Source organism: Entelurus aequoreus, linkage group LG23 (genome assembly GCF_033978785.1).
Source record: "Entelurus aequoreus isolate RoL-2023_Sb linkage group LG23, RoL_Eaeq_v1.1, whole genome shotgun sequence".
NCBI classification, from domain to species: domain Eukaryota; kingdom Metazoa; phylum Chordata; class Actinopteri; order Syngnathiformes; family Syngnathidae; genus Entelurus; species Entelurus aequoreus.
Window position 1 is genome coordinate 33,527,765 of NC_084753.1, and position 72,089 is coordinate 33,599,853.

General features: G+C 39.1%; 1 protein-coding gene across 1 annotated transcript; it reads left to right on the top strand.

Moving 5' to 3' along the window:
* Positions 1-37,855: 37,855 nt before the first annotated feature.
* LOC133640852 (uncharacterized) lies at positions 37,856-45,505 on the top strand. Its single transcript, XM_062034534.1, has 6 exons — positions 37,856-37,991; positions 39,219-39,347; positions 39,402-39,533; positions 40,644-40,815; positions 40,970-41,122; positions 41,347-45,505. The coding sequence occupies exons 1-6, from the start codon at positions 37,856-37,858 to the stop codon at positions 45,335-45,337; spliced, it is 4,713 nt and encodes a 1,570-aa protein (XP_061890518.1). The 3' UTR covers positions 45,338-45,505.
* The last annotated feature ends 26,584 nt before the right edge of the window (positions 45,506-72,089 follow it).

Consider the following 72,089-nt stretch of genomic DNA (forward strand, 5'->3'; position numbering starts at 1 on the left):
AAAGGCACCCATAACTATAACCAGAGTTTTGGTGGCTTTTCCCTCCGTCTTCCTGACAGTCCTGCTGGGATAGGTTCTGTTTTGGATGCTGCGTGCCTGTTTCTGCGCTACAAAGAAGATTTTTGCATATATACACAGGATTATGATCACAGGAAGGTAAAAAGTAAAGATGGGCCCTGAAACATTCGCAATAAAAACATCAATGTAACATTTTTCTCCACATTTTGCATAGTTTATTTCTGCAATCACAAAACCAATGGAAAGCAGAAATGAAAAACTCCAACTCAACAAGATCATGAACACAACAACATTAACAGTGATTGTAGTTTTATATACCAGAGGTTTACACACTGCGTAGTATCTGTCTATAGAAATACACATTAAATTCAGAATAGAAGCTGTGGTCAGTGTTACTCTAATGCATTGTTGCGCTATACAAACCAAACCTCCATGGGTCATACAGTAATCCATGTTGAATTCTCTGGTGAGAGGAATGATTAAAAGACCAACAAGTAAGTCCGACACAGCCAGAGAGAGAATGAGATAGTTAGTAGGAGTGTGAAGCTGTTTGAAATAAATGACAGACATGATTATGAGGAGGTTTCCACATATGATGACAACACCTATCAAGTAAGGGAATATTCTCAGTAAAACACAGGAAACATATGGTTGACAGGAAATTATGACCTCAGTTTTGTTGCCTTCTGGTGCCATGTTTCTGTACCTGAAAGTCATCTCAGTTATCAATATGGCAGATTAGATCAGATCAGATACTAAGTGCAAACGATCATGTCAGTCATTTTCAGTGTGGCATACTGCACCTGTCTTAGATGAGGACTTCATCAACTGTTGAAGTTGTGCGTCGTGTCCAACCTTGTTAGTGTGTGCACTCATGTTTTATATCGGTGTCTATCTCATTTGCATAACATATTCATTCTCCACTTGACCAATCGGATGTAAAAATGTAGTTTGTTGATGTCGGTGCCAAGGAAACACTACTGCAGCCTCGGAACTTTTCAAAGGCCAGAATTAATGGTATTTTCAGAAAAAAAAGAAACAAATAAATAACAAATATATGTATTAGTGTTGTACCGATACCAATATTTTGGCACCGGTATCGGTACCAAAATTATTTCGGTACTTTTCGATTCTTTTCTAAATAAAGGGGACCACACAAAATTGAATTATTGGCTTTATATTAACAAAACATCTTGGGGTACATTAAACATAGGTTTCTTATTGCAAGTTTGTCCTTTAATAAGATAGTAAACATACTAGACAACTTGTATGTTATTAGTAAATAGGCAAACATAGTTTCCTAATTTAGCTGCTGACATATGCAGTAACTTATCGTGTCATTTATCATTCTATTATTTCATCAACATTATTAAGGACAAGTGGTAGTACATGTATTATCAATCTACTTGTTCATTTACTGTTAATGTTCTGAAGGTTTGCATATTTCTGTAAATTGCCCGTTTTAGTTATATATATATATATCATTTCTGTTAGAGGGATTAATTATTATTATTTATTTCCATTTCATATGTGTTGTTTGGGAAGGTGAAATGTATTTTCTTTAGAGTTGTTTAACCGTTGCCACGGTTACGGTTGCCATGGTTACGGGCACTTCCGTTTCCACCGGCAGGTAAAAAAGTGTTTAAAAGAGCTCCGGCATTTGACAGGCGGCGGAGCGTCGGTAATACTACCCGGAGATCGAGTTCACCACAGTTGCAGATCAGATAAGTAACTAGTACTCTAAGCGTTGTATTTAAGTTTGTTATAAGTGACAGTTCAGTGCCAGTGCACTAGTTTAGGTTTAAAGACGTTTTGGGCGCTTCACGTTGCCAGTAGGAGGTGAAGCGCATGCTAACCGCTAGTTAGCTCACCGCAGCTCGCACCTGTGTTTGTTGGCTGCAACGTGACTTCACGAACGCCAGGTTCAGTCACGTTCGGACTAAGTTTATTCAAGAGACACTTTCCCCTGGGACTATTTATTGTTTTGAGAGCGAGTGAAGAGTTTAGTTGTGTGCTATCGTGGCTACCTTGCTGCGAGGGAAGTGGACAGCGCGAGGTACGAGTGTTAGTAGCACGCGCTCACGGGCTAGTCGACAGAGAGGTGACCCAGGACGAGGCTGGTTCTCCTCTCGCTCCAGACTAGACTCGTGAGGGAGCTAAGAGGAAGCACGGCCGAGCCCCCCCCCCCCCCCCCCCTTCTCTACTCTACAACGGGAGGTGTCCCCCCTCTCCAACGCCCCCTTGGTATCCAGCATTTGCAACTCACCACCCCCACACCTACGTGCACCAACGGTCAGCAGGACCACAACAGACTATCTTCTGGCCCAGCCAAAGGGACCAGGTTGGACTGTGTGTGTGTGTTGTGTAATTGGTTTAGTGCGGGAGGTTTCATTGGGGAGGTAGCGTGTGAGTGGGGATGAGTGTATGAGTGTAATCAATGTGTTCATTATTGTCTGATTATTGTATGTTATATGGTATATAGTAAATTGGTTAACTATATAAGTGGTGTCCTCTCACTCTCTCCTAGACTATCTTTATTTGGTAAATAGTGAAAATTAGAGCATCCCCCTAAAGTAAATATACAGTCCTTTACAGGCTCCCGAACATTTTGGTCCTTCGAGCCGGATAGTCTAATCAGTTAGGATGTCCAAAAAGAGTGAGAGAACCCTAAGCCCCTCCCCAAAACCAGAACCACCAACACGCCCTGTTAGAGAGCGTAGGTTACCCACTAGACTACAGGACTATCACTTGACTACCCTAGATGAGACTGACAGCCCTAGTAGTTTAGAAAGTAAAGCACCCCAAGTGGCGGAGGACAATATTGCAACACCAGCATTAGGTTTGACTATGCAACCCAGTATTCACCCCTTCTCCTCACTACCAAGGGATGAAGAGAGACAGGAGAAGGCGGGCCCGCCGCTGACAGCAGTCATTCCCCCGCCGACAGAACTCGTCAGCCAAGGCAAAGAGGATCCACCAGGAGGTGGCGACTTACAGAACGGTGAGGAAATAATTCCCCCTGATGCCGCCACCCCACTAGACAGGACCGACCCGCGAACCTTCCATCCGGGTGAGTTTTTCAAGAACTCCGATCCTCAAGGCAAGCCCCCCAAGGTAAAGTCTCGCCTATCTTCTGGCCGGCGTAGCAGCGTCCATAGCAGCCGTACGGGTAGTCACCGTAGCAGCCACTCAGGACGATCAAGCATGGAGAGTCTACTCTCTGAGAAGTTACTCCAGCAGTTGATTGACAATCAGGAGAACCAGCGCCAGGACGCCCTCGCGAGAGAGGAGCGCCTGCAGATAGAGGCCCGCGCTGACAAGGAGCGCCTGGAACGGCAAACCCGTGCAACTACAGAGGCACTAGAGAAGGCGGCAGTCCAGAGCCTGGAGCTCGCTAAGCTCGCTCTCTCCCGCCAACCAGAGGCCTCTCCCCCAGTCCGGATATCGAGAGTGACCTCAAGGCCTGGCTTGCCAGAGGAAAGGAAGAGGAGCATCAAGAGGTCTCAAGCGCTGGACCCAGGAACCCCGAGCGCACACGAGGAGGAAATGGAGCCTGACAAACGCTTGGACTCCCTTCTGGATCGTAGGGTGCAGTATCCACACGCCCCTCCCCCCTCCTCACCATCACCATCAGCCCGCCGTAATGCAGGACCATATGACCCGCTTCCTCTTCACCCGCCTGGCTCCATTGTTCCATTCTTTACTCAAGACAGCAGGGAGAACTACAGGGAGATGCGACTGAGCCTGGAGTACCTGCTAGGAGAACCACAGGCGTACCACAGTGAGCAGCAAAAGTGGCTCACACTCCAACTTCATTGTAAGCTACCAATAGTTAAGAGACTTTGCTTCTCCCATGCCAAGTCCCTCACCCCCTACACCGACAGCATGAAAGAACTAGATCACCGCTGGGGTTGTCCATGGGACCACATCCTCGACGAGGTTGAAGCCCTCGGGGAGTTACCCGAGATCAGAACTGACGTAGCCCTGGATGACTACGCCCTCCGCATCCGCTCTCTGGTCACGATGCTGAAGCTGCAGGGACCGACTGGAGCCAGGGAACTAAACACAGGCTCCACCGTGGAGCGCTTCATAAGGAAGCTGCCCAGACATCGAGAGGAAAGGTTCCGGCGGCGCCACGACCAGCTCCACCCCGACCAGCCAGCAGCCAGCTTAGGTGAGCCATCTGACTTTCTGAGAAGTGAGGTAAAGCACATCCGTCTCCCAACAAAAGCTGAGCTGAAGTACGGTGGACACGAATGGACCAATCGAGCAACCAAGTGGAAGGAAGGGTCAGTCCGGGTGATGACGACGATCCCAGGGGCTGACACTAAGGAGGAGAGGGACACCCCCCACGGTGAGTGGGGCGGCCCTAAGCAGGGTGACAAGAAGCTTCAACCACCTTGCCCGTGTTGCACGGGCCCCCACTGGCTTGAACACTGTCCAGAGTTTGGGAAGAATAACACAGAAGAGAGGAAACAGTGGATCAAGGACAACAAGCGGTGTTGGAGGTGCGCCCGTGAGCACATGGCCAAGCAATGCACCCTGAAGAGGCCTTGTCACATTAAGGAATGCGGCAGGATACACCTCACAGTCCTCCACGACCTCAATACCAGAAGCGACAAGCCGGAGACCGGAGAGTACCCCCGGGACCCATCAAGTGAGATCCAGGAGGGTCGTACCTACTACGTAGGCCCAGTCCGTAGTAACAACCCCCGAGTGTTACTCAAGATTGTGCCGGTCATCCTACGCCATGATGGGAGGGAGATGTCCACCTATGCCATCATTGATGACGGTGCAGAGTGCACAATCCTGATAAAGGAGGCAGCCACCGCCCTCGGGCTCAAAGGTCATCCTCATCAGATGAAGATCCTCACCATCCAACCCAAGCCCACCCAGATCGCGGGTGAGATAGTGTCCCTGGAGATCATGGCAAAGGGGCGACCAGGAGAAGTGCACCCCCTGCGCGATGTGTTCACCGCGGCTGACGTGAGCCTTTCTACTTATGGCTACCCAATAAAGGCGCTCAAGGCAAAGTACCCCCATCTGGCAGAGTTGAGGCTTGATCAGGAAGAGGAAGTGGTACCGACCATCCTACTCGGGTCCGATCAAGCAAGGCTGACCCTCCCAAGGCGCATTCTCCCAGGCCCATGTGGCTGCCCCGTCGCCCTGGACACCCCACTTGGTTGGACTCTCCAAGGTCCTATCAACCTGAAGAGTGCTAATCCCAGCCAGACCCAAACGCACTTCCTCGGGGCCGAGTGCAAAATGGAGGAACCCTCAAACCAGCCCAATAAGGCTGCCAGTGAGATAGAAGCAGTCCTTGAGGTAATCAAAGCAGATGTGATTGAGGACAATGTGGACATGACAGAGGAGCTTAAGAAGCAACTAACCCCTCTTCAAGTTGACTTCCAGTACAACCCACCTAGCGCCCCTCCCACTCTAAACTTCACCCTTGGAACACAGGTCCCCAAAGCTGAAGTCCTCACCAATGTGTTAGTCGAAGCGGAAGCGATCCGGAATTCCAAATCATTGGAATATGCAAGTAGCGACCTGGCTGACCTCCATCCCATCACGCCATACTCTCTCCTCATGGGGCGGCCAGTCATGATTGTGGATCCAGCACTACCCAGAGCGCATTGGCTCCTGGGCAGAGTGAAGACCGTCACTAAGGGGAAGGATGGTAGAGTTCGCTCAGCAATAGTGGACACTGGCCAGAGAACCTACCATCGACCAGTGCCTCGCTTTATCAAGCTCCCCCCATACTCTGACCCGACTCCCCCATACTCTGACCCGACTCCCTCATACTCTGACCCGACTCCCCCTAAACCCCCATGATCTGCTTATATATCAAACCTTCATTCGGATAACTGATTTCCTTCACATAAATCAGGGGGCGGCAGTTCTGAAGGTTTGCATTATTCTGTAAATTGTCCGTTTTAGTTATATATATATAGATCATTTCTGTTAGAGGGATTAATTATTATTATTTATTTCCATTTCATATGTGTTGTTTGGGAAGGTGAAATGTATTTTCTTTAGAGTTGTTTAACCGTTGCCATGGTTACGGTTGCCATGATTACGGGCACTTCCGTTTCCGCCGGCAGGTAAAAAAAGTGTTTAAAAGAGCTCCGGCATTTGACAGGCGGCGGAGCGTCGGTAATACTACCCGGAGATCGAGTTCACCACAGTTGCAGATCAGATAAGTAACTAGTACTCTAAGCGTTGTATTTAAGTTTGTTATAAGTGACAGTTAAGTGCCAGTGCACTAGTTTAGGTTTAAAGACATTTTGGGCGCTTCACGTTGCCAGTAGGAGGTGAAGCGCATGCTAACCGCTAGTTAGCTCACCGCAGCTCGCACCTGTGTTTGTTGGCTGCAACGTGACTTCACGAACGCCAGGTTCAGTCACGTTCGGACTAAGTTTATTCAAGAGACACTTTCCCCTGGGACTATTTATTGTTTTGAGAGCGAGTGTAGAGTTTAGTTGTGTGCTATCGTGGCTACCTTGCTGCGAGGGAAGTGGACAGCGCGAGGTACGAGTGTTAGTAGCACGCGCTCACGGGCTAGTCGACAGAGAGGTGACCCAGGACGAGGCTGGTTCTCCTCTCGCTCCAGACTAGACTCGTGAGGGAGCTAAGAGGAAGCACGGCCGAGTCTCCCCCCCCCTTCTCTACTCTACAACGGGAGGTGTCCCCCCTCTCCAACGCCCCCTTGGTATCCAGCATTTGCAACTCACCACCCCCACACCTACGTGCACCAACGATCAGCAGGACCACAACAGACTATCTTCTGGCCCAGCCAAGGAGCCCAGGTTGGACTGTGTGTGTGTGTTGTGTAATTGGTTTAGTGCGGGAGGTTTCATTGGGGAGGTAGCGTGTGAGTGGGGATGAGTGTATGAGTGTAATCAATGTGTTCATTATTGTCTGATTATTGTATGTTATATGGTATATAGTAAATTGGTTAACTATATAGGTGGTGTCCTCTCACTCTCTCCTAGACTATCTTTATTTGGTAAATAGTGAAAATTAGAGCATCCCCCTAAAGTAAATATACAGTCCTTTACAGGCTCCCGAACAGTTAATATCTGCTCACTTTCTATTTTAACATGTTCTGTCTACACTTCCTTCTGTTTGATACTTTACATTCATTTTGGATGATACCACACATTTGGGTAAACATCCGATACCAAGTAGTTACAGGATCATACATTGGTCATATTCAAAGTCCTCATGTGTCCAGGGACATATTTCCCGGGTTTGTAAACATAATATGATTTTTTTTTTAAACGAAAGAAAATGTTGTGATGCCAAAAAATATCGATGTAATTATAGTAGTATCGACTAAAAACACTCCTGTACTTGGTATCATTACAGTGGATGTCAGGTGTAGATCCACCGATGGCGTTTGTTTACATTTTGACACGTAGAAACCTTTTGAATCACTTTGTGTTGCTTTTTTTTTTTTTGTCATTTGGACTGGTTTATAGTCAAAGTAGCTCTAATTCAGGAGTCACCAACGCGGTGCCCGCGGGCACCAGGTCGCCCGTAAGGACCAGATGAGTCGCCCGCTGGCCTGTTCTAAAAATAGCTCAAATAGCAGCACTTACCAGTGAGCTGCCTCTATTTTTTAAATTGTATTTATTTACTAGTGTGACAGTCCTAACTGTCGTGCGGGTTCTCAGGACCATCCAGGGAAGACATTGTCGTGAGACGGTTTAGACTTCTTTATTATTTCAATCACAGAGTCTTTTGCGTGCTTTTCAGCAGCTGCCTTTTTTCTCACGTGAGCACACGAATGGTTTCCTCCCGTCCGCCGTCTGCTTTTCAGCAGCACGTCGCCGTCGTTTGCGTGGCAGCAGAGAATGGTTTCCTCCCGTCCGCCGTCTTTCTCCGTCTCCTCCCTTGATGTTCACGTCTCTCGCCCTTTTATACGGTCCGAGAGGGTGATCGCACTGTCCACAGCTGCTCGCTCCACGCACCTCATGCTGATTGCGGCGTCGCTCCCAGCGCGCCCCGCCTTGCCGCTCGCTCGTCCACGCCTCCTCGCCGCCATCTTGGAGCGGGCGCCGCCGGTCCGCCCGCCTCCCCACAACTAGCAAGCTGGTCTCGCTTTGCTCGACATTTTTAATTCTAAGAGAGACAAAACTCAAATAGAATTTGAAAATCCAAGAAAATATTTTAAAGACTTGGTCTTCACTTGTTTAAATAAATTCATTTATTTTTTTACTTTGCTTCTTATAACTTTCAGAAAGACAATTTTAGAGAAAAAATACAACCTTAAAAATGATTTTAGGATTTTTAAACACAAATACCTTTTTACCTTTTGAATTCCTTCCTCTTCTTTCCTGACAATTTAAATCATTGTTCAAGTAATTTTTTTTTTTTTATTGTAAAGAATAATAAATACATTTTAATTTAATTCTTCATTTTAGCTTCTGTTTTTTCGACAAAGAATATTTGTGAAATATTTTTTCAAACGTATTATGATTAAAATTCAAAAAAAAATATTCTGGCAAATCTAGAAAATCTGTAGAATCAAATTTAAATCTTATTTCAAAGTCTTTTGAATGTCTTTTAAAATGTTTGTTCTGGAAAATCTAGAAAAAATAATGATTTGTCTTTGTTAGAAATATAGCTTGGTCCAATTTGTTATATATTCTAACAAAGTGCAGATTGGATTTTAACCTATTTAAAAAATATCATCAAAATTCTAAAATTAATCTTAGTCTGGAAAAAATATTAATGATGTTCCATAAATTATTTTTATTTTTATTTTTATTTTACATGAGTTATTATTTGTACAAACATGGTGCAAAGTAATTCATGATTTGTTAAAAAAAAATGTTAGTGGCTAGCTAGTTAAAATGGGATATTGTGATTTCACAAGACTGTCTTAGAAGTGATCATTTGAAAATGTTCAATTTGAAAAATGTGCACTTAGAGAAAATATAAAAATAAAGTGTTGCATATTGATATTTATCTGTTTCTATATATATTTAATGTGAGAAATCATTAAGATGATCAGTGTTTCCACAAAGATAAATATAATTAATTATTAACAATAACATAGAGTTAAAGGTAAATTGAGAAAATTGGCTATTTCTGGCAATTTATTTAAGTGTGTATCTAACTGGTAGCCCTTCGCATTAATCAGTACCTAAGAAGTAGCTCTTGGTTTCAAAAAGGTTGGTGACCCCTGCTCTAATTTAATGCTAATTGGTTGTCTATAAGGACTTCTAAGAAGTTATATGTATAGTTAAGATGGACGTTGGAGATTTAGGATATTTTAAAAACCTCACATTGATTTTGTTTCACACATTTTAGATGAAAGACAGATGTCTTGGCTCAATAAGTCCTCCAGCCTGTGACAGCACAACAGTACACCACATGGACTTGGACTTAAACAGCATAACACCTGATGTCACTGGAACAGAGGAACTCTGCTCAAGTCAGGAAACAATTGACACCGTAGTTGTTTGTGTTCCCCTCAAAAAACATGGAAAAAGAGTTTACAACAAAAGACATTATTGCTTGTATTGCAGTAAGCCTTATGCCAAGATGGCAAGGCATCTAGAAAGTGCACACAATGTGACGACCGGGTCGCATCGTGGTGCGAGGTGTTCTCCCAAGGATGCAGACGGGCTCGGACACAGCTTGCAGGTAGGATAAATGATTTATTCAAGAACTAAATCAGACAGGAGAAAAAAACAAAAACGACTAGCGTGGGAGCTAGCAAGCAAAATAGCATAGCCTGAAAGCTAGCAGGAATCAAAAGTGGTCGTTAACTGTTGCGTAAAAGCAAATTAGTACTGGGAGCTGTGCGAGTGGGGTGGCACAACGGCGTGCTAAGCCGCAACCTCCTGCTCGGCCACCGCCACCTGTCCTTCGGCGGGCTAAGCCACAACCTCCTGCCCGGCCGCCACCACCGGTTTTTCGGCCTGCTAAGCCGCAACCGCCAGCTAGGCCACCTGCACCTAAGCTAGCGCCAAGGCTAAGGCTAGCACCAGCTCCACCACTGGTTCCAGTACCTGCAAGCTGTGTCCGAAGCCGTCTGCATCCTTGGGAGAACACCTCGCACCACGATGCGACCAGGTCGTCACAGTAGGAAGCCAGCAAGAAGAAGTTCTCCCGCAACGAGCACGTCGGAGGAGATGGACGAAGGTGCGTGGATGGTGTTGCGAGCGATAGAGGCGGAGACTCTCCGCTATTCCCCTTCGGAGCGCCAGGACCTGATATGGGGTCCTAACGGAAGGTTGGTCCCAATCCACTCCGTTTGGCCCGAGGACATCGCCACACCTCCGCACCACCGGACGCGTCAGCGAAGACGGAAGCCACCAAAGAGGTCTTCACTTCGCTGCCAAGACGCGCCACTCCCACAGACTCCTCCACCGGTACACAGCAAGCTACATTCAGCCCAAGATTCCCCTCTTCAAAGGTCTGTTAATCCCATCAACTACCTTACCGAAGATTGTTATGACTGGCCTGTCAATCACTGGGACTGCAGCTATGACGTCATTCCGTCGGCACCCCCTGATGACACGCCGCTTGATGACGTTGTCCCGTCCATTTTGGATGACGTCATAGACAAAGACTTTTTTAGACATTATGTCAATTCTTCCTGCCAGCCATTTTCAAGTGACTTTAATTCTGCAATTAAACATTATCAGGACATTTTTTTAAGGACTAAATCTAGTCAGTCCCAGTCTCAAGTGGGGGGTGACAATAGACATTTTGGACAATTTAGAGGAGAGGATTCGGCCCTCCCCCTGACCTCCCTCCACCCACCCTTGAAGACGGTTCCAATCTGCAAGAAGCGCGTCTGGGATCCGCTTTTTGAGGGGGGGGATAGTACTGGGAGCTGTGCGAGTGGGGTGGCACAACGGCGTGCTAAGCCGCAACCTCCTGCTCGGCCACCGCCACCTGTCCTTCGGCGGGCTAAGCCACAACCTCCTGCCCGGCCGCCACCACCGGTTTTTCGGCCTGCTAAGCCGCAACCGCCAGCTAGGCCACCTGCACCTAAGCTAGCGCCAAGGCTAAGGCTAGCACCAGCTCCACCACTGGTTCCAGTACCTGCAAGCTGTGTCCGAAGCCGTCTGCATCCTTGGGAGAACACCTCGCACCACGATGCGACCAGGTCGTTACACACAAAAACAGATTGGAAGTAGCCACAGCTCTTAGCTTTCCAACGAGTTCCATGGAGAGAAGGAAACGGCTAGAGTATATTCGTAATAAAGGGAACTATGCTCACAATGCTGCTATTATGGAGTCAGGAAAGGTATAGTGCCATTCAAACGATCACCTAAAGAAGCTAAAGTAAATTATTTTATGCACTGTGCATATTGCCAAGGACTGTTTACCAGAAAGGTACTGTGGAGACACATGCGAAGTTGTCGCCTCAAACCTGCATCAGTCACCCGAAAACCAGGAAAGAACCGTGTCCAGTCCATGTGCACATATACTGGGCCTGTGCCTTCAAGTGTATCCAAACAACTGTGGGGAGTAATAAGTGTCATGATTCCTGATCCAATCACAGAAATAACAAAAGATGACCATGTCATCACAGATGTTGGGCAGCACCTGTTGAACAAAAGTGGTATGTCAGCAAAAAATCAACAATGTGTCAGAGAGAAGATGTGGGAATTAAGAAGACTGATTCATAATGCCAGGAGAGTAACTACTTTGAAAAAAATGGAGGATTTTGTGAATCCTAAGAACTACTTGGAGATGGTCAAAGCTGTCAAATGTACTTGTGGCTATGATAGTGACACTAACACATTCTGGATTCCATCACTGGCAAATAAACTTGGGAATTCCCTGGTTAAAGTCAGCAAACTCTTGAAAGCACAAGGTTTGATAAACAACAATGAAGATTTGGTAAGGAATGCCACTCAGTTCCAAGATGTCCATCTTGAGAAGTGGAACAAGTTGATCTCTGCAACAGCCCTGAGGAACATAGCCGAAGAAAAGTGGAATGTACCACAACTTATGCCCTTCACTGAGGATGTTCAAAAAATGCATCAGTTTCTCAGTCAAATGCATGATGAGTGCAGCAGTGCGCTATCGGAAAATTCTTCCACAAAGGCCTGGTCAGACCTGACAAAAGTATGTTTGACACAGATCATCCTTTTTAACAGACGAAGAGAAGGAGAGGTAGCAGCCATGCCCCTGTTGGCTTTTTTGTCAAGAGACACAACTGATCCTCCTGAAGATGTTGATTGGGCACTCTCTGAAGTGGAAAAAAAACTGTGCAGACATTTTTCAAGGATTGTCATCAGGAGAAAACGAGGCAGACCTGTTCCTATTCTCTTGACTCCAAAAATGGTGTGTGCAGTAGAACTTCTCGTTAAGTACAGGGAAACTTGTGGGGTTCTCAAAGACAGCAGTTACCTGTTTGCAAGACCCACAGCGATGACCCATTTCCGGGGTTCTGACTGCATACGAGACTATGCAAAAGCATGTCATGCAAAGTGTCCTGTGTCACTTACATCCACGAAACTACCAAAACATGCTGCCACCCTTTCAACTGTGCTAAACATGACAGACACAGAGATGGACCAGCTGGCCAACTTTCTTGGCCATGATATTAGAATCCATCGCGAGTTCTATAGACTCCCTGAAAAGACACTGCAGCTGTCAAAAATCAGCAAAGTTTTGATGGCACTCGAGCAAGGTCGATTATCAGAGTTCCATGGCAAGAACTTAGATGAAATCACAATTGGTCCAAATTGTGCGGCTTATAATTGAATTCAAACCAAACAAAAGGATGGCGTAGTGGGTAGAGCGCCCGTGTCAGAAACCTGAGGGTTTCAGGTTCGCTCCCCGCCTCTTACCATGCCGTTGTGTCCTTGGGCAGGACACTTCACCCTTGCCGCTCACACCGGTGAATGAATGTTGAATGAATGATAGGTGGTGGTCGGAGGGGCCGTAGGCACAAATTGGCAGCCACGCTTCCGTCAGTCTACCCCAGGGCAGCTGTGGCTATGAAAGTAGCTTACCACCACCAGGTGTGACTGAATGATGGGTTTTTAACATGTAAAGCGACTTTGGGTACTTAGAAAAGCGCTATATAAATCTCAGGTATTAAATGGTATGTTGTCATCTTTGTTGTTTCCTTTGTCTATATTTTTTTTCCATCCTTTTGTTTGGTTTGAACTCAATTATAAGCTTAACGTGGTAAGTCTCCCACAGAAAGTGTTGTGGAAACTGAAGAGGAAGATCTTACCAGAGAGGACGAAAACTATTCATTTCCTGATAATGGTATGTAATGTCAATACTCATTTTTGTGGTTTATTAAAAATGTGGCTGTGAACGACTCTTCCTTGTCGTTGGGTTCGTTCTTGGACCAATATCACCACGTGACACCCTTCGGCTGAGGATTTACAAGTATTTTTTATTTTTCTTGCTGAGCACATAAATGGTTTCCTTTTCTCAGTCTCTAATGTTTTCTATCAGTCTCTCTTTCTGTCCTCTTCCTGTGCTTTTCAGCAGTCTGTGTGTCGTGCGTCCACTCCCCGTCAGACCCCTCTCATTCTCTCCGGCGCTGCTAATAAAGAGACAGGTGATTAGATAACTCGTTCCAGCTGAGATATCCACTCACCTGTCATCCGCTTCACAGCCGGCTCCTGCACATGCCCCGCCCGCAAGCAACGCGTGGACCACGCCCCTTCCACATGCCTCCACCACCAGTCTCAGGCCGGGCAGCCGTCCGGCCGCGCCAACCCCCCTCCCCCCTCAAACACCCGCTGGCACTGCTCCGTCCACTGGACCAGATCTGGAGCACCCTTTCGGGTGAGGTCAGTCAGTGGACTGGTCAGGTCCGCAAACCGGGGAATGAACCGGCGGTAGTAAAAACTGCCTCACCTCTTTTTTTGTCTTGGGGGGTGGACAGGCTGCGATAGCCGCCGTCTTGTCCATCTGCGGCCACACCCCCCCCCCCCCCCCCCCCCAAGTGGTACCCCAGATACTGTACCTCCCTCCGGCCAACCGCGCACTTCGCCGGGTTGGCGGTGAGCCCCGCCCGCCTCAAGGACACACATGTTCCTCCCAGCTGCCACTTTGGATGATGACATCATCCAAATAGGCCGCTGCGTATGCCGCGTGCGGGCGGAGCACCCGGTCCATGAGACGCTGGAACGTGGCGGGCGCACCGAACAAGCCAAACGGAAGTGTCACGAATTGGTATAAGCCTTCCGGAGTGGAGAAGGCCGTTTTTTGGTGATAAGGGAATCTGCCAGTAGCCCTTGGTTAAATCCAGTGTCGTAAAAAAGCGAGCAGTGCCTAGCCGATCCAGGAGCTCGTCGACCCGAGGCATTGGGTACGCACACGTGTGCGTGTTGCTGATGATTGAATGCAGCCGCTTGCTGCAGCCGGAGTGGCGCGTGCCTGGCGCGCCCTTGGAGGTGCGCCCAGTGCCATGCACAGATGAGTGCGCACTGACGTGTGCCCGGGCCGTGACAGGAACTGCACTTTTTTTTTAATGTTGCCTATCAATCACAATCATTATGAAAGAGATGACGATGGATGTTATTTGTTTTAATTTTTGCATTGTAAATATTAAATAAATGTGATTAAAGTCAGATTAAAATGGTGTCTATGGAAGTCGCACTATTGTGCCTATAAAGCCACTAGAAAAACATCCAAACACCTCCCTAAAGGTTTTATTTACATGCTGTAAGTATATATACTGTATGTAATGTAGTAACATTTATTAACGGGTAGGAGGTATTAATGGGCATGTAGGTATTAATCAGTGGCGTGCAGTCACTAGAGGCAGGGGAGGCGGGGCCTCACCTGCCATCATGGAAAGAAAAAAAAAAGAAAAAGAAAAAAAAATTAATTAAATTGTTATATGTATGCAGTGATTATACTAAAGTTATTTTCCATTTAACTTCACCAGTTTTAGATTATTTTTATTTTTATTTTCACATTTGCCGTTCAAATACTAAGAAGAGACGGTGCGGTGATCAGCAGCCAGTTGAGGGACTTGTGCCTCACCATGGATTGCGACTCGGCTAACTGCTGGCCTGCTGTGCAGTGAGAGCGTATTGCTATATGAATTATATTATACATTTCCATAGTTTAGCTAGCTGAGGTATATAATGTACAGTGTATTTTGTCAACAACTGTATGTGTGTAACGTATTTTTAGTGCTGAGCGATCATAAAACTGCTGCGGAGACACACTGTGAGAGGCTCGTCTCATAACCCCGCCTCCTGGTGCCAAGCAACCTCCGCCGCAGAATGCACTGCCCGACGGGAGCACTGCGGCCACACCAACCAAAGCCCACACCCAAACCCTCCACGTGCAAGACCGAATCCACCCAAAAAAAGTCACTTAACAAGAAGCCAAAAAGTGCAAAAACAACAATGCTCGCGCTGCAGGAGCCGCGAATGACCGCAGGGACACAACATTAGGTACACCTGCCCTGCAGGTTCATATGTTTTTAAATTTGACTGTGATGATGCAGTTGTGCCTCACCAGACATTAACCTCACCGCACGCCACTGGTATTAATGGGTAAATAGGTGTTAATGGGCATGTAGGTATTAACGGCGAAGAGGTGTTAATGGGCATGCAGGTATTAACGGGTATGGAGGCAATAACAGGCATGTAGGTATTAACGGGTAAAGAGGTATTAATGGGCATGTAGATATTAAGGGGCATGTAGGTATTAACGGGTAAAAAGGTATTAACGGGCATGTAGATATTAACGGGCATGTAGGTATTAACGGGCATGTAGGTATTAACGGGTAAAGTGGTATTAACGGGTAAGGAGGTATTATGGGCATGTAGATATTAACGGGTAAAGAGGTATTATGGGCATGTAGATATTAACGGGTAAAGAAGTATTAATGGGTAAAGAGGTATTAACGGGCATGTAGACATTAACGGGCATGTAGATATTAACGGGCATGTAGGTATTAACGGGTAAAGTGGTATTAACGGGTAAGGAGGTATTAATGGGCATGTAGATATTAACGGGTAAATAATTATTAATGGGTAAAGAGGTATTAATGGGCATGTAACTATTAACGGGCACGCAGGTATTATTGGGTAAAGAGGTATTAACGGGTAAAGAGGTATTAAAGGGCATAGAAGCATTAATAGGCATGTAGATATTAACAGGAAAAGAGGTATTAACGGGCGTGTAGATATTAACGGGTATGTAAGTATTAACAGGTAAAGAGGTATTAATGGGCATGTAGTTAATAACAGGCATGTAGGTAATAAAGGGCATGTAGGGATTGCCCACTTCTAATGTTCTCCTCACAGTTTTGGTCTTGACTGGTGTTGGAAGAAATCTATAAAGTACTATATACACTAATAATTACTTTCAGGAGTGTGTATGGAGCAACAAAAAAGAAACATTGAATAGAAGTATTCCACATTGTGGAGGGGGCGTGGCCTGCGGGCCAGCAGCGGAACGGGGTGTGCCAGGAGTGCCCTCGAAGTCAGCGACAGGTGCGTAGATGGACCACCTGGGCCTTGTTAGCTAATCACCTGTCGCTCTGTATCAGCAGCACCCGGGAGGAGAGACATTGGAGCTGGAGTAAGAGCACAAGCGAGAGCGAGAGCACGGACTGAGAGAAAAAGAGAGACGAACAGACAATTCCTGGAAAGAAACCTGAGGTCATTATTACAAAAGAAACTGTATTGTAACCCTGAACCGGGCTCTCATGTCAATGATTGGTGGACAGAAGAACCACCTGGAGGGCAACCTCCATACACATAAATTTAAAGCATGTGTAATATAGAGAGTCACACTTGAAGTTATTATGCACTTTGAATTCACAGTTAAATAAAGAGATGCTCATAACGCGGGAACAGATGTAGGCTGCTGGAAGACGACAAGCAGGACACGAGACCAATCAACACGGAGAGGGAGAAACACAGAGAGAGTATGCATATAGCTTGTAGAATTTCGGCTCACTGTACAGGAACAGGTAGCTACGTTCTGGCACAGGATAGCAGGTTGCTCTCATCAGCAAGTCCTCTCATCAGCGACAGGTGCGTTGTTTGCTGATGATTGAATGCAGCCGCTTGCTGCAGCCGGAGTGGCGCGTGCCTTGCGCGCTTTTGGAGGCGCGCCCAGGGCCGCGCATAGATGAATGCGCACTGACGTGTGCCCGGGCCGTGACAGGAACTGCACTTTTTTTTTAATGTTGCCTATCAATCACAATCATTATGAAAGAGATGACGATGGATGTTATTTGTTTTAATTTTTGCATTGTAAATATTAAATAAATGCGATTAAAGACAGCTTAAAATGGAGTCTATGGAAGTCGCATTATTGTGCCTATAGAGCCCCTAAAAAACATCCAAAAACCTCCCTAAAGGTTTTATTTACATGGTGTAAGTATTTATATGTAATGTAGTAACATTTATTAACGGGTAGGAGGTATTAATGGGCATGTAGATATTAATGGATATGTAGGTATTAACGGGTATGGAGGCAATAACGGGAATGTAGGTATTAACGGGTAAAGAGGTATTAATGGGCATGTAGATATTCAAGGTTCAAGGTTCAAGGTTCAACTTTATTGTCCCCGCGGGGAAATTTGTCTTGGGCACAGTGCATCATTGCTTTCTTAACATACACTAAAACAACAGAACAAAAACACAAGCCCAGACACAACCACAACCAGACAACTAACATTTAAACATCAGATTAACGGGTAAAGAGGTGTTAATGGGCATGTAGGTAATAACGGGTAAAGAGGTGTTAACGGGTAAAGAGGTATTAATGGGCATGTAGATATTAATGGGCATGTCGCTATTAACGGGTAAAGAGGTATTAACGGGTAAAGAGGTATTAACAGGCAAAGAGGTATTAATGGGCATGTAGATATTAAGGGGTATTTAGGTATTAACGGGTAAAGAAGTATTAATGGGCATATAGGTATTAACGCGTAAAGAGGTATTAACGGGTATGGAAGCATTAATGGGCATGTAGGTATTAACGGGTAAAGAGGCATTAACGGGCCTTTAGGTATTAACGGGTAAAGAGGTATTAACGGGCATGTAGATATTAACGGATAAAGAGGTGTTAATGGGCATGTAGGTATTAACGGGTAAGGAGGTATTAATGGGCATGTAGGTATTAACGGGTAAAGAGGTGTTAACGGGCATGTAGGTATTAACGAGTAAAGAGGTATTAATGGGTATGGAGGCATTAATGGGCATGTAGGTATTAACGGGCAAACAGGTATTAACAGGTAAAGAGGTATTATGGGCATGTAGATATTAACGGGTATTTAGGTATTAACGGGTAAAGAGGTATTAACGGGTAAAGAGGTATTAATTGGTATGGAGGCATTAATGGGCATGTAGGTATTAACGGGTAAAGAGGTATTAATGGGTATGGAAGCATTAATGGGCATGTAGGTATTGACGGGCAAACAGGTATTAACAGGTAAAGAGGTATTATGGGCATGTAGATATTAACGGGTAAAGAGGTATTAATGGGCATGTAGATTTTAACGGGTAAAGTGGTATTAACGGGCATGTAGGTAATAACGGGCATGTAGGTATTGCCCACTTCTCATGTTCTCCTCACAGTTTTGGTCTTGACTGGTGTTGGAGGAAATCTATAAAGTACTATATACACTAATAATTACTTTTAGGAGTGTGTATGGAACAACAAAAAAGAAACATTGAATAGAATATTACACATCAATTTAAAGCATGTGTAATATAGAGAGTCAGAGTTGAAGTTATTATGCACTTTGAATTCAAAGTTAAATAAAGAGATGTGTTGCAAGTGAGCTATAACAGTCTTTATTGTGTTCTGGGATTCGGTTTCACGCATCCTGACAGCAGATTATTCAAGTCTGGTGTGTGAAAAATGACTGAAAGACATTTTTCCAGATATAACTATTTTAAAAGCAGACCTGTACCAGCTGTAAAAGAAAGCATAAACTAAAGGGTTGAGTATAGAATTTGACATGATCAACCAAGAAAGAAAGTCCATTACTTCAACTGACACTGACACCTTGTTAATAAAAAAAATCATCCAAAATATAAAGGCAGGACTACAACAGATTAGAAAGGCACCCATAACTATAACCAGAGTTTTGGTGGCTTTTCCCTCCGTCTTCCTGACAGTCCTGCTGGGATAGGTTCTGTTTTGGAGGCTGCGTGCCTGTTTCTGCGCTACAAAGAAGATCTTTGCATATATACACAGCATTATGATCATAGGAAGGTAAAAGGTAAAGATGGGCCCTGAAACATTCACAATAAAAACATCAATGTAACATTTTTCTCCACATTTTGCATAGTTTATTTCTGCAATCACAAAACCAATGGAAAGTAGAAATGAAAAACTCCAACTCAACAAGATCATGAACACAACAACATTAACAGTGATTGTAGTATTATATGCCAGAGGTTTACACACTGCGTAGTATCTGTCTATAGAAATACACATTAAATTCAGAATAGAAGCTGTGGTCAGTGTTACTCTAATGCATTGTTGCACTATACAAGCCAAACCCCTATGGATCAGACAATAATGAATGTAGAATTCAGTGTTCAGAGGAATGACTAAAAGACCAGCAAGTAAGTCCGACACAGCCAGAGAGAGAATGAGATAGTTAGTAGGAGTGTGAAGCTGTTTGAAATAAATGACAGACATGATTATGAGGAGGTTTCCACATATGATGACAACACCTATCAAGAAAGGGAATATTCTCAGTAAAACACAGGAAACATATGGTTGACAGGAAATTATGACCTCCGTTTTGTTGCCTTCTGGTGCCATGTTTCTGTACCTGAAAGTCATCTCAGTTATCAATATGGCAGATTAGATCAGATCAGATACTAAGTGCAAACGATCATGTCAGTCATTTTCAGTGTGGCATACTGCACCTGTCTTAGATGAGGACTTCATCAACTGTTGAAGTTGTGCGTCGTGTCCAACCTTGTTAGTGTGTGCACTCATGTTTTATATCGGTGTCTATCTCATTTGCATAACATATTCATTCTCCACTTGACCAATCGGATGTAAAAATGTAGTTTGTTGATGTCGGTGCCAAGGAAACACTACTGCAGCCTCGGAACTTTCCAAAGGCCAGAATTGATGGTATATTCAGAAAAAAAAGAAACAAATAAATCAAAAATATATGTATTAGTGTTGTCGCGATACCAATATTTTGGCACTGGTACCGGTACCAAAAATGTTTCTTTACTTTTTGATTATTTTCTAAATAAAGGGGACCACAAACAATTGCATTATTGGCTTTAACAAAACATCTTAGGGTACATTAAACATATGTTTCTTATTGCAAGTTTCTCCTTTAATAAAATAGTAAACATACAAGACAACTTGTATTTTATTAGTAAGTAAGCAAACATTGGCTCCTAATTTAGCTGCTGACGTATGCAGTAACATATTGTGTCATTTATCATTCTATTATTTTGTCAACATTATTAAGGACAAGTGGTAGAACATGTATTATTAATCTACTTGTTCATTTACTGTTAACATCTGCTTACTTTCTATTTTAACATGTTCTGTTTACACTTCTGTTAAAATGTTATAATCACTTATTCTTCTGTTATTTGATACTTTACATTAATTTTGGATAAGGCTGCAGCTAAGGATTATTTTTCTATCGATTAATCTATAGATTATTTTCCGATTAATCGGTTAATCTATAGATTATTTTTTCCGATTAATCTATAGATTATTTTTCCTTTTACCGATTATTTATTTATTCAAAATGAAGATGAAAAAAATAAATGTAGGCCCGTTTTTTCAAAAGGCATGGCTTTTATTTACCAAAAAAAAGAAGTATGGCCACTCAGTCAACATTGACAACAACATGACTAAATATTCAGTAACAATGTAAACATTTAAAACTTTTAACATTTAACAACATTAAAAGTAGCTTATTTGCTTTTTAATGTGCAAATATAAAAGTCAACATCCAGTGCAAATCTTAATATTGTGCAATAGTATAAGCATTTCAAAAGTAAAAGTATTGCTTATTTTGCTTTAAAATGTGCAAAAATAAAGATAAACATCCAATACAAAAAAGTGCAAAACGAAATATTCTGTAACAACAGTGTAAACATTTCAACAAAAGTGAAAGTATTGCTTATTTGCTAAAATGTGCAAAAATAAAGATAAACATCCAATACAAAAAAGTGCCAATCTAAATATTCTGGAGCACTGTAAACATTAAGTATTGCTTTTAAAATGTGCAAAATAAACATCCAGTCCAACACAGTACACAATAACCAATTCTACTCATTCCAGTGAGTGACTAACAGTTGTAATGAAGAAAGGTTAGCATGTCTACATGCTCTGCTTCTTTTCTTGTTTACAATATTCCCAGCAGCTGAAAATAGGCGCTCAGAAGGGGTCGATGTGGCTGGAACTGAGAGCTAATTAGCCTTCACCTCAAACCAGGATTGCGAGTGAGCTGAGCTGCAGTTTAAGTTTCTAGAAGGTCAACGGGCTCATAGTGATGTTACTAGTAGTTGACTGGGAGGTGTTTATTATCATTTGGGGAGAGTCCGCTGCCTGATGCTCACCTGCTAAACACCTATCTGCTCCACGCTGAAGCGCTGACTACATGCGCTCTGAATACGCACTGCTGATTGGCTGATAATGCTTCGTGTACCAATCAGATGGTTGTGTGGGTGGGACAATGCTGTGTGTGTACCAATCAGATGGTTGTGTGGGTGGGACAATGCTGCGTGTGTACCAATCAGATGGTTGTGTGGGTGGGACAATGCTGCGTGCTGAGACAGAGGCAGACGGAGCAAAGCAGCTTGTTAAGACTTTAGCTTTAGCTTAGAAACTCGTTCGGTACACCCCCGTACCGAACCGAAAGCCCCGTACCGAAACGGTTCAATACAAAACACGTACCGTTACACCCCTAGCAGATACAAAAGACACATTCATGTTTTTGTGTAATGATGACAACGTATGCTCGCGCGGACGACTGACTAGTTGATGGTTTTCTTTTCAAATGTTCGTTCATAGCCGTTGTGCTGCTATGATAGGCCATTTCCGCTCGACACAGTGTGCATACAACAACATTATTAGGCCGTTTATTGAAATACTCCCACACTTTTGACCACTTTTGGCATGCTTTTCCCCCCTCGCTTGCACCGCTCGCATCGTCTTCTTTGATCGTCTGCTTTGCGCTTCGCCATGACGGTAGTGTGACGTCATTATGCGACGCGTCGACGCACAAAAATGGCGTCGACGTATTTACGTAACCGATGACGTCGACTACGTCGACGCGTCGTTTCAGCCTTAATTTTGGATGATACCACAAATTTGGGTATAAATCCGATACCAAGTAGTTACAGGATCATACATTGGTCATATTCATATTCATGTGTCCAGGGACATATTTCCTGGGTTTATAAACATAATATAATTTTATTTTTTTTAAACGAAAGAAGATGTTGTGATGCCAAAAATTATAGTAGTATCGACTAGATACACTCCTGTACTTGGTATCATTACAGTGGATGTCAGGTGTAGATCCACCAATGACGTTTGTTTACATTGTGACGCGGGTGAGCTACGGTGTGTAGTGAAGCATGTTTAGCTATTCCTCGTCCTGCAGGGATGATACTTGTAAGAAACGTACTTTATTTGTCGCCATGGAGGCGAGGATTAGTGATTTAGAAGTAGCTAAAACACTGTCGACTGCGGATGGATGTTAGCCGCAAGCTAGCTAGCCATGTCTTAAAGCACCTCTTCCTGAAGGCGTTTCAGTGTTATAACTTCACCGTTATCGTTAGTTTTTTAAGGCAAAATGCGTCCGTTCTCCCTTTTTTGTTTACACACTGTGTCTGTTTGTAAGTACTCCGTGATTGTGCGCTGCCGAACATGCTCAACGGGGGATGCGGGGGGTGGTGGTGGACCGGTACTTTTCAGGGGCGATATAGTACCGAATATGATTCATTAGTATCGCGGTACTATACTAATATCGGTATACCGTACAACCCTAATATGTATATATGTATATATAAATGTGTGTGTGTGTGTGTGTGTGTGTGTGTGTGTGTGTGTGTGTGTGTGTGTGTGTGTGCGCGCGCGTGTGCGTGTGCGTGTGCGTGTGTGTGTGTATGTATATATATAATAAATGAGGTGTGTGAACTAATCCAAATATATGTATGGTGTGCGACTATGTGTGGGAATTACATGTTGAGTGTTACCCGTAGTGTTGAGCGAGAGTCGGAAGTCCAAAGAGGGACAAGGCTGGCTCGGAGATCCGTGAGCAGGCAGGAAGTAGCAGCCCACTTTGGAGAAGTGGGTAGGAGTGAGGTGGGATCTGGGGTGGAGGTCTAGAAGTAATCTGACTAGCTTGTTCTAGGATGTTTGGAGTTTAGATTTGAGGGTTATGGAGGTGCTAGGGTACCAGGAGGTGCATGGGTAATCAAAAAAGGGTTGAACGAGAGTTGCCGCCAGAATCCTCATGGTGCTTTTGTTGACCAGAGAGGAGATTCTGTAGAGAAATCTCGTTTGTTGGTTAACCTTTTTGATTACCTTGGTTGCCATTTTATCACAGGAAAGGTTAGCCTCTAGAATGGAACTTAGGTAGGTGACCTCATCTTTCCTGGTGTTAACAATGTCACCAGGGACGTGCACATGATTATAGAGGGGCAGGGGCTCAAAGTCAGAAAAGGGCAGGAACATTTTTTTTGGTCCTTTACACAATATGGAAATTAATGTAAAATTAAATTTGCTAATAGGAAGCTAACTACTTAGCTGTGTGTCCTTTGTAGGTAAAAGTGATTGCCATTTCTTTTGTGTCAACAAATTATTGTCATAATGAGTTAATTCACATTATCATAAGCTTGGAAGACATGAAAAGCAACAAAACACCGGTTTATTATTAGGCTATTTATTGTTAAAGATAAGCACTTTAATATTGAACATTGAACAGTGCAACATGAACTTTGAAAAACAATACCAAATTAAATACCCAAATGAAAAAAACTTCAATGTGAAAATCTGTCCTTCTTCCCTTAACTTGATGAAAACACCATCAAGTTGTAACTTATGGTCTTTCTCACTTAATGCTCAGACTAAACAACTGAAACGCAATACAGGGCCAAAAATATGGACCAGGGGCCAGTAGAGGGCTGTAGGATGGAGGCCACCCATACCCAAATATGCTCCTCAATGTAAATTCAGGGCTTCCATGAAATGCTGTGAAATCAGTGCACAATCATTTACCGGGATTTCTATGGCTTTCTCTGTGTCAGGAGTTGCATCTAAAGCCTCTTTTCTCTCAGGTGTTGCGTCTACACTCTCCTCCTCCTCTCTCTCAGGTGTTGCTTCTAAGCTCTCTGCCTCTCTCTCAGGTGTGACACTTTCTGAGGTCTGTGGTCTTTCTTGAATTCTGGTGCTAGTCTTTGGTTTTAGCCATGCATTAAGAGGTCTGCTACCCTTAGCTGCTTCCTGGCGCTCCTTCTCCTTCCTTTTCGGTATCCTTTCTTTTGTTGGCATTGTGCTGCAGGCATAATCAACATGAATCAAGTTTAAATACAGATGGTAATATTCCTAACAGATAACCTACATCTTATATCCCCAGAATGCTGAAATTATTATTATTATTAATAATAATAATAATAATTATTATTATTATTATTATTATCAATATCATTATTCTTCTTCTTATTATTGTTATTATTATCATTATTATCATTATTATTATATATATTTTTTTTTTAACCCCCACAGTAATAGCAAAGTCACAATAAACTTTATATCTAAACCTCTACTGTGAGAGAAATGTGATCCGCCGTAAACACAGTGCATTTTATTTTGAAAATTAACCCGGTGTTTTATTTTGTATTTTGTACACTACTTTCTGTCCCGCACGATCCGCTCTGCTCTGTGCGGAATTGATGTGCCGTGCTCAATTGATGCGCCGTGATCCGACGTCCGGCAAAAACAGAAGCTGACACATTGAATAATACAATAATACAGCGTTTTTCTGAAATATTACCCATATTAGATGCTGAATAAGTGGACGGCGACTAGACCATAACTCACAGGTTCAAGTTGCTCCACTGTCACGTCTCCTTAGGGGCGCAGTTGGCTCTCTCTCCACTTACTCACTCACTCGCCCTCTCTCTCTCTCTCTCTGGCGGAAGCGGCAGGCTCAAACAACCCGGTATTACAAGAAAACGTGGAGTTTTTGTACCGCTGTTTTTTTTTGTTTTTTGTTTTTACATCCCTGACAGGAATTGATTAAAGGCCTACTGAAAGCCACTACTACCGACCACGCAGTCTGATAGTTTATATATCAATGATGAAATCTTAACATTGCAACACATGCCAATACGGCCGGGTTAACTTATAAAGTGCAATTTTAAATTTCCCGCTAAACTTCCGGTTCGAAACGCCTCTGAGGGTTGACGTATGCGCGTGACGTCAATCATTGAAACGGAAGTATTCGGACACCATTGAAGTCAATACGAAATAGCTCTGTTTTCATCTCATTATTCCACAGTATTCTGGACATCTGTGTTGGTGAATCTGTTGCAATTTGTTCATTGCATTATGGAGAAAGAAGCTGAGCAAGCAAAGAAGAAAGTTGTCGGTGCGAAGTGTCTATTTTGCGAGGGAAGTCAGCAACAACACGTACACAGCCGGCGCTTCTTTGTTTACATTCCCGAAAGATGCAGTCAAGATGGAAGAACTCGGACAACAGAGACTCTTACCAGGAGGACTTTGATTTGGATACACAGTTGCGATAACGTGAGTACAAAGCTGCGCTTCCAAACATTTGATCGCTTGCTATAACTAGCTCGAGCTAGTAGCTAGGAGCTAGGAGCTAGCATTAGGATTAATTTGTGGCATATTAAATTTAAGCCTGGTTGTGTTGTGGCTAATAGAGTATATATATGTCTTGTGTTTATTTATTGTTGTAGTCATTCCCAGCTGAATATCAGGTCCCACCCGCGCGCTTCCAAACATTTGATTGCTTGCCCGTACGTGCGTGTCATGTACGTAACTTTGATTAAATATATAAGCTTTATGAACCTTGGGTTAGGTGAACGGTTGTTTGGGCTGAGTGATTGTGTGTGTTGATCAGGTGTTTGAATTGTATTGGCGGGTTATATATACGGGATCCCGTCCATATTACCCGCTCGAGCTATAACTAGCTCGAGCTAGTAGCTAGTAGCTAGGAGCTAGGAGCTAGCATAACAAACACCTAGGTGTTTTTATGCGGGATTAATTTGTGGCATATTAAATATAAGCCTGGTTGTGTTGTGGCTAATAGAGTATATATATGTCTTGTGTTTATTTACTGTTGTAGTCATTCCCAGCTGAATATCAGGTCCCACCCGCGCGCTTCCAAACATTTGATTGCTTGCCAGTACGTGCGTGTCATGTACGTAACTTTGATTAAATATATAAGCTTTATGAACCTTGGGTTAGGTGAACGGTTGTTTGGGCTGAGTGAGTGTGTGTGTTGTGCAGGTGTTTGAATTGTATTGGCGGGTTATATATACAGGATCCCGTCCATATTACCCGCTCGAGCTATAACTAGCTCGAGCTAGTAGCTAGGAGCTAGCATAACAAACACCTAGGTGTTTTTATGCGGGATTAATTTGTGGCATATTAAATATAAGCCTGGTTGTGTTGTGGCTAATAGAGTATATATATGTCTTGTGTTTATATACTGTTGTAGTCATTTCCAGCTGAATATCAGGTCACCCCCGGCTCTCACAGCATCTTCCACTCCCCACTAGTCCTTCACTTGCACTTTCCTCATTTAAAAATATTTCATCCTCGCTCAAATTAATGGGGAAATCGTCGCTTTCTCGGTCCGAATCTCTCTCACTTCATGCGGCCATCATTGTAAACAATAGGGAACTTTGCGTATATGTTTAATTGACTACGTCACGCTACTTCCGGTAGGGGCAAGCCTTTTTTTATCAGACACCAAAAGTTGCGATCTTTATCGTCGTTGTTCTATACTAAATCCTTTCAGCAAAAATATGGCAATATCGCGAAATGATCAAGTATGACACATAGAATAGATCTGCTATCCCCGTTTAAATTAAAAAAAATTCATTTCAGTAGGCCTTTAATGTTGTTTAAAGAAAAAAAAATAAAATAAAGAAAAAACACACACACAGGCAGAGGGCACTTTTTAAGACGAGGCAAAAAAGGGCAGGGGCTCAAGCACCCATAGGGCCCTATGTGTGCATGTGCCTGAAGGTCACCCACTTTTATAGTGAAGTCATTGACTTTCTTAAGGTTGATGTGGGACCCAAACAGGATGGATTCCGTTTTACCCAAGTGTATGGATAGCTTGTTGTCAGCGAGCCAGGTGCAAGTTCTACAGAGCTCAGCACTGAGGATTTTCTCCACCTGTGACTTGTCCTTGTCGGATACCAGCAGGGCCGAGTCATCCGCAAACAAAAACAATTCACAGTCGCATGCCGATGACAAGTCGTTTATGTATATTAGGAACAGTAAAGGTCCCAATATACTGCCTTGGGGGACTCCACAGCTCACCAAGAGGAGGGGACACGGTGCCGTTCACATCTACCACCTGCTCCCTCCCCTCCAAGTAAGATTGCATCCTGCTCCATGAGGTTTTGTTAAATCCGATTGTTCTGAGCTTATCCAACAGTAGAGCGTGGTTAACGGTGTCAAAGGCCTTCTGAAGGTCCAGCATGACCATGCCGCAGTATTTGCCCGCGTCCACCTCATGTTTGATGTGGTCGGTCAGATAGAGAAGGCATGTGTCAGTGGAGTGGTTAGTTCTGAAGCCGGATTGGAATGTGTACATGAGTTTATTAGTGGCAAGGTAACTATCGACCTGTTCATAAACTATTTTCTCCATTACTTTCGAAATGGAACTGAGAATAGAAACAGGTCGGTAGTTGCCAGGTTCTAATTTGCTTCCTTTTTTAAAGAGGGGAGTTACTCTTGCTATCTTAAAATCTTTTGGTACTTGGCCTTGAGTAATTGAGAGGTTTATTATGTGCGTGATGATCGGGGCAATGATGGAGGCAGAGTCCCTGAGGAATCTGGAGGGAATATTGTCAAGCCCGGTGGCCTTGTTTGGGTGGAGCGCGCTCAATTTTTTAAACACCTCATCAGCTGTGACCATTTCTAATTTGAAATCATCGTTGGATACTCCTAGCTTTCTGTAGAAGGCTTTAATGTGTTCTACACCAAAGCGACCAGAGTGGTGGGACAGCTTGTTGACAAGAGTTGAGGCTATGCTGGTGAAAAAGGCGTTAAGTCTGCTAGCTACCTCCATTGTATCTGTAATGAGGGAGTCACCCTCCTTGATGCTGATGTTGGTGAGTCTGGTTTTAAGTTTCTGGCTGAAACCAGGAAGCTGGTTGTTGAGAATTTTCCAGAGCTCACTTGGCTTATTTGTGTTTTCCTCTATTTTGTTGTTAATGTAATTTTTTTTTAAGGATTTAGTCAGGTTGGTTGACTTATTTCTTAATTTATTGCATTGCTTTTTGAGAGTTGAAAGGAGTGATTTGAGGTTGATATTATTGGGTTGTTTATCTACTTCTGTTTTACATTTTTGGTATTCGGAGTATTTTCTGTCTCTGTCTTTTATGGCAGCTAATAGGTCCGGATTCATCCATGGTTCCGAGCGGGCTTTGATCCTGACTGTTTTCACGGGAGCCATGTCATTTAGTATCTTTAGGAACGCCGTTTTGAAGCGATCCCAAGCAACATCGACCAGGTTGCTCGCGAGCACAGGGGACCAGTCCCACTCATCTCATTTTAAATTGAAATTATCACTGGAGTATTTTTTAAGGGATCTGGATTGGGCTGTTATGTGGCCATTGGCTTTGGGTTTAGCTATTTTGCGGGTGCAGAAAGTTAGGTAGTGGTCGCTAAGACCACAGATCATGACCCCACTATTTGTTATTTTAGGCCGGTCTGAAGTGAGAATGAGATCTATGGTTGATTGGGTGGAATCACACACCCTTGTAGGTAGCGCTATTAGCTGGGAAAGACCGTGTAGATTACAAAACTTGCTGTAGGATCTGAAGACAGGCGCATCTCTGCGTTGAATATCTGTGTTCTGATCCCCAGTTATAATTTTCTCCACGTTGTCTGTCCCAGCCAAGCACTCCTCCAGAGCCCCATAGAAATCCCTCTGATTAGGGGGTCTATAAACAGTCCCTATTAGTACCGGCTTAGGGTCTTTAAATTTGATTTCCGCCCACACAAATTCCAGGTCATTGTGGTTAAGATCAGTGCAAGTTATGTATTTAATATCTTGGTGAATATACATACAAACGCCCCCACAGTGTTTATTCCTGTCCTTTCTGATAACCGAAAAGTTTTCTATTTCTATCTCTGAGTCAGAAATACTTTGATCAAATTTGGTTTCAGAGAAACACAGGATTTTTACCTTCGTGTTGAGGAACATTTCGCTGATTTGGTCGAGTTTGGTTCCAGAGAGGCTGTTCACATTAAGGTGGATGATGTGTAGTCCACTGGAACCAAAAAGAGCATCAGAGTCCGCTGTGTTGTGGTACTCTCCAGAAAAGTTGTTGGTTATTATTGCAGTTGAAGTTGGAGAGCAGGAGGGAGAGAAGGGAGAGAGAGAGAGAGGCATATTGATCTTCATCCAGGTGAAGGGAGAGGGGCGGAGTTGGAGAGGGGGAGGCCAGGTAGGGTGGGCGGGGGTGGGGGTGGATTACATTTTGGCGGGGTTTTGTCCGTTTGAAGACAAAGAAAACAAATAAAATGGATGTATGAAGGCGCCTCTAAATCCTGAGTATGCCGTGGGTCCAGACGCCGCGTCCTCGACCGTCAGGGACCGGGGAGAGGCCGCGTGGACCCCCGCCACACCGTCTCCACTGCAGACCGGGGTGTCGATGTCCACAGTCACCTCGTTGACCGCCGCCGCGCTGTTCGTCTCGTGCAGTTCGCCGCCATAACCGATGTCTGGGTCGCCCTCCACCGCCGCCGCCGCGCTGTTCGCCGCCACTGGGTCGCTGCCTTCACCGATGTCTGGGTCGTCCTCCACCGCCGCCGCCGACCGTGTCGATGAACGGGGCGAAGTCCTCCGTCGAGTCCCCGATCGCTGGAGCACAGGTGAGCTTGAGTTGAGATGAGCCGATAGCTAAGTTAGCTTCAATGTCGTCGCTAGCAGTAGCATTGCTAGTCTTCGCCAGTCGGGACAACATTAACCGTGTTGTTACAGGTCCAGGGTTGAGTTCAGTGTCTCCTGATAGTAGAAGTAATAGTAGTATTATTGTCTTTCTGTCTATCCTTCCAGTCAGGGGCATGTTTTTTTTGTTTCGATGTGCAGTCAAGCACGATGCTATCACGTTAGCTCCGAAGCTAAAGTGTTTCGCTGATGTATTGTCCATGAGATAAAAGTCACTGTGAATGTCCATTTCGCGTTCTCGACTCTCATTTTCAAGAGGGTAAAGTATCCGAGGAGATTTAAAATATAAATCCCTGATCCACAGTAGAAAAAGGAGGGAGTGTGGGATCATCCGAATAGTTGAATTTGTCCCCAAGCCGGAGCGCGAGAGGATGCGACCTTCCATTTCGGCGTCCAAGTGTCCAATAAAGAGGTATTAACGGGCGTGTAGATATTAACGGGTATGTGAGTATTAACAGGTAAAGAGGTATCAATGGGCATGTAGGTAATAACAGGCATGTAGGTATTGCCCACTTCTAATGTTCTCCTTACAGTTTTGGTCTTGACTGGTGTTGGAGGAAATCTATAAAGTACTATATACACTAATAATTACTTTCAGGAGTGTGTATGGAGCAACAAAAAATAATTATTGAATAGAAGTATTCCACATTGTGGAGGGGTGCGTGGCCTGCGGGCCTGCAGCGGAATGGGGTGTGCCAGGACTGGCCTCAAAGTCAGCGACAGGTGCGTAGATGGCCCACCTGGGCCTTGTTAGCTAATCACCTGTCGCTCTGTATAAGCAGCAACCGGGAGGAGAGACATTGTTGGAGCTGGAGTAAGAGCACGAGCGAGAGCGAGAGTACGGACTGAGAGAAAAAGAGAGACAAACAGACAATTGCTGGAAAGAAACCTGAGGGCATTATTACAAAATAAACTGTATTGTAACCCTGAACCGGGCTCTCATGTCGGTGATTGGTGGTCAGAAGAACCACCTGGAGGGCAACCTCCACACACATCAATTTAAAGCATGTGTAATATAGAGAGTCAGACTTGAAGTTATTATGCACTTTGAATTCACAGTTAAATAAAGAGATGTGTTGCAAGTGAGCTATAACAGTCTTTATTGTGTTCTGGGATTCGGTTTCACGCATCCTGACAGCATATTATTCAAGTCTGGTGTGTGAAAAATGACCTAAAGACATTTTTCCAGATACTACTAATTTAAAAGCAGACCTGTACCAGCTGTAAAAGAAAGCATAAATGAAAGGGTTGAGCATAGAATTTGACATGATCAACCAAGAAAGAAAGTCCATTACTTCATATATATACACAGGATTATGATCACAGGAAGGTAAAAAGTAAAGATGGGCCCTGAAACATTCGCAATAAAAACATCAATGTAACATTTTTCTCCACATTTTGCATAGTTTATTTCTGTAATCACAAAACCAATGGAAAGCAGAAATGAAAAACTCCAACTCAACAAGATCATGAACACAATAACATTAACAGTGATTGTAGTTTTATATACCAGAGGTTTACACACTGCGTAGTATCTGTCTATAGAAATACACATTAAATTCAGAATAGAAGCTGTGGTCAGTGTTACTCTAATGCATTGTTGCGCTATACAAACCAAACCTCCATGGGTCATACAGTAATCCATGTTGAATTCTCTGGTGAGAGGAATGATTAAAAGACCAACAAGTAAGTCCGACACAGCCAGAGAGAGAATGAGATAGTTAGTAGGAGTGTGAAGCTGTTTGAAATAAATGACAGACATGATTATGAGGAGGTTTCCACATATGATGACAACACCTATCAAGTAAGGGAATATTCTCAGTAAAACACAGGAAACATATGGTTGACAGGAAATTATGACCTCAGTTTTGTTGCCTTCTGGTGCCATGTTTCTGTACCTGAAAGTCATCTCAGTTATCAATATGGCAGATTAGATCAGATCAGATACTAAGTGCAAACGATCATATCAGTCATTTTCAGTGTGGCATACTGCACCTGTCTTAGATGAGGACTTCATCAACTGTTGAAGTTGTGCGTCGTGTCCAACCTTGTTAGTGTGTGCACTCATGTTTTATATCGGTGTCTATCTCATTTGCATAACATATTCATTCTCCACTTGACCAATCGGATGTAAAAATGTAGTTTGTTGATGTCGGTGCCAAGGAAACACTACTGCAGCCTCGGAACTTTTCAAAGGCCAGAATTAATGGTATTTTCAGAAAAAAAAGAAACAAATAAATAACAAATATATGTATTAGTGTTGTACCGATAACAATATTTTGGCACCGGTATCGGTACCAAAATTATTTCGGTACTTTTCGATTCTTTTCTAAATAAAGGGGACCACACAAAATTGAATTATTGGCTTTATATTAACAAAACATCTTGGGGTACATTAAACATAGGTTTCTTATTGCAAGTTTGTCCTTTAATAAGATAGTAAACATACTAGACAACTTGTATGTTATTAGTAAATAGGCAAACATAGTTTCCTAATTTAGCTGCTGACATATGCAGTAACTTATCGTGTCATTTATCATTCTATTATTTCATCAACATTATTAAGGACAAGTGGTAGTACATGTATTATCAATCTACTTGTTCATTTACTGTTAATGTTCTGAAGGTTTGCATATTTCTGTAAATTGTCCGTTTTAGTTATATATATATATAGATCATTTCTGTTAGAGGGATTAATTATTATTATTTATTTCCATTTCATATGTGTTGTTTGGGAAGGTGAAATGTATTTTCTTTAGAGTTGTTTAACCGTTGCCACGGTTACGGTTGCCATGGTTACGGGCACTTCCGTTTCCGCCGGCAGGTAAAAAAGTGTTTAAAAGAGCTCCGGCATTTGACAGGCGGCGGAGCGTCGGTAATACTACCCGGAGATCGAGTTCACCACAGTTGCAGATCAGATAAGTAACTAGTACTCTAAGCGTTGTATTTAAGTTTGTTATAAGTGACAGTTAAGTGCCAGTGCACTAGTTTAGGTTTAAAGACGTTTTGGGCGCTTCACGTTGCCAGTAGGAGGTGAAGCGCATGCTAACCGCTAGTTAGCTCACCGCAGCTCGCACCTGTGTTTGTTGGCTGCAACGTGACTTCACGAACGCCAGGTTCAGTCACGTTCGGACTAAGTTTATTCAAGAGACACTTTCCCCTGGGACTATTTATTGTTTTGAGAGCGAGTGTAGAGTTTAGTTGTGTGCTATCGTGGCTACCTTGCTGCGAGGGAAGTGGACAGCGCGAGGTACGAGTGTTAGTAGCACGCGCTCACGGGCTAGTCGACAGAGAGGTGACCCAGGACGAGGCTGGTTCTCCTCTCGCTCCAGACTAGACTCGTGAGGGAGCTAAGAGGAAGCACGGCCGAGCCCCCCCCCCCCCCCCCCCCCTTCTCTACTCTACAACGGGAGGTGTCCCCCCTCTCCAACGCCCCCTTGGTATCCAGCATTTGCAACTCACCACCCCCACACCTACGTGCACCAACGATCAGCAGGACCACAACAGACTATCTTCTGGCCCAGCCAAGGGGCCCAGGTTGGACTGTGTGTGTGTGTTGTGTAATTGGTTTAGTGCGGGAGGTTTCATTGGGGAGGTAGCGTGTGAGTGGGGATGAGTGTATGAGTGTAATCAATGTGTTCATTATTGTCTGATTATTGTATGTTATATGGTATATAGTAAATTGGTTAACTATATAAGTGGTGTCCTCTCACTCTCTCCTAGACTATCTTTATTTGGTAAATAGTGAAAATTAGAGCATCCCCCTAAAGTAAATATACAGTCCTTTACAGGCTCCCAAACAGTTAATATCTGCTCACTTTCTATTTTAACATGTTCTGTCTACACTTCCTTCTGTTTGATACTTTACATTCATTTTGGATGATACCACACATTTGGGTAAACATCCGATACCAAGTAGTTACAGGATCATACATTGGTCATATTCAAAGTCCTCATGTGTCCAGGGACATATTTCCCGGGTTTGTAAACATAATATGATTTTTTTTTTAAACGAAAGAAAATGTTGTGATGCCAAAAAATATTGATGTAATCATAGTAGTATCGACTAAAAACACTCCTGTACTTGGTATCATTACAGTGGATGTCAGGTGTAGATCCACCGATGGCGTTTGTTTACATTTTGACACGTAGAAACCTTTTGAATCACTTTGTGTTGCTTTTTTTTTTTGTCATTTGGACTGGTTTATAGTCAAAGTAGCTCTAATTCAGGAGTCACCAACGCGGTGCCCGCGGGCACCAGGTCGCCCGTAAGGACCAGATGAGTCGCCCGCTGGCCTGTTCTAAAAATAGCTCAAATAGCAGCACTTACCAGTGAGCTGCCTCTATTTTTTAAATTGTATTTATTTACTAGTGTGACAGTCCTAACTGTCGTGCGGGTTCTCAGGACCATCCAGGGAAGACATTGTCGTGAGACGGTTTAGACTTCTTTATTATTTCAATCACAGAGTCTTTTGCGTGCTTTTCAGCAGCTGCTTTTTTTCTCACGTGAGCACACGAATGGTTTCCTCCCGTCCGCCGTCTGCTTTTCAGCAGCACGTCGCCGTCGTTTGCGTGGCAGCAGAGAATGGTTTCCTCCCGTCCGCCGTCTTTCTCCGTCTCCTCCCTTGATGTTCACGTCTCTCGCCCTTTTATACGGTCCGAGAGGGTGATCGCACTGTCCACAGCTGCGCGCTCCACGCACCTCATGCTGATTGCGGCGTCGCTCCCAGCGCGCCCCGCCTTGCCGCTCGCTCGTCCACGCCTCCTCGCCGCCATCTTGGAGCGGGCGCCGTCGGTCCGCCCGCCTCCCCACAACTAGCAAGCTGGTCTCGCTTTGCTCGACATTTTTAATTCTAAGAGAGACAAAACTCAAATAGAATTTGAAAATCCAAGAAAATACTTTAAAGACTTGGTCTTCACTTGTTTAAATAAATTCATTTATTTTTTTACTTTGCTTCTTATAACTTTCAGAAAGACAATTTTAGAGAAAAAATACAACCTTAAAAATGATTTTAGGATTTTTAAACACATATACCTTTTTACCTTTTGAATTCCTTCCTCTTCTTTCCTGACAATTTAAATCAATGTTCAAGTAATTTTTTTATTTATATTGTAAAGAATAATAGATACATTTTAATTTAATTCTTCATTTTAGCTTCTGTTTTTTCAACAAAGAATATTTGTGAAATATTTCTTCAAACTTATTATGATTAAAATTCAAAAAAAATATTCTGGCAAATCTAGAAAATCTGTAGAATCAAATTTAAATCTTATTTCAAAGTCTTTTGAATGTCTTTTAAAATGTTTGTTCTGGAAAATCTAGAAAAAATAATGATTTGTCTTTGTTAGAAATATAGCTTGGTCCAATTTGTTATATATTCTAACAAAGTGCAGATTGGATTTTAACCTATATAAAACATGTCATCAAAATTCTAAAATTAATCTTAGTCAGGAAAAAATATTAATGATGTTCCATAAATTATTTTTATTTTTATTTTTATTTTACATGAGTTATTATTTGTACAAACATGGTGCAAAGTAATTCATGATTTGCTAAAAAAAAATGTTAGTGGCTAGCTAGTTAAAATGGGATATTGTGATTTCACAAGACTGTCTTAGAAGTGATCATTTGAAAATGTTCAATTTGAAAAATGTGCACTTAGAGAAAATATAAAAATAAAGTGTTGCAAATTGATATTTATCTGTTTCTATATATATTTAATGTGAGAAATCATTAAGATGATCAGTGTTTCCACAAAGATAAATATAATTAATTATTAATAATAACATAGAGTTAAAGGTAAATTGAGAAAATTGGCTATTTCTGGCAATTTATTTAAATGTGTATCAAACTGGTAGCCCTTCGCATTAATCAGTACCCAAGAAGTAGCTCTTGGTTTCAAAAAGGTTGGTGACCCCTGCTCTAATTTAATGCTAATTGGTTGTCTATAAGGACTTCTAAGAAGTTATATGTATAGTTAAGATGGACGTTGGAGATTTAGGATATTTTAAAAACCTCACATTGATTTTGTTTCACACATTTTAGATGAAAGACAGATGTCTTGGCTCAATAAGTCCTCCAGCCTGTGACAGCACAACAGTACACCACATGGACTTGGACATAAACAGCATAACACCTGATGTCACTGGAACAGAGGAACTCTGCTCAAGTCAGGAAACAATTGACACCGTAGTTGTTTGTGTTCCCCTCAAAAAACATGGAAAAAGAGTTTACAACAAAATACATTATTGCTTGTATTGCAGTAAGCCTTATGCCAAGATGGCAAGGCATCTAGAAAGTGCACACAAAAACAGATTGGAAGTAGCCACAGCTCTTAGCTTTCCAACGAGTTCCATGGAGAGAAGGAAACGGCTAGAGTATATTCGTAATAAAGGGAACTATGCTCACAATGCTGCTATTATGGAGTCAGGAAAGGTATAGTGCCATTCAAACGATCACCTAAAGAAGCTAAAGTAAATTATTTTATGCACTGTGCATATTGCCAAGGACTGTTTACCAGAAAGGTACTGTGGAGACACATGCGAAGTTGTCGCCTCAAACCTGCATCAGTCACCCGAAAACCAGGAAAGAACCGTGTCCAGTCCATGTGCACATATACTGGGCCTGTGCCTTCAAGTGTATCCAAACAACTGTGGGGAGTAATAAGTGTCATGATTCCTGATCCAATCACAGAAATAACAAAAGATGACCATGTCATCACAGATGTTGGGCAGCACCTGTTGAACAAAAGTGGTATGGCAGCAAAAAATCAACAATGTGTCAGAGAGAAGATGTGGGAATTAAGAAGACTGATTCATAATGCCAGGAGAGTAACTACTTTGAAAAAAATGGAGGATTTTGTGAATCCTAAGAACTACTTGGAGATGGTCAAAGCTGTCAAATGTACTTGTGGCTATGATAGTGACACTAACACATTCTGGATTCCATCACTGGCAAATAAACTTGGGAATTCCCTGGTTAAAGTCAGCAAACTCTTGAAAGCACAAGGTTTGATAAACAACAATGAAGATTTGGTAAGGAATGCCACTCAGTTCCAAGATGTCCATCTTGAGAAGTGGAACAAGTTGATCTCTGCAACAGCCCTGAGGAACATAGCCGAAGAAAAGTGGAATGTACCACAACTTATGCCCTTCACTGAGGATGTTCAAAAAATGCATCAGTTTCTCAGTCAAATGCATGATGAGTGCAGCAGTGCGCTATCTGAAAATTCTTCCACAAAGGCCTGGTCAGACCTGACAAAAGTATGTTTGACACAGATCATCCTTTTTAACAGACGAAGAGAAGGAGAGGTAGCAGCCATGCCCCTGTTGGCTTTTTTGTCAAGAGACACAACTGATCCTCCTGGAGATGTTGATTGGGCACTCTCTGAAGTGGAAAAAAAACTGTGCAGACATTTTTCAAGGATTGTCATCAGGAGAAAACGAGGCAGACCTGTTCCTATTCTCTTGACTCCAAAAATGGTGTGTGCAGTAGAACTTCTCGTTAAGTACAGGGAAACTTGTGGGGTTCTCAAAGACAGCAGTTACCTGTTTGCAAGACCCACAGCGATGACCCATTTCCGGGGTTCTGACTGCATACGAGACTATGCAAAAGCATGTCATGCAAAGTGTCCTGTGTCACTTACATCCACGAAACTACGAAAACATGCTGCCACCCTTTCAACTGTGCTAAACATGACAGACACAGAGATGGACCAGCTGGCCAACTTTCTTGGCCATGATATTAGAATCCATCGCGAGTTCTATAGACTCCCTGAAAAGACACTGCAGCTGTCAAAAATCAGCAAAGTTTTGATGGCACTCGAGCAAGGTCGATTATCAGAGTTCCATGGCAAGAACTTAGATGAAATCACAATTGGTCCAAATTGTGCGGCTTATAATTGAATTCAAACCAAACAAAAGGATGGCGTAGTGGGTAGAGCGCCCGTGTCAGAAACCTGAGGGTTTCAGGTTCGCTCCCCGCCTCTTACCATGCCGTTGTGTCCTTGGGCAGGACACTTCACCCTTGCCCCCGGTGCCGCTCACACCGGTGAATGAATGTTGAATGAATGATAGGTGGTGGTCGGAGGGGCCGTAGGCGCAAATTGGCAGCCACGCTTCCGTCAGTCTACTCCAGGGCAGCTGTGGCTATGAAAGTAGCTTACCACCACCAGGTGTGAATGAATGATGGGTTTTTAACATGTAAAGCGACTTTGGGTACTTAGAAAAGCGCTATATAAATCTCAGGTATTAAATGGTATGTTGTCATCTTTGTTGTTTCCTTTGTCTATATTTTTTTTCCATCCTTTTGTTTGGTTTGAACTCAATTATAAGCTTAACGTGGTAAGTCTCCCACAGAAAGTGTTGTGGAAACTGAAGAGGAAGATCTTACCAGAGAGGACGAAAACTATTCATTTCCTGATAATGGTATGTAATGTCAATACTCATTTTTGTGGTTTATTAAAAATGTGGCTGTGAACGACTCTTCCTTGTCGTTGGGTTCGTTCTTGGACCAATATCACCACGTGACGCCCTTCGGCTGAGGATTTACAAGTATTAGTGCCTGTGGTCAAGGCTCATATCGTTCAGTTTCGCTCCCACACCAACGGCACAACATCATTTTTACTTCATAAAATAGATTTACTGGTAGTAAGTAAGATACCAAAAGTTCGGAAATTGACACCTAGCCCATTTTGTGTAATCGGTGTTGAAAGCCGGTACTATTTTTCAGTGAGGCGCAGTGATATCTAGTGGGGAGTGGCGCGGTTTTGGTCACATGGACCAATCAGGTAGCAGCTTTATTCTAACAACATACCTGCTATGGCGACGACAACATCCGAGAGTGAAGAGGAACGAAAGACCTCAAAAGTTAGAAAAAAAGTGCGTAAAGAGGAAAATAAAAGATGCTATATGCATCTTTCATCTGTGAACAATGAGGACGTCCAGCACTTCACTCGGACACGGTGGGACACATACAGAAACTATTTAAAACAGTGGCTTTGTCTGCAAGACCAGAACAAGCATCTGGCAGAAATCTATAAACATTGCTCGGATGTAGATTTTGACGCTATTACTGACGACGCTGGGTTTCACGCAAAATGCTACCGACGTTTTACAGATAAATCTGCATTGTTTTATGCCGAGAAAAGGACCGCACGGGCGGTGGGAGAACCATCTGCAGCCGCAGGTCAGTCAGCAGGCACGTCTGAAACTCCCCGAAAGAAACTTCGATCTCGTTCAGGTTTGCCCGTTGCTTCTGCCGGCCCCGTCCTGCCAGCCATCTGTATAATTTGTCAAAAAGTGGAAAAGTACACTCGTGTGGGAGGAAAACGCCAGAGGGATCAACTCACACAAGCAGAAACCGTGTCGGCAGGTATGTGACACACACACACACACACACACACACACACACACACACACACACACACACACACACACACACACACACACACACACACACACACACACACACACACACACACACACACACACACACACACGTGTGTGAATCTATAGTAATAATGTTACAGTACATAGCGTAGGATTGAAAGAATGTGTTGTTACTTTGTAATAACCAAATGGACCATTTATACACTGTCAGAGTTAAGGGGAGACCTTGGAATTTAAAAGTTTGAGAACCACTGGCCTAGAAAAGGAAGCCCCACCCATCCCCCCATATACCTTCACACCACAGCCCCAATCTCTCTCTCCCCCCCCCCCCCCCCACACACACACACACACACACCCCTGGACTGATTTACACATCACAACCCCCACCCCTCCCCCCGCACACCTTCACACCTCACCCCTCATCCCTGAACTGACTGAACTGTGACCACTACCCACATCCCTGCTGTGACTTCATGTCACCTCCACTGCTGCTACAATAATTGAAGAATGCATAGTGCACTTTATACATCATCATTGTCATATCATCCATTATCATCTTCACTGTGAACTGAATGTGCAATACTGCTTCTGTCTACTCATGCCCACTATAGATCTGTTGTAAGATCCACACTTTAATTTACTTTATCTTATTTCTTTATTTTTGTTTCTTATTTTATTTTATTATATTTATTAGTATTAAACATCCTTAGAATTTACATTTTTAGTAAGTTTATTGTAAGTGTGCAATATAGTTTAAGTTTATTCTTGTTTAATTTTTATATTCTGTGATTCTTTATTTAGCTTAAGTTTATATTTATATTTATATTTTGTGAATTTGCAAGGGGGACCAGCAAAATAAGCTTTTCATTGTGCAGTGTGACTGTCTGTTTATCTGTGCATATGACAATAGATATCTTGAATCTTGGAATGTTTAGCTGGGAGTTCAGCAGCTCACATCACAGAGTCGTAAATCACAGGGTCATAAATACCTCTCCAACCCCCCACTCAAGACACACACACACACACACACTTTTTTACTTGTAAATCTCTGATTTTGCCAATAAAGCTTATTCTAATTATTTTTCTTTTAAAGGCCAGTTGCTGAAGGCAGCTGAGATTAAGAAAGATGCTGCCATTCTTCTGCACATCAACGACAAAGACTGTGTTGCTATAGAGGTCCGGTACCATAGGACCTGTTACAGACAGTACACCAGGTTCTTGTCACTGTCTACAGCAACGCACACTGCAACCAGAGATGAAGAAATGTGAGTAATTACACTGTACTGTCATTTTGCTCACATTTAAAAAGTAAAAAAAAATTCAACAACATGCAGCTTATATTTAGTTTTGCTTAAGATACAGCTTTGAAAGCATGACTCTTTGCACATGTTAAGTGTGTGTGTGTGTGTGTGTTTTCAGACAACCCTTTGCTGACAGCTACAACCTCTTCTGTGACCAAGTGATCCGTCAAAGGATTATAATTGACAAAGAGGTGCTGAGAATGGACAAGCTAAGGAAGTTGTTCGTGGACACCGTTAAGAAGCACGAAGATCTTGATGCTTCAGGCTACAGGTAACTGAAACAAAAATAATAAAATATTCATACTGAAAAGTTTATTATTTATAGATTTAGTCTCTCCCCATAAAGGCTATGAGAGTATGTTTAAAGTAATTTGATTATCATTGATGTGTGTGTGTGTGGTGTGTGTGTGTGTGTGTGTGTGTGTGTGTGTGTGTGTGTGTGTGTGTGTGTCTGTGTGTAATGTGCTCATATTTCCCTTTAACTTTATGTTTCAGGAGGGATAAACTGAAAAGAAGGTTGGTCCGTGATTTCCCCCAGCTGGTTTTCCACTGCCCTCCCCAGCGCAACGTCTCTGAAATGGTTTTTGTTGAGACATTATCGTTAGCAGACAGGGTACCTCTGCCATCAGGCACATCACCATCAACTACCGAGTCAACTGAGGTGAGCCAAGCTGAAAGCCAAGCTGAAAGTGACAGTGAACACACGGCTAGTACAACAGCTGGTCAGAATACCACGGAGAACACAAGGACACTTTACAGTGCAGGGCTGATATTGAAGCGCCTTCTAAGTGACTCTCCCGGTATGAAATGCCCGTGGCCTCCCACAGCAGAGGATTTAAATGTATCTGAAGCTAAATCTGTTGTGCCTGTTGAACTGTACAACTTCATTGCCTGGATTATAGGTGCAACAGAAGAGCCAACACTAGCCTGTTATGTTGATGTTCCTGATGATGTGAATCTAAAGGTTATCTCTCTTTGTCAAGACATTGTGTATCTGGCATCTAAAGGTCGAAAGCAGACACCCAAGTCATTGTGTCTTGGTCTAACTGTTCGCCATTTAACAGGTTCATCAAATGTTCTGTCACTGCTGAATAGGTTAGGACATTGTGCTTCACGGGACACAGTTGTCAGTCTTGACACTAGCCTTGCTCAGCTACAACTTTTAGAGGGTAGAAACAAAATACCCAAGGGATTCGCACAGAAGGCACCCACAATACTGGTGTGGGACAACATTGATTTTGGGGAGGAGACACTGTCAGGTCATGGAACTACTCACCACACAAATGGCATTATGCTCCAAAGTTCTGTCACTGAAACTGTGTCGAGAACAGAGAGACAGCCACTACAGAAGGCAGTTAAATCATTCAAACCACCTCCTAGCTACCCCGTAGAACACTACCAACAGTCTAAAAGACACGGGCCACAGAACTTGAGTCACCATGGAAGTGTTCCATTGGATGCAGAAACATACAGGTTGAACACTGTATCTGCTGCCAAAACTGAACTGGCATATGTTTCAGTAAAGTACACAGATGCTGAAGCATGCACAGTGCCAAGCTGGACAGGTTTCCATACACTGCTCCAAAGTGGGGCCACTCTGCCAAAGTCAGCACTGTATTATCTTCCAGTCATTGAGGCTTCACCGACGGAGATGTCAACAGTTAACACGATTTTGAAGCGAAGTGTTGAAATTGCTGATCAGCTAGCACTGGACCATGTAGTGGTAGTTTTTGACCAGGCTATATATGCCAAAGCTCAGCAAATCCGCTGGAAGGACCAGGAATTGACAAAACGCCTTGTGATTAGACTTGGTGAGTTTCATACTTGCATGTCTTTCCTAGGGATTATAGGAAAAAGGTTTGGTGATGCAGGACTGCAAGACATACTCATTGAGTCTGAAGTTGTTGCCCCAGGTTCCATCAATGGTGTGATCAGTGGTCATCATTACAACCGCAGCATGAGGGCACAGAAACTTATGTATGAGAGCCTGCAACGTGCCAGATTCAGCACATTCTTAGACTCTTTGACACCAGCGGGGAGAGATGAGTGCATGGCTGTCATCAGTGAAATCAAAGACACATTCCCAGACAGAACAGTGGATGTTTTGTGTGCAAACCAGAAATTTGACCAAATGTGTTCAAAGTATGCTCTCTTTGTGGAAAAGAGAACTGCCGAAAACCCAACGTTTGCTTTCTGGAGTTCTTACATTGACATGGTGCAAATACTCCTTCTGTTTGTGAGAGCTACACGAGAATCAGACTGGCAGCTTCACCTGTCAACAGTGCGCTTGATGATGGCATGGTTTTTTGCTTATGATCGTGTAAACTATGCTAGGTATTTGCCTACATACTGGATGGAAATGGTCAACTTGCCTATAACACACCCTTCTTGTCACAAAGACCTCAGTGTGAAAGGTCAGTGGACTGTTCAACGTCAAAGTGCCCATGGATTTGCCTCCATTGCTTGTGACCAGGCTATTGAGCAAACATGCAACAGAGATTCAAAGACAAAGGGTGGCTGGACAGGAATAACTCTAAATAGGGCTGCAGTGTCTCGCTGGATATTGTCACAACATGAACGAGCTGCCATAGCTAGACAATGTGAGTCAATGTCTGGAAAATCCCCAGAAACACGAAGGCGAAAAGATCTAGACCGCTCACGGATTCATGCCGATGAAGAAGCTGTGACCAGAATAAGTTCCACCATTGATTCCATGCTGAACCCATTTGACTTACACCAAGATGGCATTGTTTGTCTTAGCTCAGGGACAGTAGCATCTGAAGGGGTCAAGAAGGATTTGCTTGCAGCACCAGAAAGGGGGGAAGAAGCTGTCAAAGTCTTTATTGACCAAAGACTGTTAACAAAATCAGTCGACATTTTTGCCCCCATCAAGGCTCAAAAACTGAAGACCTTTAGTGACCAGGCAAAAACAAAGACAAAATCTGCAGCAGCCAAAGATGTCATTCTGCGTGCAGACAAGAAACTTTTCTCCAGGCTACTCATTATTGGTCAAAGTAGAAAGGTAGACCTGAGGCAAATTCTGTCCTACTCCTTGGGAACGGTTTCATATCCCTTAGCCAGTACTGATGGGTCACTTGCTAAAACAGACAAATCTGCCTTGATGAATATATTGGAGAACAAAGACAAAGACTGCTTAGTTCAGCAAGTTCCGTCAGATGGAGCTATTCTCTTCGATGGCATGGCAGTCATTCAAGCCATGCATTCCAAACCAGCTACCTTTGGAGAGTTGGCTGACAACTTACTCCAGTACGTGGTCAAGATAGCTCTGCAGCACAAGTGTACAAGGATAGACTTTGTCATTGACCAGTATCCAGAAATCAGTATTAAAAACCTAGAGCGGTCACGGAGAGCTGAGGGTGGTACACAACAGGTGCAGATCTATGGACGGGATCAGAAGGCACCCACACAGTGGAAAAAGTTTCTATCTAATGGGACCAACAAAGCAGCACTGGCAGAATTCCTCTTTGTTGCATGGCGAGATGCTGATCTCACCATTTTGGGCAGGGACTTCAGCTTGTACATAGCACATGGAGAACTGTGTCACTGTGTTACTGTGAAAGAGGGTTCACAAACTGTCAGTGCTGTTCACGAACTGACATGTGACCATGAGGAATGTGACACTAGGGTGTTTTTACATGCACAGCATGCTGCACAAGAACATCAAACTGTTGTCATCAAAAGCCCTGACACTGATGTGGCAGTGATTGCTGTAAGTCTTCAAAGAGCTTTACAGTGTAGCTTGTATTTTTTCACGGGAGTAGGCAACAGAACGAGGATCATAGACGTGGCTAAGGTGGCAGCAGCTCTTGGCAACAGTGTTTGTTCTGCACTCATTGGCATCCATACCTTCACAGGTTGTGACTCGACCAGTGCCTTTCATGGCAAGGGCAAAAGGAAGACATTTTCTCTTGCTTGTCAGAAAGACGAATACCTGACTGCGTTCTCAAATCTGGGCAGCAGTTTTAACCTTGACCAGTCTACGTTCAAAACACTGAGCAAATATGTGTGCCACCTGTATGGACAGGCATCTGCCAAAGACGTGAACGATGCAAGATACAAAGCATTCTGTATGGCATCGTCAGCTTTGCCAGAACTGTCCATTCCCCCAACAAGTGATGCCCTCCACCAACACTGCAAAAGGGCAAACTACCAAGCAGCAGTAATGCGACATTCCCTGACTGGTATGATGTGTGCCCCTTCACCCATTGGCAATGGATGGTACATTGAGGATGGGGAGTTAACAGTAAGATGGATGACTAGAAATCCTGCCCCAGATAGTGTGCTGCAGGTAGTCCACTGTGGTTGCAAGACAAGCAAATGTGAAACAGAAAGATGTTCATGTATGTCTGCAAAAATGTCTTGTACTGATTTATGTCACTGCCAGAACTGTGGAAATGTTTCAAAGGAAACAGAAGAAAGAGGTGCATGGGATGATGACACAGATGAAAGTGATATTGATGAGTAATTACGCACCATGTCACCATGTAAAATTTGCCACTTTTGTTTCTTTATCAAGATGTTTGATTATCGAGATGCCACACTGCCATTTTAACGGTAAAGCTTAAATAATGTCTGTATTACCTTTTTTTTCAAATTTGTTTTGGTCTTTTGTGTGTGTTTGTGTGTGTGTGTGTGTGTGGGGGGGGGGGGGGGGGGTATAAATGACACATGCTGTGAAACAATTTGCTACTTTAATAAATATTTATCATATTTTATACCAATTTGGGCCTTTACTGCATCTATTTTAATCTTGTCCATTTTTGCCTTATTCCAGTTTTGGGGTGCATGGTAATATTTTGCTAGATTTTAAGCCACTTTTGGCCACGGTGTGTTACTTCTTTTGTACCTTTGATTACATAGAAGGTTGTGACATTTTTTTAATGTATGATACATAAGCTTTTAGCTAAATTTAATAAGTGTGTGCTTCATTGTGCTGGGGCAAATCACTTCAGTTGAATCGTTTTTTAAGAAATTTGCTACATTTCATGATCTAAATTCACATATGAGTATACTAAGGCACCAATATTTGTTTCAGATGTTAGGTATATGTATTTATGATATTTGAGAAAGATTTTGTGTTGCCAAAATGAATAAGACATATTTTACAAGCCAAAACTGCAGCACAAGATTTTCGTTTTTTGTGATTTACCTCTATATACATTTCTGGCTTGTGACAAAATTTGGCTAGGTATCATGTTCTGAACTTTTAACCCAAAGTCCAGAAGGGTATTATCTATGCAAAAATGCATTGAACAAGTTGTGCTTAGACGTGGGAGCGAAATTCATTTTCTAGGCACTTTTTCTCATGTCAGCTCACCGTCTATATCTTTTATTTTTCTTGTTGAGCACTAAAATGGTTTCCTTTTCTCAGTCTCTAATGTTTTCTATCAGTCTCTCTTTCTGTCCTCTTCCTGTGCTTTTCAGTAGTCTGTGTGTCGTGCGTCCACTCCCCGTCAGACCCCTCTCATTCTCTCCGGCGCTGCTAATAAAGAGACAGGTGATTAGATAACTCGTTCCAGCTGAGATATCCACTCACCTGTCATCCGCTTCACAGCCGGCTCCTGCACATGCCCCGCCCGCAGGCAACGCGTGGACCACGCCCCTTCCACATGCCTCCACCACCAGTCTCAGGCCGGGCAGCCGTCCGGCCGCGCCAACCCCCATCCCCCCTCAAACACCCGCTGGCACTGCTCCGTCCACTGGACCAGATCTGGAGCACCCTTTCGGGTGAGGTCAGTCAGTGGACTGGTCAGGTCCGCAAACCGGGGAATGAACCGGCGGTAGTAAAACCTGCCTCACCTCTTTTTTTGTCTTGGGGGGTGGACAGGCTGCGATAGCCGCCGTCTTGTCCATCTGCGGCCACACCCGCCCCCCCCCCCCCCCCCAAGTGGTACCCCAGATACTGTACCTCCCTCTGGCCAACCGCGCACTTCGCCGGGTTGGCGGTGAGCCCCGCCCGCCTCAAGGACTCGAGCACCGCCCCCACCCGCCACACATGTTCCTCCCAGCTGCCACTTTGGATGATGACATCATCCAAATAGGCCGCTGCGTATGCCGCTGGAACGTGGCGGGCGCACCGAACAAGCCAAACGGAAGTGTCACGAATTGGTATAAGCCTTCCGGAGTAGAGAAGGCTGTTTTTTGGTGATAAGGGAATCTGCCAGTAGCCCTTGGTTAAATCCAGTGTCGTAAAAAAGCGAGCAGTGCCTAGCCGATCCAGGAGCTCGTCGACCCGAGGCATTGGGTACGCACACGTGTGCGTGTTGCTGATGATTGAATGCAGCCGCTTGCTGCAGCCGGAGTGGCGCGTGCCTGGCGCGCCCTTGGAGGTGCGCCCAGTGCCGTGCACAGATGAGTGCGCACTGACGTGTGCCCGGGCCGTGACAGGAACTGCACTTTTTTTTCAATGTTGCCTATCAATCACAATCATTATGAAAGAGATGACGATGGATGTTATTTGTTTTAATTTTTGCATTGTAAATATTAAATAAATGTGATTAAAGTCAGATTAAAATGGAGTCTATGGAAGTCGCACTATTGTGCCTATAAAGCCACTAAAAAAACATCCAAACACCTCCCTAAAGGTTTTATTTACATGCTGTAAGTATATATACTGTATGTAATGTAGTAACATTTATTAACGGGTAGGAGGTATTAATGGGCATGTAGGTATTAATCAGTGGCGTGCAGTCACTATCATGGAAAGAAAAAAAAAAGAAAAAAAAAAAAAATTAATTAAATTGTTATATGTATCCAGTGATTATACTAAAGTTATTTTCCATTTAACTTCACCAGTTTTAGATTATTTTTATTTTTATTTTCACATTTGCCGTTCAAATACTAAGAAGAGACGGTGCGGTGATCAGCAGCCAGTTGAGGGACTTGTGCCTCACCATGGATTGCGACTCGGCTAACTGCTGGCCTGCTGTGCAGTGAGAGCGTATTGCTATATGAATTATATTATACATTTCCATAGTTTAGCTAGCTGAGGTATATAATGTACAGTGTATTTTGTCAACAACTGTATGTGTGTAACGTATTTTTAGTGCTGAGCGATCATAAAACTGCTGCGGAGACACACTGTGAGAGGCTCGTCTCATAACCCCGCCTCCTGGTGCCAAGCAACCTCCGCCGCAGAATGCACTGCCCGACGGGAGCACCGCGGCCACACCAACCAAAGCCCACACCCAAACCCTCCACGTGCAAGACCGAATCCACCCAAAAAAAGTCACTTAACAAGAAGCCAAAAAGTGCAAAAACAACAATGCTCGCGCTGCAGGAGCCGCGAATGACCGCAGGGACACAACATTAGGTACACCTGCCCTGCAGGTTCATATGTTTTTAAATTTGACTGTGATGATGCAGTTGTGCCTCACCAGACATTAACCTCACCGCACGCCACTGGTATTAATGGGTAAATAGGTGTTAATGGGCATGTAGGTATTAACGGCGAAGAGGTGTTAATGGGCATGTAGGTATTAACGGGTATGGAGGCAATAACAGGCATGTAGGTATTAACGGGTAAAGAGGTATTAATGGGCATGTAGATATTAACGGGCATGTAGGTATTAACGGGTAAAAAGGTATTAACGGGCATGTAGATATTAACGGGCATGTAGGTATTAACGGGCATGTAGGTATTAACGGGTAAAGTGGTATTAACGGGTAAGGAGGTATTAATCGGCATGTAGATATTAACGGGTAAATAATTATTAACGGGTAAAGAGGTATTAATGGGCATGTAACTATTAACGGGCATGCAGGTATTATTGGGTAAAGAGGTATTAACGGGTAAAGAGGTATTAAAGGGCATAGAAGCATTAATAGGCATGTAGATATTAACAGGAAAATAGGTATTAACGGGCGTGTAGATATTAACGGGTATGTAAGTATTAACAGGTAAAGAGGTATTAATGGGCATGTAGGTAATAACAGGCATGTAGGTATTAACGGGCATGTAGGTAATAACGGGCATGTAGGTATTGCCCACTTCTAATGTTCTCCTCACAGTTTTGGTCTTGACTGGTGTTGGAGGAAATCTATAAAGTACTATATACACTAATAATTACTTTCAGGAGTGTGTATGGAGGTAAGGTATTAACGCGTAAAGAGGTATTAACGGGTATGGAGGCATTAATGGGCATGTAGGTATTAACGGGTAAAGAGGCATTAACGGGCCTTTAGGTATTAACGGGTAAAGAGGTATTAACGGGCATGTAGATATTAACGGATAAAGAGGTGTTAATGGGCATGTAGGTATTAACGGGTAAGGAGGTATTAATGGGCATGTAGGTATTAACGGGTAAAGAGGTGTTAACGGGCATGTAGGTATTAACGAGTAAAGAGGTATTAATGGGTATGGAGGCATTAATGGGCATGTAGGTATTAACGGGCAAACAGGTATTAACAGGTAAAGAGGTATTATGGGCATGTAGATATTAACGGGTATTTAGGTATTAACGGGTAAAGAGGTATTAATGGGCATATAGGTATTAACGGGTAAAGAGGTATTAATTGGTATGGAGGCATTAATGGGCATGTAGGTATTAACGGGTAAAGAGGTATTAACGGGCAAAGAGGTATTAATGGGCATGTAGGTATTATCGGGTAAAGAGGTATTAATGGGTATGGAAGCATTAATGGGCATGTAGGTATTGACGGGCAAACAGGTATTAACAGGTAAAGAGGTATTATGGGCATGTAGATATTAACGGGTAAAGTGGTATTAACGGGCATGTAGGTAATAAAGGGCATGTAGGTATTGCCCACTTCTTATGTTCTCCTCACAGTTTTGGTCTTGACTGGTGTTGGAGGAAATCTATAAAGTACTATATACAGTAATAATTACTTTCAGGAGTGTGTATGGAACAACAAAAAAGAAACATTGAATAGAAGTATTACACATCAATTTAAAGCATGTGTAATATAGAGAGTCAGAGTTGAAGTTATTATGCACTTTGAATTCACAGTTAAATAAAGAGATGTGTTGCAAGTGAGCTATAACAGTCTTTATTGTGTTCTGGGATTCGGTTTCACGCATCCTGACAGCAGATTATTCAAGTCTGGTGTGTGAAAAATGACTGAAAGACATTTTTCCAGATATAACTATTTTAAAAGCAGACCTGTACCAGCTGTAAAAGAAAGCATAAACTAAAGGGTTGAGCATAGAATTTGAAATGATCAACCAAGAAATAAAGTCCATTACTTCAACTGACACTGACACCTTGTTAATAAACAAAATCATCCAAAATATAAAGGCAGGACTACAACAGATTAGAAAGGCACCCATAACTATAACCAGAGTTTTGGTGGCTTTTCCCTCCGTCTTCCTGACAGTCCTGCTGGGATAGGTTCTGTTTTGGATGCTGCGTGCCTGTTTCTGCGCTACAAAGAAGATCTTTGCATATATACACAGCATTATGATCATAGGAAGGTAAAAGGTAAAGATGGGCCCTGAAACATTCGCAATAAAAACATCAATGTAACATTTTTCTCCACATTTTGCATAGTTTATTTCTGCAATCACAAAACCAATGGAAAGTAGAAATGAAAAACTCCAACTCAACAAGATCATGAACACAACAACATTAACAGTGATTGTAGTTTTATATGCCAGAGGTTTACACACTGCGTAGTATCTGTCTATAGAAATACACATTAAATTCAGAATAGAAGCTGTGGCCAGTGTTACTTTAGTGCATTGTTGCACTATACAAACCAAACCTCCATGGATCCTACAATAATCCATGTTGAATTCAGTGTTCAGAGGAATGATAAAAAGACCAACAAGTAAGTCCGACACAGCCAGAGAGAGAATGAGATAGTTAGTAGGAGTGTGAAGCTGTTTGAAATAAATGACAGACATGATTATGAGGAGGTTTCCACATATGATGACAACACCTATCAAGTAAAGGAATATTCTCAGTAAAACACAGGAAACATATGGTTGACAGAATATTATGACCTCAGTTTTGTTGCCTTCTGGTGCCATGTTTCTGTACCTGAAAGTCATCTCAGTTATCAATATGGCAGATTAGATCAGATCAGATACTAAGTGCAAACGATCATATCAGTCATTTTCAGTGTGGCATACTGCACCTGTCTTAGATGAGGACTTCATCAACTGTTGAAGTTGTGCGTCGTGTCCAACCTTGTTAGTGTGTGCACTCATGTTTTATATCGGTGTCTATCTCATTTGCATAACATATTCATTCTCCACTTGACCAATCGGATGTAAAAATGTAGTTTGTTGATGTCGGTGCCAAGGAAACACTACTGCAGCCTCGGAACTTTCCAAAGGCCAGAATTGATGGTATATTCAGAAAAAAACGAGACAAATAAATAAAAAATGTATGTATTATTGTTGTCCCGATACCAATATTTTGGTACTTTTCGATTATTTTCAAAATAAAGGGGACCAAAAAAAATTGCATTATTGGCTTTATTTTAACAAAATTCTTAGGGTACATTAAACATATGTTTCTTATTGCATGTTTGTCCTTTAATAAAATAGTAAACATACAAGACAACTTTTCTTTTATTAGTAAATAAGCAAACAAAGGCTCCTAATTTAGCTGCTGACATATGCAGTAACATATTGTGTCATTTATCATTCTGTTATTTTGTCAACATTATTAAGGACAAGTGGTAGAAAATGAATGATTAATTTACTTGTTCATTTACTGTTAATATCTGCTTACTTTCTCTTTTAACATGTTCTGTCTACACTTCTGTTAAAATGTAATAATCACTTATTCTTCTGTTGTTGGATGATACCACAAATTTGGGTATAAATCCGATACCAAGAAGTTACAGGATCATACATTGGTCATATTCAAAGTCCTCATGTGTCCAGGGACATATTTCCTGGGTTTATTCAAGATGCTTTATTATTGTCCATTCTTTAACATGTACAAGACACATAAGAACTGAAATTTCATTTTCGGCACAGTCCCACTAAGAGCAGACATACGTTTACAGGGAGACAAGACGGGACCGCCAACAGATCAGCCACTTACGGCGCTCCTTAAAAAAGGTGGGAAAAAGGTGATGTTGGGAAAGAGGGGAAGAGTAAAAAAAATATCAGTCTAAGGCTGAACCCTCGGGAGGGGGTCCAGACTGAGTCCAAGGGAAAAAAACTCACATAGCATAGCACACATAAACATGTTACATATAATCACAACAACTCACAGAGGGGGGGGATTTGGGGCACTGGAGGCCGACTAGCCATCCATAACCCCAGGAATTAAGCAGTGGTGAAGGCGTTGACCGCCCTCACCAGAGGCAAGACAGAAAAACATAGTATCAATTTTTTTTTAAACTTAAGAAGTTGTTGTGATGCCAAAAAATATCGACGTAATTATAGTAGTATCGACTAGATACACTCCTGTACTTGGTATCATTACAGTGGATGTCAGGTGTAGATCTACCAATGGAGTTTGTTTACATTTTGACGCCGGTGAGCTACGGTGTGTAGTGAAGCATGTTTAGCTATTCCTCGTCCTGCAGGGATGTTACTTGTAAGAAACGTACTTTATTTGTCGCCATGGAGGCGAGGATTAGTGATTTAGAAGTAGTGTTGCAGGCATCAAATTCCAAATGACAATACTTGCAAAAAATAACAAAGTTTTCCAGTTGGAACGTTAAGTATCTTGTCTTTGCAGTCCATTCAATTGAATATAGGTTGAAAAGGATTTGCAAATCAGTGTAGTCTGTTTTTATTTACGATTTACACAACGTGCCAACTTCACTGGTTTTGGGTTTTGTAGAAAAACGTTAGCTTGCTAACATTAACATGCTAACAGGTGAATAGCTAACACACTTCTAAGATGGGGGGAAGTAACAAAACAGATGTTTGTTAGGTTAAAAATACGAAACTAGGTAAAAATGCCAGCATAAAACATTAACATGCTAATATTATCATGGTAACAGTGATACAGCTAGCATACTTTTAAGATGGCACCAAGTCACGGAATCTATGGTTATTAGGTTAAAAAGTACGAAATTAGCTAAAATGCTTTCATAACATTTTTCCTTTATTGGCGAGAATAATCTTTGTAAATTCTTTGCTAGCAGGTTGCTTTGTACATAATTTTAGCTGCAAATGTACCAAATAATTTAATTTAAATATTTTTTATGTATTAAACAAAGGCTTTGTATGTTCTCCATATCCAACATGATGTATTATTAAAACTGATGTTTATTCTAACATGGTTAGTGAATGAAGTTTACTTGTGTAAATATAAACTTGTAGTCATGATCAACAAATTAAAGGTAAAATAAAATAATCATAAAATTTTATGAAAAAATACCAATGGCTTTCTAATTATTAGGGGTGTAGGAAAAAATCGATTCGAATTCGAATCGCGATTCTCACGTTGTGCGATTCAGAATCAATTCTCATTTTTTAAAAATTGATTATTTTTTTAAATGTTCTTTATTATTTTTATATATATATATATATATATATATATATATTTTTTATTTTTTTTATTTTTATTTTTTTTATTTATTTATTTATTTATTTATTTATTTATTTTTAATTAATCAATCCAACAAAAAAATACACAGCAATACCATAACAATACAATCCAATTCCAAAACCAAACCCGACCCAGCAACACTCAGAGCTGCAATAAACAGAGCAATTGAGAGGAGACACAAACACGACACAGAACAAATCAAAAGTAGTGAAACAAAAATGAATATTATCAACAACAGTATCAATATTAGTTACAATTTCAACATAGCAGTGATTAAAAATCCCTCATTGACATTATTATTAGACATTTATAAAAATAAATTAAAATGAACAATAGTGTCACAGTGGCTTACACTTGCATTTGTCCAATATTTTCACAAAGATAGAATAAGTCATATTTTTGGTTCATTTAATAGTTAAAACAAATTTACATTATTGCAATCAGTTGATAAAACATTGTCCTTTACAATTATAAAAGCTTTTTACAAAAATCCACTACTCTGCTTGCATGTCAGCAGACTGGGGTAGATCCTGCTGAAATCCTATGTATTGAATGAATATAGAATCCTTTTGAATCGGGAAAAAATCGTTTTTGAATCGAGAATCGTGTTGAATTGAAAAAAAAAAATCGATTTTGAATCGAATCGTGACCCCAAGAATCGATATTGAATCGAATCGTGGGACACCCAAAGATTCACAGCCCTACTAATTATCTTTCCAAATTTTCTGAGCCATATTTTAAAATCCAAATATTGACAGGAATGGCCCTGTTCACTTTTTTAAAAACATAATATCAGATTGATACTAACATTTGTAGTATTGCCCACCTAAGACTGTCTCTACAGTTTGAGTCTTGACTGATGTAGGAGGAACTAAAAAATATATATTCATACAACACCGTAAACACTAATAATTATTTTCATAAGTGGGAAGGGAATGTCAGTGAAAAAGTTGCATTGAATGGATCAATCACTCAGCATGAATAATACACATCAGAGATCAAGTATTCATGCAGTTTGCATGCACTAATTGAGTTAAAGAGTGTTCACTTGGCGCACGCTCGCCAGACACTGCGGCGCGAACGCGATGATGTCATGTTATTGTTGGGAAAAGACAATATGATTTGCCTGAGTGGCGAGGAGACCCCGAGACTAACAGGCGGTACAAAATTAAATATTTCATCGGGGTCCGAAAGCACCCTTGAGAAAACCAAGGGTAGCTAACTGGTTAAAGCAGCTAGCTCCCACTCAAAGGGGGACTGGGTTCCAATCCCAGTCAGGTTAATCTGTAACTACGAAAGATCCAGTGGGAGAAGTTAAAATTTTGTATCATAGTTTACTGAGACAGGTTCTCAATTAAATATGTCATTGGGCCCCGAAATCTGGCCTCAAGAACTCAGAGGATAGCTGAGTGGTTAAAGCAGCTAGCTTGTAATCAAAGGGACTGTGTTCGAATCGCAATTAGGTTAATCGGTAACTAGGAAAGATCTAATGGGAGGAGTTAAAGTTTTATATCATAGTTTACTGAGACAGGTTCTCAATTAGATATGTCATTGGGGCCCGAAATATTGGCTCAAGAGGACCAGGGATAGCTGAATGATTAAACAGCTAGCTCCCAATCAAAGGGATCTGGGTTCCATACCAGTCAGGTTGATCGGCTTGCCAAGCCAAAGTATGCAGGTGTGGGGATGATGGACAATGTGGGGGTGTCTTACCTCCCCCACACAGAGTAAAGCTAAACCGGTCTCAATAAACTATGTTATAAAAGATTAATTCCACCGGCTGAAGCATTCCTAGTTACCATTCAGTCTGACTGGGATTTGAAACCAGTCCCCTTAGAATGGGAGCTAGCTGTTTAACCATTCAGCTATCTTTGGTCTTCTTGAGATTAGATTTCGGGCCCCAATGACATATTTAATTGAGAACCTGTCTCAGTAAACTATGATATAAAAGATGAACTCTTCCGGAATTTGAACCCACTACCCCTTGCTTGGTGGCCAAAAGTGTTAACCACTCAGTTATCCTGGGTCTGTTTGAGTCAGATTCCAGGCTCAAATGACAAATATAATAAAGGGCCCGTCTTAGTAAACTACGATGGAGGTGGAACAAAACTCTGGAGCTTTGGTAAGTTTCTTATCAAGCTGACTGGGATTTGAACCCATTCCCCTTTGATTGGGAGATGTCTGTTTTAACCATTCGGCTATCCTTGGGCTGCTTAAAAGAAGATTTCAGGCCCCAATGACATATTTAACTGAGAACCTGTCTCAGTAATCTATGATATTAAACTTCCTCCCATTAAAGCTTTCCTAGTTAGCGCTTAACCTGACTGGGACTCAAACCCAGTACCCCTTGGTTAACAGTTATTGGTGTTAACCACTGAGCTATCTTGGGTCTCCTCAAGAGCAGATTTGGGGCCCAATGACATATTTAATCGTGAACCTGTCTCTAAAAACTATGATCGAGATGCGATAAAAAAATAACTCTTCCAAGTGGAGTTTTGTAAGTTACCTGTCAGTCCTACTGGGGTTTGAACCCAGTAGCAATTCCAGGCATCAATGACAAATATAATTAGGGAGCCCTGTCTCAGTTAAACTACAATGGAGGTGAAATAAAACTGAATACCACTCCACCCGACTGGGATTCGAACCCAGCAGCCTTCATTCCAAGTGAACACTTTTAACCACTGGTTTATCCTGGGTCTTGTGAAGAGATTTTGTTCAAAACACAAATGTAATCAAGGACTCCTGGCTCAATAAAGTATGACGGCATTGGAACAAAACACTGCCAACCACAGTGGGATTCCAACCCAGCACCCTTTCATCTGAGTCAACAGTCTTAAACACTTTATTATTGACACTTTATTGACATTATTGACATTGTTTACACGTATTATTGACATTATTGACACTTTATTATTGACATTATTGACACTTTATAATGAAATTATTGACACTTTATTATTGACATTGTTGGCACTTTATTATAGACATTATTGACACTTTATTATAGACATTGTTGACACTTTATTATTGACATTGTTGACACTTTATTATAGACATTATTGACACTTTATTATTGACATTGTTGACACTTTATTATAGACATTGTTGACACTCTATTATAGACATTATTGACACTTTATTATTGACATTATTGACACTTTATTATAGACATTGTTGACACTTTATTATAGACATTGTTGACACTTTATTATTGACATTATTAACACTTTATTATAGACATTGTTGACACTTTATTATAGACATTGTTGACACTTTATTATTGACATTATTGACACTTTATTATAGACATTGTTGACACTTTATTATAGACATTGTTGACACTTTATTATTGACATTATTAACACTTTATTATAGACATTATTGACACTTTATTATAGACATTGTTGACACTTTATTATTGACATTGTTGACACTTTATTATAGACATTATTGACACTTTATTATAGACATTATTGACACTTTATTATTGACATTATTGACACTTTATTATAGACATTGTTGACACTTTATTATAGACATTATTAACACTTTATTATAGACATTGTTGACACTTTATTATAGACATTGTTGACACTTTATTATTGACATTATTGACACTTTATTATAGACATTGTTGACACTTTATTATTGACATTATTAACACTTTATTATAGACATTGTTGACACTTTATTATAGACATTGTTGACACTTTATTATAGACATTGTTGACACTTTATTATAGACATTGTTGACACTTTATTATTGACATTGTTGACACTTTATTATAGACATTGTTGACACTTTATTATAGACATTGTTGACACTTTATTATAGACATTGTTGACACTTTATTATAGACATTGTTGACACTTTATTATTGACATTGTTGACACTTTATTATTGGTGCTGTGTTAGGATTTAAGTTTGAATGGAAATAAATGCAAGCTGAAAACATAAACATGTTTTGCTTTGCAGCAAGTTCAAAACAAGAACGACCCTTCCCGTGTGTGTATTGTGTGTTAGTGTGGTGTGTCACACGCAATGATGCAAACACACGCACGATGTCATGTCAACAGGATGTTGTGTCCATGTGTGACATGATCAACAAGCTTCCATTAAAGGTGTGACTTGTGTGTGTCCCTCGGCAGGCTGCTATGTGACACACACAAACAAACACACACACACGTTACACACACACACACACACACACACACACACACACACACACACACACACACACACACACACACACACACACACACACACACACTCCAAGCTTCTCACCTCTTCAACCTGGGGCCTTTTTGTCTGAGCAAGACCACAAGCGAGGATGCAAAGAAAGAATTGATGAGCAGTTTGGGGAATATTTACAGTCTCTGCTCACAAGTAACGAGGTGTCCATGGCGTCATCCTCATGAAAACAACTCAATCATGTGTCAAATCCTCAGCAGCAGCGATCTTAATGGCTGCGCCTCAAACATCACATGTTGTACCTTTATTTTTTAAATCCAAACAATTGAATTTCAATGATTTAGAGTGTTTGCAAACAGCTAAAAAGCAAACTACAAACCTGCTCGCCAAGAATGTACAACCACTCTTCTCAACTGAAGAGAAATATACCCTTGGATTTAAAGCATCCGTATGCACGTGCAACACTTAAAACATCTAGAACAGTGGTTCTTAACCTTGTTGGAGGTACCGAACCCCACCGGTTTCATATGTGCATTCACCGAACCCTTCTTAAGTGAAAAATAAAAAATAAAAATAAATTTCAAATTCAAGACAAAGTTATATGTTTTTGGTAACACTTTAGTATGGGGAACATATTCTAAGTAACAAAGACTTAATTTAAAGTTTTTTGGACACTAAGGGAACATATTCTAGGTAACAAAGACTTAATTTAGAGTTTTATGGACACTAGGGGAACATATTCTAAGGAACAAACACTTAATTTAGAGTTATTTGGACACTAGGGGAACATATTCTAAGTAACAAAGACTTAGTTTAGAGCTTTTTGGACACTAGGGGAACATATTCTAAATAACAAAGACTTAATTTAGAGTTTTTTGGACACTAGGGGAACATATTCTAAGTAACAAAGACTTAATTTAGAGTTTTTTGGACACTAGGGGAACATATTCTAGGTAACAAAGACTTAATTTAGAGTTTTTTTGGACACTAGGGGAACATATTCTAAATAACAAAGACTTAATTTAGAGTTTTTTGGACACTAGGGGAACATATTCTAGGTAACAAAGACTTAGTTTAGAGCTTTTTGGACACTAGGGGAACATATTCTAAGTAACAAAGACTTAGTTTAGAGCTTTTTGGACACTAGGGGAACATATTCTAAATAACAAAGACTTAATTTAGAGTTTTTTGGACACTATGGGAACATATTCTAAGTAACAAAGACTTAGTTTAGGGCTTTTTGGACACTAGGGGAACATATTCTAGGTAACAAAGACTTAATTTAGAGTTTTTTGGACACTAGGGGAACATATTCTAAATAACAAAGACTTAATTTAGAGTTTTTTGGACACTAGGGGAACATATTCTAAGTAACAAAGACTTAGTTTAGAGCTTTTTGGACACTAAGGGAACATATTCTGAATAACAAATACTTAATTTATATAAAAACTACAATAATAATAACAACTAAGATAATAATAATAATAATAAAAATATAATGGAAATAATAATAATAATAATAATGATAAAAATAACTAAGATAATATGACTACCTGCTACAAGAGCAGACTGAAGTGCTACAACTTTGTAGTGTAATTCCCAGTGTTTGTATTATGAAAAGACATAAAACCAGCGATGAAAACTCATTTTCAGGAGGTTGTCAGAACTTTCTCGGTTGTTTTGTCTGCTGTGAGCCACGCTGATGCTGCTTTAACGAGTCTGCTGAAAAGGAGGCCGGTGATGCTAGTGTCGATACTTTGAAGTCAACTACTTGACTTGCACACTTTTCAAGAGGATATTGAAAGACTTTAGGATGTGGGACTTTACTTTGTTAATCATGGTCATATAATCAAAATAAAAGTAAATAAAAAGATTTTGGAAAAAAAAAAATCAACACTCTTGGCAACTACCCCAATTCCAGCCTTGAATCATTTGTATCATGAATTCATATAGATCATGTTATCATTGTTCAAATGGATCTTCTTATAATCGTTCATATAGATCTTTTCATGATCATGTTTTTATGTTCATTTTTTATAATCGTTCATTAAGATCTTTTTCATTCGTTCATGTGAATAATTTTTATCATCATATAGACCTTTGTATGATCGTTCATGAGTATTATTCTTATCATTCATATAGATCTTTTTATAATCGTTCTTATAGATCTTTTTATAACCGTTCATATAGTTATTTTTATGATTCTTCATGTGTATTATTTTTATCATCATTCATATAGATCTTTTTATAATCGTTCTTATAGATCTTTTTATAATCGTTCATATAGTTATTTTTATGATTCTTCATGTGTATTATTTTTATCATCATTCATATAGATCTTTTTATAATCGTTCTTATAGATCTTTTTATAATCGTTTATATAGATATTTTTATAATCGTTCATATAGTTCTTTTTATGATTCTTCATGTGTATTATTTTTTATCATCATTCATATAGATCTTTTTTATAATCGTTCTTATAGATCTTTTTATAATCGTTCATATAGTTATTTTTATGATTCTTCATGTGTATTATTTTTATCATCATTCATATAGATCTTTTTATAATCGTTCTTATAGACCTTTTTATAATCGTTTATATAGATATTTTTATAATCGTTCATATAGTTCTTTTTATGATTCTTCATGTGTATTATTTTTATCATCATTCATATAGATCTTTTTTATAATCGTTCTTATAGATCTTTTTATAATCGTTCATATAGTTATTTTTATGATTCTTCATGTGTATTATTTTTATCATCATTCATATAGATCTTTTTATAATCGTTCTTATAGATCTTTTTATAATCGTTTATATAGATATTTTTATAATCGTTCATATAGTTCTTTTTATGATTCTTCATGTGTATTATTTTTATCATCATTCATATAGATCTTTTTTATAATCGTTCTTGTAGATCTTTTTATAATCGTTCATATAGTTATTTTTATGATTCTTCATGTGTATTATTTTTATCATCATTCATATAGATCTTTTTTATAATCGTTCTTATAGATCTTTTTATAATCGTTCATATAGTTATTTTTATGATTCTTCATGTGTATTATTTTTATCATCATTCATATAGATCTTTTTATAATCGTTCTTATAGATCTTTTTATAATCGTTCATATAGTTATTTTTATGATTCTTCATGTGTATTATTTTTATCATCATTCATATAGATCTTTTTTATAATCGTTCTTATAGATCTTTTTATAATCGTTCATATAGTTATTTTTATGATTCTTCATGTGTATTATTTTTATCATCATTCATATAGATCTTTTTATAATCGTTCTTATAGATCTTTTTATAATCGTTTATATAGATATTTTTATAATCGTTCATATAGTTCTTTTTATGATTCTTCATGTGTATTATTTTTTATCATCATTCATATAGATCTTTTTTATAATCGTTCTTATAGACCTTTTTATAATCGTTCTTATAGATCTTTTTATAATCGTTTATATAGATATTTTTATGATTCTTCATGTGTATTATTTTTATCATCATTCATATAGATCTTTTTATAATCGTTCTTATAGATCTTTTTATAATCGTTCATATAGTTATTTTTATGATTCTTCATGTGTATTATTTTTATCATCATTCATATAGATCTTTTTATAATCGTTCTTATAGATCTTTTTATAATCGTTTATATAGATATTTTTATAATCGTTCATATAGTTCTTTTTATGATTCTTCATGTGTATTATTTTTTATCATCATTCATATAGATCTTTTTTATAATCGTTCTTATAGATCTTTTTATAATCGTTCATATAGTTATTTTTATGATTCTTCATGTGTATTATTTTTATCATCATTCATATAGATCTTTTTATAATCGTTCTTATAGACCTTTTTATAATCGTTTATATAGATATTTTTATAATCGTTCATATAGTTCTTTTTATGATTCTTCATGTGTATTATTTTTATCATCATTCATATAGATCTTTTTTATAATCGTTCTTATAGATCTTTTTATAATCGTTCATATAGTTATTTTTATGATTCTTCATGTGTATTATTTTTATCATCATTCATATAGATCTTTTTATAATCGTTCTTATAGACCTTTTTATAATCGTTTATATAGTTCTTTTTATGATTCTTCATGTGTATTATTTTTATCATCATTCATATAGATCTTTTTATAATCGTTCTTATAGATCTTTTTATAATCGTTTATATAGATATTTTTATAATCGTTCATATAGTTCTTTTTATGATTCTTCATGTGTATTATTTTTATCATCATTCATATAGATCTTTTTTATAATCGTTCTTGTAGATCTTTTTATAATCGTTCATATAGTTATTTTTATGATTCTTCATGTGTATTATTTTTATCATCATTCATATAGATCTTTTTTATAATCGTTCTTATAGATCTTTTTATAATCGTTCATATAGTTATTTTTATGATTCTTCATGTGTATTATTTTTATCATCATTCATATAGATCTTTTTATAATCGTTCTTATAGATCTTTTTATAATTGTTCATATAGTTATTTTTATGATTCTTCATGTGTATTATTTTTATCATCATTCATATAGATCTTTTTTATAATCGTTCTTATAGATCTTTTTATAATCGTTCATATAGTTATTTTTATGATTCTTCATGTGTATTATTTTTATCATCATTCATATAGATCTTTTTATAATCGTTCTTATAGATCTTTTTATAATCGTTTATATAGATATTTTTATAATCGTTCATATAGTTCTTTTTATGATTCTTCATGTGTATTATTTTTATCATCATTCATATAGATCTTTTTTATAATCGTTCTTGTAGATCTTTTTATAATCGTTCATATAGTTATTTTTATGATTCTTCATGTGTATTATTTTTATCATCATTCATATAGATCTTTTTATAATCGTTCTTATAGATCTTTTTATAATCGTTTATATAGATATTTTTATAATCGTTCATATAGTTCTTTTTATGATTCTTCATGTGTATTATTTTTTATCATCATTCATATAGATCTTTTTATAATCGTTCTTATAGATCTTTTTATAATCGTTCATATAGTTCTTTTTATGATTCTTCATGTGTATTATTTTTTATCATCATTCATATAGATCTTTTTTATAATCGTTCTTATAGATCTTTTTATAATCGTTCATATAGTTATTTTTATGATTCTTCATGTGTATTATTTTTATCATCATTCATATAGATTCATACGTTGTATTGTTTGTGATGTCCTCTCTCAAATGTAGGCTGAATCCTGACATGACAACTGCTATTGACAATCTGATGGAACGTATAACTATTGAAATCAGTGTTGAAAGATCCAAAAACATATTGATTAGTTGTATTTATAGAACTCCAGGATCATGCATTGATCAATTTAACATTTTTGAGTTATATGAAAGACATAATGATAAGGTGATCTTGATTTGTGGTGACTTCAACATTGATTTGATGAAATTTAATGATCACATGAAAACCACTGATTTTGTTAATCTTATGTTTAGCTTGAGTTTCTTTCCACTAATTGTAAAACCTAGCAGAATAACAAAGGACAGCTTAACACTGATTGACAATATTTTTATAAATGTATTTGATGGGAAGAGAAAAAGTGGACTCTTAGTGACTGATGTAAGTGATCACTTGCCTGTCTTTACAGTGATCCATATGAACAAGGAGCGAAATTTACAAACAAAAAGACAAAGAAGTAACTTTGTTAGAATAAAATCCCCAGAAGCAGTTAAGGCATTCAAGGCTGATCTTTTAAATCAGCATTGGCAAAAAAAAATTGTGGAGGATACTAATGAAGCATACCATACATTCCTGGATATATTTCTGACACTTTATGACCGTCATTGTCCATATAATATAAGCAAAATACTAAAAAAGAGGGAGAAACCATGGATAACAAAGGGTTTTGTTAGTAAAAGACTGTAAAAATAAAAATAGGCTTTACAAGGAATTTATTAAGCATCAAACAAAGGAAAATGAGGACAAACATAAAAAGTATAAAAACAGATTGACATGTATCATGAGGCTGCAACAAAAACATAAACATGAAAATAATATCATTGAAACTTGGAATGTGCTTAATACTATGATTAAAAAATCTAGCAAAAAGGACTCAATTATTGAAAATATAGAAGAAATAGCTGAGGAATTCAATACGTTTTTTGTGAATGTTGGCCCAAATTTGGCAAAAAAAATATTAATTTTAATATGAATGATGAGAAAAAGTTAAAGCGTGTATCTGCCGTTAAAAATTCTATGTTTCTTGGCGGAGTTTGTGAAAGTGATGTGTTAGAAGTGGTCAGAAAGTTTAAAAACAAAAAAATATGTCGATGGTAACAACGTGGATATGTCACTTGTTAAAGAAGTGGTGGATTGTGTCCTGAAGCCGTTTACTTATACATGTAATAAATCTTTATCAACTGGAACTTTTCCTGACAAAATTAAAATTGCTCAAGTTATTCCGATTTACAAAAATGGTGATAAACATATGGTCTCAAATTATAGACCTGTGTCTCTACTACCTCAATTTGAAAAAAATCTTGAGAAATTATTTGTAAATAGACTTGATAAGTTCATTGACAAACATACTGAATGATCATCAGTAGGGGTTCAGGAGTAATCGATCTACATCCCTAGCGGTGATGGACTTTGTAGAAAACGTAGATACAGCAATAGAAAAAAAAGCAACACACTGTTGGAGTATTTATTGACTTATGTGAAGCTTTTGACACAATCGATCATTCCTTACTTCTGCAAAAATTGGAAAACTATGGCATAAGAGGTGTTTCACAACAGTGGTTAAGTAGTTATTTAAGTAATAGATCTCAATATGTGGAAATTAATAAGACTAAATCACAGCCAAGAAGAGTAACTTGTGGGGTTCCACAAGGCTCGGTGTTGGGACCTAAGTTAGTTATACTCTATTTAAATGATATTTGTTCAGTATCTAATAAATTGAAATGTATTATGTTTGCAGATGATACAAATGTAGATTGTTCAGGAGAAGATTTGAAGGAAGGATTCAGCTAAAAAAAAATGGTTTGATATTAATAAGTTATTATTAAATGATAAGAAAACTAAATGTATGGTGTTTAGTGGTGCAAGGACAAATTGTGAAGCAAAATTTAAATTAAATCTAGTGGAAATTGATAGAGTATATGAAACTAAATTCTTGGGAATAATAATTGATCATAAATTATGTTGGAAACCGCATATTGAATATATAAAGGGAAAAATATCCAAATCCATTGCTATTCTTTATAAAGTAAGACACATGCTGAATAAGAAATGTCTGCATATGTTATGTTATTCTTTTATTTTTCCATATTTAACATATCGTGTTGAAGTTTGGTGAAGTGTTTATAGAACAAACATAGACCCAATAATTAAACTTCAAAAAAGGGTCATTAGAATAATACACAAAGCGTGCTACTATGAACATACCAATCCATTATTTATAAGTTCTAATGTGTTAAAATTTTCAGATATTGTGTTTTTAAAAACAATGGAAATTATGTGTCGAGTATAGAACAACAGCCTTCCAGCTTGTATTCTTAGGTTATTTCAATTAAGAGGAGAAAACTATAATTTACGGTGGATATTGATTTTTGAAATAGTAAGAACGAATATAAAATACAAATGTATCTCAGTTTTAGGAGTTAAATAGTGGAACAAGCTCAGTGATGAGTTGAAGACATGTAGTTCTTTGTTAAGGTTTAAGAAAACCTTGAAATGTGAAATAATTGAAAATTATAAAATATAGTAACAATTACTTTCATCCCATTGATTTATTTTTTTAAACTTTGATGTTCCAGGCAATCTCATTTTCAGTGGAGGTATAGGATAGGCAAATATAAGCTTTGGCTTCAGCCTATTCCTTTTTCGGTCATTCTTTTTATTTTATTTTATGTTTGTGTGTAAATGTGTATGATTGTTAAATATGTATAATCTGTACTGTTAAACTGGTCACACAAAATGGTTAATGGTTGATGGTTGATTATATGACCGAAATAAACTTATTTCATTCATTCATTCAGTCGTATGGATAATTTTTATTATCATTCAGATAGATCAATTTTATAATTGTTCAAATGTTGTTGTTTTTATAATTGTTCATGTGGATTATTTTCATCATCATTCATACAGATCTTTTTATGATTGTTATGAACTTTTAAACACTGAATTTTTTGACACTGAATTTTTCGACACAAAATTTTTAAACACAAAATTTTTCTACACTAAATTTTTAAACCCTGATTTTTTTTTTTACTGAATTTTTAAACCCTGATTTTTTTTTTACGCAGTACAGTTCTATACTGAATTTTTAAACAATGAATTTTCATACACTGAATTTTTAAACACAACATTTTTTAGACACAAAATGTTTCAACACTGAATTGTTAAACTCAGAATTGTTCTACACTGAATTTTTAAACACTGAATTTTTAAACAATTAATTTTCCTACCCTGAATTTTTAAACACAGAATTTTTAAACAATTATTTTTTTGACACTGAATTTTTCTACCTTGAATTTTTTGACTCTGAATTTTTAAACAATTAATTTTTCGACACTGAATTTTTAAACGCTGAATTTTTGAACAATTAACTTTTCTCCCCTGAATTTTTAAACACAGAATTTTTCGACACTGAATTTTTAAACACTAAATTTTTGGACACTGAATTTTTAAACAATTAATTTTTTGACACTGAATTTTTCTACACTGAATTTTTAAACAATTAATTTTTTGACACTGAATTTTTCTACCTTTAATTTATCGCACACTGAATTTTTAAACCCAGACATTTTCTACACAGAATTGTTCTACACTAAATTTGCTGAATTTGTAAACAATTAATTTTTCTACTCTGAATTTTTAAACACAGAATTTTTCTACAATTAATTTATAAACAATGATTTTTTTGACACTGAATTTTTCTACCTTGAATTTTTCGACACTGAATTTTTAAACACTACATTTTTTGACACAGAATTTTTTGACACTGAATTTTTTAACACTGAATTTTCAAACCCAGAATTGTTCTACACAGAATTGTTATACACTGAATTTTAAAACGCTGAATTTTTTTAAACTGAATTTTTGTACCTTAAATTTTTCGACACAGAATTTTAAAACTGTAAATTTTTTACATTGAATTTTCAAACTATGACTTTTTTGACATTGAATTTTTCTACACTGAATTTTTAAACAATTAATTTTTCGACACTGAATTTTTTTACCTTGAATTTTTCGACACTGAATTTTTAAACGCTGATTTTTTTCCCCTGAACTTTTAAACACAGACTTTTTCTACACTGAATGTTTAAACACTAAATTTTTCATCACTGAATTTTTAAACAATTTATTTTTTGACACAGAATTTTTCTACCTTGAATTTTTAAACAATTAATTTTTCGACACTGAATTTTTCTACCTTGAATTTTTCGACACTGAATTTTTAAACACTAGATTTTTTGACACTGAATTTTTCTATACAGAATTTTTCTATACTGAATTTTTTAACTCTGAATTTTTCTCACACTGAATTTTTAAACCCATAATTGTTCTACATAGAATTGTTCTACACTGAATTTTTAAACGCTGAATTTTTAAACTATTAATTTTTCTACTCTGAATTTTTAAACACAGAATTTTTCTACACTGAATTTTTAAACAATTACTTTTTTGACACTGAATTTTTCTACACTGAATTTTTAAACAATTACTTTTTTGACACTGAATTTTTCTACACTGAATTTTTAAACAATTACTTTTTTGACACTGAATTTTTCTACACTGAATTTTTAAACAATTAATTTTTTTGACATTGAATTTTTCGACACTGAATTTTTAAACATTGCATTTTTTGACACTGAATTTTTCGACACTGAATTTTTAAACTCTGAATTTTCAAACCCAGAATTGTTCTACACAGAATTGTTGTACACTGAATTTTTAAAGGCTGAATTTTTAAAGGCTGAATTTTTAAAGGCTGAATTTTTAAACAATACATTTTTCTACCCTCAATTTTTAAACACAGAATTTTTCTACACTGAATTTTTGAAAAATTACTTTTTGGACACTGAATTTTTCTACACTGAATTTTTTTTAAATTAATTTTTTGACACTAAATTTTTCTACCTTGAATTTTTCGACATTTAATTTTTTAAACACTAAATTTTAGACACTGAATTTTTAAACAATACATTTTTTGACACTGAATTTTTCTACACTGAATTTTTAAACCCAGAATTGTTCAACACTGAATTATTAAACAATTAATTTTTCGACACTGAATTTTTTACCTTGAATTTTTCGACACTGAATTTTTAAGCCCTAGATTTTTCGACACTGAATTTTTCTATACGAAATTTTTCTATACTGAATTTTTTATTTTGAATTTTTGTCCCACTGAATTTTTAAACCCAGAACTGTTCTACACAGAATTGTTCTAATTTTTAAACGCTGAATTCTTAAACAATTCATTTTTCTACTCTGAATTTTTAAACACAGACTTTTTCTACACTGAATTTTTTAACAATGATTTTTTTTTACACTGAATTTTTCTACACTGATTTTTGAACACTAAATTTTTTGACACTGAATTTTTCTATACTGAATTTTTTTTAAATGAATTTTTTGCCCTTGAATTTTTCGACATAGAATTTTTTTTAAATGAATTTTTTGACACCGAATTTTTCTACCTTGAATTTTTCGAAACTGAATTTTTTAAACACTAAATTTTAGACACTGAATTTTTAAACAATTAATTTTTTGACACTGAATTTTTCTACACTGAATTTTTAAACAATTAATTTTTCTACCTTGAATTTTTTGACACTGGATTTTTAAACACTAGATTTTTCGACAATCCTCCCACCTCCAAAGACATGCACCTGGGGATAGACTGATTGGCAACACTAAATTGGCCCTCGTGTGTGAATGTGAGTGTGAATGTTGTCTGTCTATCTGTGTTGGCCCCGCGATGAGTTGGCGACTTGTCCAGGTTTTACCCCACCTTCCGCCCGATTGTAGCTGAGATAGGCTCCAGCGCCCCCCGCGACCCCGAAGGGAATAAGCGGTAGAAAATGGATGGATGGATGGAATTTTTCTAGACAGAATTTTTCTACACTGAATTTTTAAACCCAGAATTGTTCTACACAGAATTTTTTAACTCTGATATTTTCTACACTGAATTTTTAAATCCAGAATTGTTCTACACTGAATTATTACACAATTAATTTTTAGACACTTAATTTTTCTACCTTGAATTTTTTGACACTGAATTTTTAAAACACTAGATTTTTCGACACTGAATTTTTCTATACGGAATTTTTCTATATTGAATTTTTAAACAATGATTTTTTGACACTGAATTTTTCTACACTGAATTTTTAAACAATGCATTTTTCGACACTGAATTTTTTTACCTTGAATTTTTCGACACTGAATTTTTTAATGCTGAATTTTTAAACACTAAAATTTTCTCCCCTGAATTTTTAAACACTAAATTTTTCTACACTAAATTTTTAAACAATTATTTTTTTGACACAGAATTTTTCTACACTGAATTTTAAAACAATTAATTTTTCGACACTGAATTTTTAAACACTAGATTTTTCGACAGTGAATTTTTCTATACTGAATTTTTCTCACACTGAATTTAAACCCGGAATTTTTCTACACAGAATTGTTCTGCACTGAATTTTTAAACAATTTATTTTTCTACCCTGAATTTTTAAACACAGATTTTTTCTACACTGAATTTTTAAACAATTAATTTTTTTGACACTGAATTTTTCTACCTTTAATTTTTAAACACTAAATTTTTTGACACTGAATTTTTCCACACTGAATTTTTAGACTCTGAATTTTTCTACCCTGAATTTTTCTACCTAGAATTTTTCGAAACTGAATTTTTAAACACAGAATTTTCCGAAACTGAATTTTTAAACAATTAATTTTTTTGACACTGAATTTTTCTACCTTTAATTTTTAAACACTGAATTTTTAAACAATTATTTTTTTGACACTGAATTTTTCTACCTTTGATTTTTAAACACTAAATTTTTTGACACTGAATTTTTCCACACTGAATTTTTAGACTGAATTTTTCTACCCTGAATTTTTCTACCTTGAATTTTTCGACACTGAATTTATAAACACTAAATTTTTCCACACAGAATTTTTAAACAATTAATTTTTGACACAGAATTTTTCTACACTGAATTTTTAGAAAATTAATTTTTCTACACTGAATTTTTCTACCTTGAATTTTTCGACACTGAATTTTTAAACACTAAATTTTTTTACACTGAATTTTTCTATAAGGAATTTTTCTATACTGTATTTTTTAACTCTGAATTTTTATCACACTGAATTTTTAAACCCAAAATTGTTCTACACTGACCCGTGACTGCGTGGGTTCCCTCCGGGTACTCCGGCTTCCTCCCACCTCCAAAGACATGCACCTGGAGATAGGTTGATTGGCAACACTAAAAAAAAAAAATTGGCCCTAGTGTGTGAATGTGAGTGTGAATGTTGTCTGTCTATCTGTGTTGGCCCTGTGATGAGGTGGCGACTTGTCCAGGGTGTACCCCGCCTTCCGCCCGATTGTAGCTGAGATAGTGAGATAGGCTCCAGCGCCCCCCGCGACCCCGAAGGGAATAAGCGGTAGAAAATGGATGGATGGATGGATGAATTTTAAAACGCTGAATTTTTAAACAATGAATTTTTCTATACTGAATTTTTAAACAATTAATTTTTGGACACTGAAATTTTCTACATAGAATTTTTACAAAATGAATTTTTGGACACTGAATTTTTCTACCTTGAATTTTTCGACACTGGATTTTTTAAACACTGAATTTTTAAACAATTAATTTTTTACACTGAATTTTTCTACACTGAATTTTTAAACAATTAATTTTTCTACCTTGAATTTTTCGACACTGGATTTTTAAACACTAGATTTTTCTACACTTGATTTTTCTAGACAGAATTTTTCTACACTGAATTTTTAAACCCAGAATTGTTCTACACAGAATTTTTTAACTCTGAATTTTTCTACACTGAATTTTTAAACCCAGAATTGTTCTACGCTGAATTTTTAAACCCAGAATTGTTCTACACTGAATTATTAAACAATTAATTTTTAGACACTGAATTTTTCTACCTTGAATTTTTCGACACTGAATTTTTAAGCACTAGATTTTTCAACACTGAATTTTTGTACCTTGAATTTTTCGACACTGAATTTTTCTACACTGAATTTTTAAACAACTAATTTTTCTACCTTGAATTTTTCGACACTGAATTTTTCTACACTGAATTTTTAAACAACTAATTTTTCTACCTTGAATTTTTCGACACTGAATTTTTTAATTTTGAATTTTTGTCCCACTGAATTTTTAAACCCAGAACTGTTCTACACAGAATTGTTCTAATTTTTAAACGCTGAATTCTTAAACAATTCATTTTTCTACTCTGAATTTTTAAACACAGAATTTTTCTACACTGAATTTTTTAACAATGATTTTTTTTTACACTGAATTTTTCTACACTGATTTTTGAACACTAAATTTTTTGACACTGAATTTTTCTACACAGAATTTTTCTACACTGAATTTTTAAAAAAAAATGAATTTTTTGCCCTTGAATTTTTCGACATAGAATTTTTTTTAAATTAATTTTTTGACACCGAATTTTTCTACCTTGAATTTTTCGACACTGAATTTTTTAAACACTAAATTTTAGACACTGAATTTTTAAACAATTATTTTTTTGACACTGAATTTTTCTACACTGAATTTTTAAACAATTAATTTTTCTACCTTGAATTTTTTGACACTGGATTTTTAAACACTAGATTTTTCGACAATGAATTTTTCTAGACAGAATTTTTCTACACTGAATTTTTAAACCCAGAATTGTTCTACACAGAATTTTTTTAACTCTGATATTTTCTACACTGAATTTTTAAATCCAGAATTGTTCTACACTGAATTATTACACAATTAATTTTTAGACACTGAATTTTTCTACCTTGAATTTTTTGACACTGAATTTTTAAAACACTAGATTTTTCGACACTGAATTTTTCTATACGGAATTTTTCTATATTGAATTTTTAAACAATGATTTTTTGACACTGAATTTTTCTACACTGAATTTTTAAACAATGCATTTTTCGACACTGAATTTTTTTACCTTCAATTTTTCGACACTGAATTTTTTAATGCTGAATTTTTAAACAATACATTTTTCTCCCCTGAATTTTTAAACACTAAATTTTTCGACACTAAATTTTTAAACAATTATTTTATCGACACAGAATTTTTCTACCCTAAATTTTAAAACAATTAATTTTTCGACACTGAATTTTTAAACACTAGATTTTTCGACACTGAATTTTTCTATACGGAATTTTTCTATACTGAATTTTTTAACTCTGAATTTTTCTCACTCTGAATTTAAACCCAGAATTGTTCTACACAGAATTGTTATGCACTGAATTTTTAAACAA

Bases quoted from the DNA above. Each gene is read 5' to 3' on its own strand.
- LOC133640852 (XM_062034534.1), top strand. From the start codon at position 37,856: ATGACAGACACAGAGATGGACCAGCTGGCCAACTTTCTTGGCCATGAT. The intron at 37,992-39,218 runs GTCGATTATCAG...GCTCGGATGTAG, and splicing joins TTTGATGGCACTCGAGCAAG to ATTTTGACGCTATTACTGAC. The intron at 41,123-41,346 runs GTAACTGAAACA...TTTATGTTTCAG, and splicing joins CTTGATGCTTCAGGCTACAG to GAGGGATAAACTGAAAAGAA.